We start from the raw sequence: 62382 nt of genomic DNA, 5'->3' as shown, positions 1-62382 counted from the left end.
AGTCCAAATGGTGGAGAAAATACATCTGACCTCAAGCCCACATAAAATGGGCACAGAATGGTTAAAAACAAAACCTTGAACATCTACATAAGTGAAATTAGATTTAGTTTTATTACACACAACGTGGAGGCACTTGACACCTCTGTGCAGTGATAGGATTCTTTTGAGATCAGATATTTTCCAGAGCATTTGATTTTCACTTCATTAAATAGATTTCTCTTCTTACTCTAGAGTCTAGACCAAAATAGTCAACATTCCCTGAACATTATCATTCATGTGTTTAATCGCACCTCCAGATGAACATATCCAAAATTGAAGCAATCTTTTTTTTTTTTCTCCCAACACAGAGTCTTGCTCTGTTACCCAGGCTGGAGTGCAGTGGCACGATCTCGTCTCACTGCAACCTCTGCCTCCTGGGTTCAAGCAATTCTCCTGCCTCAGCCTCCCGAGTAGCTGGGATTATAGCCATACACCACCAGACCCAGCTTATTTTTGTATTCTTAGTAGAGATGGGGTTTCACCACGTTGGCCAGGATGGTCTCGATCTCCTGACCTAGTGATCTGCCCACCTTGGCCTCCCAAAGTGCTTGGATTATAGGTGTGAGTCAGCGCACCTCTCCACATTTTTTTTTTTAACTATATGTACCCCCTCAGGTGTCCCCATCACCATTCACTCAGATGCTTAAGCTAGAAACCTGAAAATTATGTTTGATTCTTTTCTATTATCATTTCCAACTGTGCCATTGCTGTTTGATAAAATTACTCTTGATTCCTTTCATTTCTCTTTTTATCATCATGGCCCTATTCCAATCTCTCACTACCAGTCTATTCTTTTTTAAGGCTTTTTTCCAAATATAATATATATGTACAGCATAGTATGTATAACAAAAGCATTTAGCTTAATTATTGTAAAGCAATCACCCATATACCACCCAGATCATAAAATAGGATATTACAAGGATTCTAGAAGTCCTTGCCTGCCTCTTCCTCATCACAACTCCCTGCTTCCCGGGTGTTAGCTTTTATGGTAATCACTTCACTTTGCTCTACCCATTCCTAATCAATATTGATTCGTTTTGCCTGTTTCTGAGCTAGTCATTTAATCAAATTATTCATATTCTTTTGTATTTTGCTTGTTTCATTCAACATGATGTTTGTGAGATTTATTCATGCATTTATTCTAGTTTATTTTTATTGCTGTGTTCTAACTTTTTATTAAATTCATTCTATTGTATGAATGCATTACTTTTATTTGTCCATTGTACTGTTTATGACCAGTTGAGTAGTATCAAGTTTTTGCATTATTACAATGATACTCTGGATATTGTGAACATTTTGGTATATATAAGCACACACTTATACAGAAATTGAATGTTGGGTCACAGGGTAGTATATATGCATGTCAGCTTTAGTAGATGGTGCCAAAAAGTTTTGCAAAGTGGTTGAACCAATTTACATTCAGCCTAGTTCTCATTGCTCCACTTAAATTTAGCCATTACTATCAGTGTGTAGTAGTAGCTCATGATTTTATTTTGTTTTTCTCTTATTATTAATGAGGTTGACCATATTTTTACAGGTTTTTTGTCTTTGGATTTTCTTTTTTTGTAAAGTGCTCAAGTCTTGTGGTGATTTTTCTATTGAGTTGTTTGTCTTTTCTTTTTAAATCTGTAGTTCTCTATGACCTGTAATTTTGGATACAAACCCTTTGTTGGGTTTCTGTAATGTAAATATTTTCTCTCACCCTGAGGCCCTGTTTTGCACTTTCTTCCTTGTGTCTCTGCATAAAGAGAAGTTCTTAATTTCAGTGTAGTCAAACTTACCAATCTTTTCTTTTATCTTTGCTGTTTAAGAAATTTTCTCTACTCTAACTTATAAAGATATAGTACTAAGTTATCTTTTAAAACCCTGTTTCTCTTTTCTCATTTAGTTTTATGGTTCACTTGAAATTATTTTGTGTTGCTTGCATATGTAGTAATGAAGAGATTAAAATTTATTTTACTCTATCTTGATATTTAATTATCCCAGGATCAATCATAGAAAGTTCTTCTGTTCTCTGTACATTTATTTTTTAACTTTTAATTTTTATTTGTTGTGGGTACATAGTAAGTGTATATTTTTATGAGATGCCTGAGATACTTTGATATAGACATGCAATGTGTAATAACCACATCATGGTAAATAGGGGATCCATCACTTTAAGCATTTATCCTTTCTGTTACAAACAACCCAATAATACTATTTTAGTTATTTAAAAATATACAATTAAATTATTATTGACTATAGTCACCATGTTGTGCTATCAAATACTAGGTCTTATTTATTCTTCTAACTATTTTTTGTACCCATTAACCATCCCTAGTTCCTCCTCATACCTCTACTATCCTTCCTAGCCTCTGCTAACCATCTTTCTACTCTATCTTCATGAGTTCAATTTTTTTGATTTTTAGCTTCCACAAATAAGTGAAAACATGTGTTTGTCTTTCTGTGCCTGGCTGATTTCACTTAACATAATGATGTCCAGTTCCATCTGTGTTGTTGCAAATGACAGGATCTCATTCATTTTTATGGCTGAATACTACTCCGTTATGTATGTGTATCACATTTTCTTCATCGATTCCTCTGTGATGAACACTTAGGTTGCTTCCAAATCTTGGCTATTGTGAACAGTGCTGCAACAAACATAGGAATGTGGATAGCTCTTTAGTAAACTCATTTCCTTTTGGGGGTGATACATACCCAGCAGTGGGATTGCTGGATCATATGGTAGCTCTATGTTTAGTTTTCTGATGAACCTCCAGACTGTTCTCCGTAGTGCTTGTACTAATTCACATTCTACCAACAGTGTGTGAGGGCTCCCTTTTCTCCACATCTTCACTAGGATTTGTTATTGCCTGTCTTTTGGACATACGCCATTTTAACTGGGGTGAAGTGATAACTCATTGTAGTTTTGATTTGCATGTCTCTGATGATCATATGCCTGTTTGCCATTTGTATGTCTTCTTTTGAGAAATATCTATTCAGATCTCTTGCCTATTTTTGATTAGATTATTAGATTATTTTCTATAGAGTTGTCTGATCTTCTTATATATTCTGGTTATTAATACCTTGTCAGAATGGGAGTTTACAAATATTTTCTCCCATTCTGTGGGTGATCTCTTCACTTTGTTGATTATTTCCTTTCCTGTGCAGAAGCTTTTTAATTTGATGTGATCCAATTTGTCCATTTTAGCATTAGTTGCCTGTAAAGCTCACTCATTCTTTCCTCTGTTTGATCTATTCTGTTATTAAAAGATGCTGATGTATTCTTCCACATGTTGATTGCATTTTTCAACACCAGAATTTCTGCTTGATTTTCTTTTATTATTTCGATCCCTATGTTAAGTTTACCTGATAGAATTCTGAATTCTCTCTTTGTTATCTTGAATTTCTTTGCATTTTGTCAAAATTGCTATTTTGCATGATCTGTCTGAAAGGTAACATATCTCTGCTTCTCCAGTATTGGTCCCACGTGCCTTATTCAGTTCATTTGGTGATCATGTTTTCCGAGATGGTTTTGATACTCACGGATGTTCCTTAGTGTCTAGGCATTTAAGAGTTAAGTATTTGCTGTGGTTCTTTGCAGTCTGGCCTTGTTTGTGCCTGTCTTTCTTGGGAAGGTCCAGAAGACTTTCCTGGATGATCAGGCAGAAACTCTTGTTCTTTTCCCTTATGTTCTCCCAAATAAATGGAGTCTCTCTCTCTGTGCTGTGCAGCCTGGAGCTGGGGGTGGCATGATGCAAGCACCCCTAAGGCCACCACCACTGACTGTGCTGGGTCAGATCTGAAGCCAGTCCAGCATTGGGTCTCACTCAGGGTCCACTGTAACCACTACCTGGCTACTGTCTATGCTCACTTAAGGCCCTAGGGCTCTACAGTTAGCAAGATGGGAAGCCAGCCAGGTTTGTGCCTTTCTTGCCCTGGTCAGGTCCAGAGATGCCGTCTGAGAGCCCGGGACTGGAGTCAAAAACCTTAGAAATGTAGCTGGTATTTTATTCTATTGAAGCTAAGCTGTTCCTTGGTCCACGAGACAAAGTCCTTTCTGCTCTTCCCCACCCTTTCCATAGGCAGAGGAGCCTTTCTCAGTGGCCGCCACCATGGGCCCATGAGTAATTCTGTCAGGCCACTGCCAATATTCACTCAAGGCCCAAGGGATCTTCACTTAGCATGCTTAGCATGTGGTGAAAGCTTCCAGGCCTGGGACTCACCCTCCATGGCAGTGGGCTTCCCTCTGGCCCAGGGCAGGTTCAGAAATGCTGTTTAAGAGCCCAGGCCTGGACTTAGGGTCCCCAGGAGCCCACTTGGTGATCTACCCAACTGTAGACGAGCTGGTACCTAAGGCGCAAGACAAAGTCCCCTTTACTTTTCTCTTTGCTTTTCTCAAGCAGAAGGAGTCTTTCACCATGGCCTCCACAACAGGGAGTGTACTGGGTCTCACTTGAAGCCCGGATGTCTCATAGTCTCACCAAAAGCCCCTAGTGTACTGTCTGGGTATTGCTGCTGGTTATTGAGGGCCCAAGGGCTCTTTATTCAGCACGTGATGAGTCTTGCCTGGACTGGGTCCTTCTCTTCAAGGCAGCAGATTCCCTTCTGGGCCATGATGTGTCTAGAAATGTCATCTGAGAGTTAGGGCTTGGAATGGGAGACTTACAACTCTGCCCAATGCCCTACCCTACTGTGGCTGAGCTGCAAGAGAAAGTCCTCTTTACTCTTCGCTCTCCTCTCAAGCAGAAGAAAGGAGTCAATTTCTTTGCTACAAGCTGCACTGCCTGGGGTTTTGAAAGGGGTGATGCAAGCACTCCCTTAGCCCACTGGGCTGGTGTCTCTCTGGGTCACATGCTACCCTAGTTCACTGGCTCTAAGCCCAACCCAGCACCAGGACTTGCCTAGGAATTGCAGTCCTTGTGTCCTAGACTGCGTTTCAGGCTTATCTAGAATCCCAGAGCACTTTAACCCAGAGTGACAAGGTTTGCTGAGAAACTCAGGTTCTGACCACTGGGATGAGCTATTCCCCTCTGGCTAGGGCTAGTCCAAATGTTCCCTCCATGGGTGGGCACTGGCTGAACCCAGCGTGGTTTTTCTGTCAGTGTTACGACAGGGCCACACTGAGTTTAATGCCAAGTTCCCCAGTCACTGTGCTTTCCCTCTCCCAACTGCACGGATTCTCTCTATGTGCCACCCAGCTGCTGCCAAGGAATCAGGGAGGGGTGATGTCGGCAATTCAAAACTGTCTTTCCTACTCTCTTCAGTGCCTCTTTCAGTAATATAAAGCTAAAATCAGGTACAGTGATTGCTCACATGATTTTTTGTTCGTGTGTAGTTGTTGAAATGTGCAGGAGGGATGATTGGTGAAGGTTTCTATTTGTTCATCTTCCTCTGCCTCCTCCTGTACTATGTTTATTATAACCGAAGTGTATGCATATATATGGATCAGTTTCTGAATTACCTATATGATTACACTGATTCATTTATCATTGTGACTGTATCACCCTTTTACAGCTTCAAAATATATTTGAATCTGAAATATTTTGTCTTTCTCTTTTTTTTCAAAACTATCTTGCTATTATTCGCCCTTTGCATTTGTATATGCATACCAATTTTAAAATCAACTGTTAAATTCCATAAAAGATAAACAAAAATAAAATCGTTTTAGGATTAAGATTGAGATTTCATTAAATTAATAGAGCGATTGGGAAAAATTGAGGTTATCATATTAAACCTTTAACTGCTATTATCATATTAAAACCTTTAACTGCTAAATATGATATGTTTCTCTATTTTCTAGGTCTTCTTTAATTTTTTCTAATGCTTTTATAATTACCTTTGTAGAAGTCTAAAATGTCTCTTCCTTATTCTTAGGTGTGCTACCAAAAATAATATATATATATATAGTGCGTTTCATTATTGTTGATGTGATAAAGACATTTACTCATTTTTATATACTAATTATTTTTATTCAGCAATCTTTCTAAACTCTTGTGTTAATTCCAACAATGTATCTATATATTCTTTTGGATTTGCTACATTTGCATTCATATTATTTGTGGATAATACTTGTTCTTTTACTTCTTGCTTACTCTTTGTATTTTTTTATGTCTTTTTCCTGTCTTTCTGCAACGAAAAGGGCCTCCAGGTACTGTTGATAAGAGTGCTGGGCCACTGTGATGTTGTGGATTTGTTTTTCTTTTACTCAGATTTCTCCTTTCTAGGTTTACATGGGAAGTTATTATTATGTTTCAAGACACAGACCAGAGTTATTTTATCTATGCCAATATATGTTATTGTGTCTCCCATAGTCAGAAGACTTAGATCTGAGAACTTAAGCAGATGAGGAATTTAGGAGTCACAGAACATCTCAGAATATAATTTAAAAGTCACGTATGGATGTTTGCCATCTTGTTGTGAAAATTAACAGCTATTGAATCACGATATCTAATCAAAACTGCATTTTTTCTTTTTCTTTCCTCTTAATCAGTCTTGCTAGATGTTTGTTAATTTCATTAGTCTTTTTATGGAAATAGCTACTGGTTTTGCTGGTTCTCCTTTTGAGTTCTTTTTTATTATTCTACTATTTTTTATTATTTCTTTACTATTCTCCCCATTTGGAGGGAAGAATTCTGTAGTTCCATTTACAAGCTATTTGAGTTCAATGGTAGGTCCCTTGACTTTAATTTTTCTTTTTTTATTAATTCAATAAATAATTGTTAATTAATTCAATAAAATTTCCTCTCAGTTTTGCTCTAGCTGTATTCTATATTTTTTCACATTACACTTTTACTATCATTTTCTTGGTTTTTTACATTCTTTATTATTTCCTCTTTAATTAAAGTATAATTTTGAGTAATTTTTTTTCCTTTTGCAGATATGAGACTATTTTTACTATCTTCTTTAATCAATTTTGAATTTATTGCATTGTAGTTTAAAAACTTATGTTAGCTTTTTATTGAATTTATAATTGACTCATTTGAATGCTCCATCTGTACTCCTAAACAAAGTGAATTTTTGGTTCCAAGTAAATTTATCTATATTTGAATGTATTACTCACATCTATCATTTTGTTTAGTTTTATTTTATCTGTTGGTTTCCAGAAGGGTTACATTAAAATATTCAACTAAAATTGTTGATTTAAATTTTTTTCTCCTGTGGTTCTGACTTGTTACTATATATTTGGAGACTATATTATTACATGAGTATATAAGCATGATATATGATTTTTTTGGACCCTAATATTTACTTTGAATATTGGTTCCTTATATTTTTTTATTCAACTTTTCTGAGTGTTTTAAATGTATAACAAGTGGTTAAAATAAAAGTTTTGATTAGATATCGTGATTCATTAGCTTTAATTTTCACAATAAGATGGCAAATATCCATATGTGACTTTTAAATTATATTCTGAGATGTTCCGTGACTCCTAAACTCCTCATCTGCTTTAAGGAATATAAAAGCATTCGGAGAGAGAGAAAAGAGATTGTTAAATGTACTTCCTTGGGCAGAGTTTTTGTACTGGATTTCTTTCTCTTATCTCCACTACAACAGGACTGGTTTGGGGTGATATTTCCGGAACTTGCCTTGGCTCTGATACTCTTTAGAGTATCAGCCAACTTTGAAATGTGTTTCTTGTATTCAGAGAGCACAGTGGACTCTGATGTGACTCCTTTCTGAGAAATCTAAAGGGAAAGAAACGGCAGATTAAGTGTTTTGATGATGGGCCTGGGAGAGAACTTTCTACCAATTAGAGCCTCCAAAAAAAGGAAAGACAACAGTTTTAAATACCTATATACCTATGTCATCAGAAGCCTGAGCTTTTCTAATCCTGCCTTCCTATGCCAAAAGTTGTTGATGCCAGCTGGAGGGGCAAAATGGAGAAAAGAGCTGAAATTAAGCACATTTTTATTCTGTTTTTACTGTAGGTTGTTTAGCATAAAATAAACTTAGGCTGAGAGAAGAGGAAGTTTCAAATTTTAGTTAATGCCTTGAACTTAATGTCCTAATTAGCCAATTGAGAGTTAAATATTTACCTTACCTATTACCTAAGAGTGAGCAGAAAAACCATGGAACCTGCTTAAATTTCTAGGAGAAAGAGAATTTTATTACCATGGCATTCATTTTAATGGTAAAATGAGAGACAAAAATAGCTTCAGTTAGAAGTAGTACCCCAAATAGTATTATTTCAATTGAATTATATTAAACTAAATTGATATTATTTGTTTGTTTAGTGTTGTTATAGATATGTTTCTCAATGTATTGTTGGATTTCTAAAAATACAGTCTAAGAGTCTATGCTTTGTTATTGTTAAGTTTAACTCATTTACGGTATTGTAATTACTAGGCTAATGGGACCTAATTTCTGCTGTTTTATTTGGTCATTTCTGTTTACCTATTTAAAAATGTCTACTTATGCCTACCAGTTTTTATTATAGAGTTTGAATTTTTAATATTTTATTTAAATTTTATTTAAGTGAAGTTAATTATAGCATTTGAAGGGGAGAATCTAATTCCACACAAAATGGAAGACTCTAAACCATACTCATTAAACTGTTAAGAAAATAAGTTGGTAAGAATATAGTAGAAGTCCAGTTTAGATTATAAGTGTGATTACAGCCACAGAGACTCTGCCAGGCTTGCATTCAGTGTTTTTGGAAGCTATTTCATTCTCTGATGTAAGGACAATAAAACTACAACTTGAGAGGAAATTAAGTCTTTGTAATAGTTCATTTGCACATTGGTATAAAGAAATACCCAAGACTGGCTAATTAATAAAGAAAAGAGATTTCATTGGCTCACAGTTCTGCAGGAAGCATAATGGCTTCTGCTTCTGGGGAAGCCTCAAGAGGATTTCAATTATAATGGACGGCAAAGGGGGAATGAGATGTTTCAGATGGTCAGAGCAGAAGGAAGAGAGAGACGGGAGAGGTATTATACACTTTTAAACAACCAGATATCCTGAGAACTCAATCACGAGAACAACACTAGGAGGATGGTGCTAAACCACTAAGCCATTAGAAACCATCACCATGATCCAACTGCCTCCCACCAGGCCCCACCTCCAGCACTGAGGATTATATTTCAACATGAGATTTAGTGGAGACACAGATCAAAACTGTATAATTCCACCCCTGGTCCCTCCAAAATCTCATGTCCTTCTCACATTGTAAAATACAATCATACCTTCCCAACAGACCCCCAAAATCATAACTCATTCCCACATTAACTCAAAAGTACAAAGTCCAAATTCTCATCTCAGACAAGGCTAGTCCCTTCCACCTATGAGACTGTAAGATAAAAAAACAAATTAGTTACTTTCAAGATACAATGGGAGGTATAGGCTTTGGGTAAATACTCCCAATCCAAGAGGGATAGATTAGCCAAATGAAAGGGGCTATAGCCAGCAGGGAAGTCATTAAATGTTAAAGCTCTAAAACAATCTATTTTGACTCCATGCCTCACCTCCAGGGTAGGCTGGTGCAAGGAGTGTGCTCCCAAAGCCTTGGACAGCTCTACCTCTGTGGCTTTGCAGTGTTAAGCCCTCACAGCTTCTCTATGGACTGGCATTAAGTGCCTGCAGCTTTTCCTGGAGCATGGTGCACGCTGTCCATGGATCTACCATTCTAGAGTCTTGAGGATGGTGGCCCTCTTCTCACAGTTCCACTAGGCAGTGCCCCAGTGGGGGCCTTATGTGGGGGAACCAACCCCACATTTCTCCTCCATATTTCCCTAGTAAAATCTCTCCATGAGGGCTCCATCCCTACAGCAGGCTTCTGCCTGAACACCAAGATTTTCCAAAGATCCTCTGAAATCTAGGTGGAGGCACCCATGACTCAACTCTTGCACTCTGGAAGAATGTACCCACAGGCTTAACACCATGTGGAAGCTGCATAGTCTCATGGCTTGCACCCTCTGAAGCAGTGACCCAAGCTGTATCTGGGGTCCTTTGAGCCATAGCTGAAGCTGGAGTGGCTGGGATGCAGACAGCAATGTCCCAAGACTGCACAGGGTGGCAGGATCTGGACCCTAGACCACAAGACCATTTAGTCCTTCTAGGCCTCTGGCCTGTGATGGGAGGGGCTGTCAAGAAGGTCTCTGAAATGTCTTGGAGGCTTTTTGCCCATTGTCTTGGCTATCAGCACTTGACTCCTTTATACTTATGCAAATACCTGCAGCCTGCTTGAATTCTTCCCCTGAAAATAGGCTTTTCTTTTCTACCATGTGGCCAGGCTGCAAATTTTCCAAACTTTCATGTTCTGCTTCCCTTTTAAATATAAGTTCCAGTTTTACATTAGGCTGTTAGAAGCAGCCAGATCACATTTTTGAATACCTTCCTTCTTAGAAATTTCTTCTGCCGAATACCCTAAATCTTCACTCTCAAGTTCAAAGTTCCATAGATCCCTAGGGCAGAGGCACAATGCCTCCAGGTTCTTTGCTAATGCATAATAAAAGTGACCTTTTCTCCAGTTCTCAATAAATTTCTTATCTCTATCTGAGACCTCCTCAGCCTGGACTTCATTGTCCATATCACTATTAGCATTTTGGTCACAACAATTTAACAAGTCTCCAGTAAGTTCTGAACTTTCCCTCACCTTCCAGTCTTCTTTTGAGCCCTCCACACTCTTCTAACCTCTGTCAGTTATCTAATTCCAAAGCTGCTTCCAAATTTCCAGGTATCTTTATAGCAATGCCCACTTCTCAGTACCAATTTTCTGTATTAGTCCATTCTTGCATTGCTATAAAGAAATACTTGATACTGAGTAATTTATAAAGAAAAGAGATTTAATTGGCTCATGATTCTGCAGGCTGTACAGGAAGCATGGCAGCTTCTGCTTTTGGGGAGGTCTCAGGAAACTTTCAGTCATGGAGGAAGGTGAAGGGAAAGCAGGCATGTCATATGTGGCCAGAGCAGGAACAAGAAAAAGAGGCAGGGGAGGTGCTACCACTTTTAAACAACCATATCCATGAGAAGTCACTCACTATATAGTACCAAGGGGATGGGACTCAACTATTCATAAGAATTTCACCACATTATCCAATCACCTCCCACTAGGCCCCACCTCCAACACTAGGGATTACAATCCGACATGAGATTTTGTGGGGACACAGATCTAAATCATATCAGTCTTGAATCATTGGCTTCATCACCCTTGCTACCCACAAATGGCACAAAGGAAATAACTTACCACACCCTGCAAACTACTTCTGGTATAAAAGAGGTGATAGAGTAGAGTGGAAAGAGACCATGAATATACATCTAAAAAAGTATCCCTCAGATATATTTGTACACACCATCAAGCAATGAGTCTCTCATTAGGATAGGAAACTAAAGTTCAATTCTCAAGAAGTCCCAATTTCATTTACTCAATATAATTTTAGAAAGTGCCTACATGTTATCAGCTTCCACTTGCAGCCGTTTCTAAATGAAAAACAAAAAACAAAAACAAAAAAAACCAGACATCTCTAGAGGGACCACCAATTCCTCCCAAATTTCTAACTGAAAGGACCTTTTGGGAATCAGGTTCCTTCTATACCTCTGAAAAGGTAACATCTTAAAGATGAAACATCTTTAACCTAGAGATTTATCATGATATGTAGCAATACTTGCATCCTAGACATACAACATAAGAGGGTACATTAAATTTTGAAGGTAGCTATGCTGCATAATACTTTAAAATTAAATAATTGTGCAGTATTGATTTATGCTTAAAATTCCAGTCTTAGGCCAGTGTGGCTGTAATCTCAGCACTTTGGGAGGCCTAGGTGGCAGATCACCTGAGGTCAGGAGTTCAAGATCAGCCTGGCCAACATGGTGAAACCCCTTCTCTACTAAAAATACAAAAATTAGCTGGGCATGGTGGTGCATGCCTGTAATCCCAACTACTCAGGAGGCTAAGGCACAGTAATCACTTGAACCCAGGAGGTGGAGGTTGTAGTGAACCGAGATAGTGCCACTGCACTCCAGCCTGGGCAACAAAGTCAGACTCCATCTCAAAAAAAAAAAAAAAAAAAAAAATCCAGTATTAGAACAAACTTGTTTTAGACCAGCATTGACGTTTTTGTCATCTCGCAGGACTGACGGAATTAGTTTAATAACTGCTTTGGAGTCTGAATGTATCCTAAACCTCTCACGGGAGTTGTTCCCTTTAGCTGAGAAGCAGCTGTCAGCATCTATCTGCTACTTGGCTGCTGTTCCAAACCAAGTGTTATTGTTTCCTGCTGTCCACGCATGATTGACAGTGGTCTCCAAAGTCTTGCTCACCTTCCAGTAAGTCGAGCTGCCAAACACTATCATTTATATTAGTGTAATGCTGGAATTCATCAGTCTTGAAGTCAACTGCAAAAAGTTGTTCTAGGTCACCTGGGACTCTTTGATCTCAAAATGTATTTGGTATCCAGCCAGCCAGTGCTTGTAACTCAGCACAAGAGCACCCTGGATGAAAGGCCTGGAGATGTCGAAATCTACGTTGCAGCCCAGGTCAATGTACTGTCACTTGTACCCTGTCTTGATTTTAGCATTTTGCCCCCAGTGTTAGGTGAGGAGGCTGAATCACACAGGTCAGCTTTAGTCCGTGTAAAAAGCTCATCTTCCCCAGTAACTCTGCACCTAGTGTCTTGTCAGTGTTCCACTTCTTTGCAAATGTCAGGTCATATTTGATCCATCTGTTCTTGGTTTCCAGACTACCTGTCACTTTGGTGGCCTCAGGATTGGCTGAGCCTGAGCTTGTAACAACCAGTCTATTCCCAGATTTTGTTTTCAAATGAAGCTTTATTAATCCTAATCTATACCGCTTGGTGAAGACATCCCTGGTAGATTTGTCAAGATCAGTGTACATGGGAGGGACAGCCATCTTCTGCTCAGTGGCAGCAACAGGACGCTCAGCAGGGTAAGGTGGTGGATTTTCCTATGCTGCTCTAAAGGTCATTCTATTCTTATTTCTGGTGGTAATGAATAACAACATTCATTTACATGGCTTCAAAACTACTTCCTCCCCACCCTACAATCACATTATCATTCTTCAGTTTAAATAATATAATTTTATTTTACTTCTTCTTTCCATGTGTGTTTTTCATTGTTTAAACAACACAATTTTATTATTTTATTTATTCAAACTCACTTTCCCTATCTTGTGACCTATTTCTGCATTTATTTTTCATCTTGCTGTAGCACTTCCTCTAAAAGTGTTTTTAGTGGTTTGCATGTGTGTGTGAGTGTGCGGGCACGTCTATGTGTTAAGATTCTGAGGGCTGTAATACCAAAGAAAAAATCTCCATTCACCCTCACAGTTAAATAAAAGTCCAGATACATGTGAAATAATAGGTTTGCCTTTTTTCTTTGAACACTTTGAAAACATTTTCCATTGACTTCTTACATTTAGTGTTATTGTTAAGAAGTCTTAGGCTATTCTCATTCCTGTGACTTATAGATAATGCTTTATGCTCTTTACTATTTCAAAATTTTCCCTTGGTCATTGATATATCCAAATTTTACTTTAATATTTAGGTTTTTAAAATAAATTCAATTAGCAAATTATGATATTTTTCATTGTGAAATCTTTACTCCTTCTCTGATTTTGTAAAATATGGGGTTATTATTTTTTCCGTAAGTTTTCTTCTCTTATTTGTACCTGTATGCAGTACATGAATCACACAGATATTGACATTTCCTTTGCCATCATTCACATTTCTTAACTTGTATACTCTCCTTCTCTGTACCTCTTCTTGGTATTTTTAGGAGAGTTTTTCCTGGTCTTCCAGCTCACTATGTTTTTTTCTTTAGTATTATTCTGTATGCTAATCAGTTCAACTGTCAGGTACTTATTTTGATAATTATAATTTTCATTTTTATTCTCTCTCAGCTGTTATTTAACTTGTCATGATTTGGCGTGTTGAGGGAGTGTTGAGGATTAGTCTCAGGCAGAAAACCTCTAGAGCTCTAGCTGGACACAGTCATTCCCTAGTTGCCCACCCCACTGTATGGTGGTGGGGAGACAGGAACTCTCGGGAGCAGTACTCTTGTGCCTATTGCTATCTGCTTCCCACAGTGGCTGGGTTCTAATACTGCCCTAGTAATTACTCCACTGCCACTAGTTGGTGGAATAATTGCCCTGCTGGGATAGGAAATGATCAGTTCAGAAAAATCTAGGGGAGAGAAAAGATCTCATTTAGAAACCATTCTCTTACCTCTCATTTCCCTCTTCCACTCTAAGCAGCTTCTACTTCCTTGTAGTTGTTTTCCTATGTGCTTATGATAGTTTTACAGGATTTTGATAGGCAAAAGTTTGCCTCTTGTTTATTTGGTATTTCCAAGGTACAGTTTAATAGTAAGAGCCTGAAGCCATCTTGTCAACAAATGTAAGTTTGTTAATGCATAAAAAGTGCAAGTAAAACAAAATAAATCTGTGGTCTGAAACAGGATTAGATGGCTTTTTAAATTTTTATTTATTTTTATTATTATTATTATTTTTGAGACAGAGTCTCACTCTGTTGTTGCAAGTTCCACCTCCCGGGGTTCACGCCGTTCTCCTGCCTCCAGAGTAACTGGGACTACAGGCACCCCTCACCACACCTAGCTAATTTTTTTTGTATTTTTAGCAGAGATAGGGTTTCACTGTGTTAGCCAAGATGGTCTTGATCTCCTGACCTCGTGATCTGCCTGCCTCAGCCTCCCAAAGTGCTGGGATTACAGGTGTAAGCCACCGTGCCCGACCGATTAGAGGGCTTTAAAAGACCAGACAGTGTCTGCCCAATCAGAAAAATTGTGTATTTTCAGAGCAAGTGTATGTGAAAGCAGAACAATCAGGGCCTGAGGAAACCACCGAGCATTTGCATATCTGAGAGTTCTCAACCTCACGTGTCTGAGACAGCATCTATATGCCTCCTGAGCTGGTCAGAAGGACAGTGTTACTGAAAATCTGTGAGAAAGGACCAGCAGGGAAACACAGCAAATTGTCCACTGAATGAAGTTGCAAGAGAGAGAAGAATGAAAAGTGAGCACAGAGCAGTACATCATCTCTTTTTACTCTGTAATTCTGAGGGTTTTTTGGCACCTGTCCATACCCTACTTCCCTGCTTTTTTTCAAATTCCTTTTCAAATTAAATAAATATATATTTAATATATCCCCAAAAGTCACACCTTTCCCAGCAACACTATATCCCATGCTGTATTTTATGCTTACAAGGAACTTTCCAACATATGCATTGCCCATTACCAACAGCTCTTCATTTTTCAGATGTTCAGCATCTCCAGCATTTATTACTTTCACTGCAGCTTCCACATCTTCAGGGCACTAGTATAATTTAAGACATAGAGTCACAGGTTAAAATATCAATGGCATAAATTAGTAGCACTGCTGTACACCAACAACCACCAAGCTGAGAAGCAAATAAAAAATGGAATCCCTTTTATAATAGTTGTAAAAATAAACAAACAACAACAATAACAACAAACCCTAGTAATATACTTAACCGAAGAGGTGGAAGATTTCTGCAAGGAGAACTACAAAATACTGCTGAAAGAAATCATAGATGGCACATATAGATGGAAATACATCCTATGCTCATGGATTGGAAGAATGGTTATTTTCACAATTTCGTGATTGCCCAAAGCCACCTACAGATTTCATGCAAATTTTATTGAAATATCAGCACCATTTTTCACAGAATTAAAAAAAAATCTTAAAATTCATATGGAACCGAAAAAAAAAAAAAAAAAAAAAAGCCCAAATAGCCAAAGCAATCCTAAGCAGAAATAACAAATCTGGAGGTATTAAATAACAAGACTTGAAATTATGCTACAAGACTACAGTTACTAAAACAGCATGGGTACTGGTATAAAAGTAGGCACATAATAACCAGTGGAACAGAATAGAAAATCCAGAAATAAAACCAAATACTTACAACCAACTGATGTTCAACAAAACATACAAAAACATAAATTGGAGAGAGGACACCCTATTTAATAAATTGTGCTGGGAAAACTGGTTAGCCACGTGTAGAAGAATAAATCTGGATCCCTATCTCTCACCTGATACAAAAATCAACTCAGGAAGGGTCAAAGACTTAATCTAAGACCTGAAACCATAAAAATTCTAGAAGATAACCTTGGAATAACTCTTCTGGACCTTGACCTAGGCAAAGAATTTATAACTAAGACCTCAAAAGCAAATGCAACAAAAACAAGGATAATTAAATGGGACCTAATTAAACTAAAAAAGCCTCTGCACAGCAAAAGCAATAATCATCAGAGCAAACAGACAACCCACAGATTGGGAGAAAATATTTGCAAACTGTCCATCCAACCAAGGACTAATATTTAGAACTACAAGGAACTCAGACAAATCAGCAAGAAAAAAAAATAATCTCATCAAAAAGTGGGAAAATGACATGTATAGACATTTCTCAAAAGAAGATACACAAAAGGCCAACAAATATATGAATCAATGCTCAACATCACTAATCATCAGGAAAAAGTAAATTAAAGCCACAATGAAATGCCACTTTAGTTTTATAAGAATAGCCATTATTAAAAAGTCAAAAAACAGTAGATGTTGGCCTGGATGTGGTGAAAAGGGAACACTTAGACACTGCTGGTGAGAATGTAAATTAGTACAACCTCTATGGAAAACAGTATGGAGATTTCTTAAAGAACTAAAAGTAGAAATATCATTCAATCCAGCAATCCCACGACTGGGTATCTACCCAAAGGAAAAGAAGTCATTATATGAAAAAGACATATACACATGTATGTTTATAGCAGCACAAGTCACAATTGCAAACAGATGGAACTAATCTGAGTGCCTATCAACTAATGAGTGGATAAAGAAAATGTGCTATACATGCATACCATGGAATACTACTCAGCCATAAAAATGAATGAAACGATGTCTTTTGTAGCACTTGGATGAAGTTGGAGGCCACTATTCTAAGTGAAGTAACTCAGGAATGGAAAATCAAATACTCTATGTTCTCACTTAACAGTGGGAGCTAATCTATGAGTACATAAAAGCTTACAGAGTGATATAACAGGCATTGGAGACTCAGAAGGAGGACAGTAGGAGGAGGATGAGGGACAAAAACCTACCAATTGGGTACAATGTACACTAGTTGGGTGATGGGTGCACTAAAATCTCAGAATGCACCACTATATAATTCATCTGTGTAACCAAAAAACCACTTATGCCTCCAAACTATTGAAATAATAAAATATTAAGATGTTAAAAAAAAAAAAGACACAGAGCTAGAGAGAGAACATACAGAAGAAAAGTGGTCTCTCCCATGTTCTGTAGGTTGTATAGGTCCTCCTTTCTTGATTTTAGGTCAACTTTTTGCTTAGGAGCGCATTTCTTCACTCTAAGATTATGTACAGAATGTGTCCGCTAAGTACAGAGAAAGGAATTGTGTTTCTTAGCGAAGTTTTTGTCTTCCCTTGTGTACAATTAAACAGTGATGCCAAAGGGTCTCATTGTTTAACACAAATTTTAATCTGTTATGTAAAGTGTGTTGATTTCATTTTGGAAGGAATGGATTACTGGAGTGTGGTATTAAAAAAATACCAATAACATCTTGTATAAAGTTTCCTATAAGATCAGAACAGAAATTTAAGAAAAAGAAAGATTTCTTTTTTTCCTAGTAGAATTTGAAATGCATTGCTTCTACATTTTCTTGGAAATCTAGATCATCTCATTTTCTTCATCCTCAAATATCTCTGGAGACTGCATTGGAAGTGAGATCCAGCGTTTCTGCTAGACAATGGCCACAGACTTGGGCTCTGAGAAAATCTCAAAGATATCCAGATCCCAGGACCTCCATTCTCTTGCTGTTCCACATCTCATTCCAAGTCGTCCAGCTCATAAAATGCCAGCAGCAATGACCACAGCTGAGGCTTCCTCATTCAGCTATTTGAGAGGGGATTGTCTTAGCGACTGACTTGAAGGGGTCTATCAAAAAGTAACCAAAAGCAAGGATCAGAAACAGCCCTTCAGAATATTTTACCTAGATGGAAAGCAAGAAAGTAAGACTCTTCCAATGTTTGATTTCTATTTTCTCACATAGTATACCGAGAAAATAGAGATTGCTCTTTTCTATAAGATTGTTTTGATTATTTATCTCAATAGTAATGTATCATAAACTGATAGACCCTCCACACAACCTTCGGGATATCTCAGGAGAAATATGGCCAAGTGATTGTCTGACTGCATAGAGTAACAGTCTTTCATTTCTCTAAACTAGTAATACTACTCAAAATGTTGACTTAAACACAAAGATGCTCATTGTAACACTGTGTATCATAATGAGTAATTCTCAATACTATAAAGGCCCTCAAATAAATCATTTACAAAATAAGTTCCTACATTTTCAAGCATACCAGGCAATACACAAATATCTTAGAATAATACTTTATGGCATGAACACAAAACAAAATTATAAAAGAAAAAATCAGATTACTGTTCTCATTATTTTTAAATTGTATATTTATGTATATGTGAGCACATGCATAGAAAATATTCTGGCTGATGGATATTGAGATATTAGCAATTATCTCAGAGTTAATGGAATAAAAGTGATTTTTAATTATCCTTTTTTATTTCTCATGCTTCTAATTTTTCTAAAATAGATACACACACACACACACCATAGGTTCTTGTGGCCCTTCTCAGTTCTAAAGGGTTCAGGTTCAGGGTCCAGATTCTCAGATTTCAGCACAGGCAATCATATGTATGAATGCTATGCATGTGGAGGAAAGTTAAATGGTTAAGTGACATCTTGTCTTCAGATAGTCTCCACCTGAGACCAGAGAGGTCACTGGCAACTTAACCATCAGTCCAGACCTTGAATTTCTGAAAGCCTGCAGTTTCCACCAGGTTCTGGCAAGTCAGAAATATGTAGATATTCTTAACAGATAAATGTGAGTTTGAGGTGGTTATTTGTGCAGGGAGTCGCTGAGCGGAGATACATTAAGTTGCCTATGTCCCCATGTACGCTTTGATATATTCCTTTGGAGCAATTTACTCCAGAGTTACTATTAATAAAGGGAGTATGTACTATCTCCCAAGGATGGTTGGGTGTAAGTAATAGCTAAGAGTAATTTTTCACACCTGGGTGCAATGGCTCACACCTGTACCCCCAGCCTTTTGGGAGGCCAACGCTGGAGGATCACTTGAGGTATCTGATGAAGGAGTTTGAGACCAGCCTGGACAACATAGTGAGCCCTCATCTCTACCAAAGATTTTTTTTTTTTTTAAATTAGCTGGATGTAGTGGCAGAGACCTGTGGTCCCAGCAACTTGGGAGGCTGAAGTGGGAAGATCACTCGGGGCCGGGAGGTCAAGGCCCCAGTAAGCTGTGATTGTGCTACTGCACTGCAGCCTGGGCAATGGAGTAAGACTCCATCTCAATAAATAAATAAATAAATAAATAAATAAATAAATAAATAAGTAGTTCCTCATTTCTAGGGTGATATCAAATGCTGCTATGAAGTTCATTTTGGATCTCCTGAACCAATGACTCATGCATGATTGGCTAGGAGGAATACACTAGGAGGTTGTCTAGGCGAACTCCTTTCAAGCCTATTGGTTCATGGACTCTTATTTTTAAGTTGGCATTTAGAATGTTTCAGCCTAAATTTATACACCAGTGTATCTTGTTTTATTGTGCTTTGCAAATACTGTGTTTCTGAAACATTGAAGGTTTGTGGCAACTCTGCATTCAGAAAGTCTGCTTGTGCCATTTTTCCCACAGCGTGTGTTCACTTTGTTTCTCTGTGTTACATTTTAGTAATTCTCATAATATTTCAGACTCTTTCATTATTATTATGTATGTTATGATTATCTGTAATCAATTCTCTATTATAATTGCTTTGGGGCTCCACAAACCATGCCCACATAAGACAGTGAACATAACTGACAAACATGTGTTTTCTGGCTGCTCCACAGACTGGCCTTTCCGCTCTTTTTCTCTCTCTCCTTGGCCCTCCGTATTCCCTGAGACAAAAAAATATTGAAACTAGTCCAATTAATATCGCTACAATGCCCTTTAAGCATTCAAGTGGAAAGAGGAGTCATATGTCTTTCACTTTAAATCAAAATCTGGAACTGACTAAGCTTAGCGAAGAAGGCATGTCAACAGCTGAGACGGGCCAAAAGCTAGGCCTCTGGTGCTAGTTAGCCAAGTTGTGAATGCAAAGGAAAAGTTATTGAAGGAAATTAAATACTCTACTGCAGTGAACACATGCATAATAAGAAAACAATACAGCCTCATTGCTGACATGAAGAGAGTTTTAGTGGTCTGGATAGAAGATCAAGTCAGCCACAACATTCCCTTAAATACTTAATACAGAGTGAGGTCTTTAACTCACTAACAACTCCGTGTTAAGCTCTGTTAAGGCTTATTACAGAGTGAGGACTTTAACACTCTTCAATTCTATAAAGGCTGAGAGAAGTGAGGAAGCTGTGGAAGAAAATTTTGCAGCTAGGAAATGTTGGTTCATGAAGTTTAGGGAAAGAAGCCGTCTTAATAACAAAAAGTACAAGGTGAAGCAGCAAGTGCTGTGTGGAAGCTGCAGCAAGTTATCCAGAGTAGCTAAAATGATTAATAAAGGTGGTTACACTAAACAACAGATTTTCAATGTAGTGCAATAGCCTTACCCTGGAAAAAGATGCCATTTAGAATTTTCACAGCTAGAGAAGTCAATGTCTGGCTTCAAAGAATCAAAGGACAGGTTGACTCTCTTGTTAGGTACGAACGCACCTTAATGACTTTAAGTTGAAGCCAATGCTCATTTACTATTCTGAAAATCCTAAGGCCCTTAAGAGTTATGCTAAATCTAATTTTCCTGTGTTCTACAAATGGAGCCAGAAAGTCTGAATAACAACACATCTGTTTACAACATGGTTTACTGAACATTTTAAGCCCACTGTTGAGACTTCTGCTCAGAATAAAAGATTTATTTCAAAATATTGCTCTTCATTGGTAACGTACCTGGTCACCCAAGAGCTCTGATGGAGATATACAAGGAGATTAATGTTGTTTTCATGCCTGCTAATATAACATTCATTCTGCAGCCCATGGATCAAGGGGTAAGTTAGAGTTTCAAGTTAAGAAATACATGTTCCAAGACCATTACTGTCTTAGATAATGATTTCTCCTATGGATCTAGGCAAAATAAATTGAAAATATTCTGGAAAGGATTCACTATTCTAGATGTTATTAAGAACATTCATGATTTGTCGGAGGAAGTCCAAATAGTAACATTAACAGAAGCTTGGAAGAAGATGACTCCAACTCTCATGGATGATTTAGAGGGGTTCAAAACTCCAGTAAAGGAAGTAACTGAAGATGTGGTAGAAACAGCAAGAGAACTAGAATTGGAAGTGAAGCCTGAGATATGACAGAATCACTGCAATCTCATGATAAAATGTGAATGAATGAGGACTTGCTTCTTATGGATTAGCAAAGAACATAGTTTCTTGAGCTGGAATCTGCTCCCAGTGAAGATGTAAACAATGTTGAAATGAAAACGAAGCATTTTGAATATCCCATAAACAGAGTTGATAAAGCAGCCGCAAGGTTTGAGAGGATTGACTCCAATTTTGAAGGAAGTTCTATTGTGGGAAAAACGCTTTCAAACAGCATCACATGCTACAGGGACGTCTTTTGTAACAGAAAGAGTCAGTCAATGCAGCACATATCACTGGTATCTTATTTTAAGAAATCACTACAGCCTCTTTAGCCTTCAGCAACCACTACTCTGACCAGTCAGCAGCCATCAATACTGAGGCACAACCTCCCCATCAGAAAACAGATTACAACTCTCTTCAGGCTTATGAAATCATTAGCATTCTTTTAGACAATTAAGAATTTTTTAGTCAAGATAAGTACATTACTTTTATAGACTTAATTCTATTGCACACTTAATAGACCACAGTATTGTATAAAAATAACTTTTAAAAAATGTTCTCATAGCTTTAATTAAGAACACTTTTCAGGAAATAATATACATCACACCAATTGTCCTTGCAGATTTAAGGTATTTGAAGAAATCTTCAGATAATTCAATGTATCTTTAACTCTTTTCTTTTTTTAAGTTTCAAATGTTATTTTAGATACAGGGAGTACACATGCAGGTTTGTTACATGGGTATATTGTACCCTGGTAGTGAGCATAATACCCAACAGGTAGTTTTTTGACCCACGGTCCCCTCCCTCTCTCCCTGCTCTAGTAGCGCATAGTGTCTGTTGTTCCTGTTTATGTCCATATATACTCAATGTTTAGCTCCCACTTATAACTAAGAACATGTGATATTTGGTTTTCTATTCCTGCACTAATTTGCTTAGGGTTATGACCTCCAGCTCCATTCATGTTGCTGTGGAGGATGTGATTTCATGCTGTCTTATGGCCATGTAGTATTCTATGGTTATATGTACCACATTTTCTTTTTTGTTATTTGACTTTTAAGTTCAGGGGTAACTGTATAGGTTTGTTATATAGGTAAACTTGTATCATGGGGGTTTGTTGTATAGATTATTTCATCACTCAGGCATTAAGCCTAGTACCCTTTGTTTAATTTTTTCTGATCCTCTCTCCTCTCACCCTCTACCCTCTGATAGGCCCCAATGTGTGTTGTTCCTCTCTATGTGTCCATGTGTTCTCATCATTTAGCTCCCACTTATAAATGAGAATGTACAGTTTTTGGTTTTCTGTTCCTGTGTTAGTTTGTGAAGAATAATGGCCTCCAGCTCCATTCATGTTCCTGCAAAGGACATGATCTCCTTTTTTATGGCCACATAGTATTCCGTGGTACATATGCACCACACTTTCTTTATCCAGTCTACTATTGATGGGCATTTAGGTTGATTCCATGTCTTTACTACTGTGAATAGTGCTGCAGTGAATGTATGCATGTATGTGTCTTTATAATAGAATAATAGAACAATTTATATTCACTTGGGTAGATAGTGGTATTTCTGTTTTTAGGTCTTTGAGGAATTGCCACAACATCTTCTACAATCATTGAACCAATTTACACTTCCACCAACAGTGTGTAAGCATTCCTTTTTCTTCATAACTTACCAGCATCTGTTATTTATTTATTCATTTATTTTTCTTTCTTTCTTTCTTTTTTGAGACGGAGTCTTGCAATGTTGCCCAGTCTGGAGTGCAATGGCTTGACCTCAGCTCACCCCAACCTCCACCTCCTGGGTTCAAGTGATTCTCCTGCCTCTGCCTCCCAAGTAGCTGGGATTACAGGTGCGCCACCATTCCTACCTGGCTAATTTTTTGTATCTTTAGTAGAGACTGGGTTTCACCATGTTGGCCAGGCTGACCTCGAACTCCTGACCTCATATCTGCCCATCTCAGCCTCCCAAAGTGCTAAGATTACAGGCATGAGTCCCCGCACCTGGCCACGTCTGTTATTTTTTAACTTTCTAATAGTAGCCATTCTGACTGTTATGAGATGGCATTTCACTGTGGTTTTGTTTTGCATTTCTCTAATGATCAGTGATGTTGAGCTTTTTATCGTATGATTGTTGGCTGCATGTATGTCTTCTTTTGAGAACTGTCTGTTCACGTCCTTTGCCCACTTTTTAATGGGGTTGTTTGGTTTTTTTCTTGTAAATTTGTTAAGTTCCTTATAGATGCTGAATATTAGACCTTTGTCATATTCAGTTTGCAAAAATTTTCTCCCATTATGTATGTTGTCCCTTTATTGATAGTTTCTTTTGCTGTGCAGAAGCTTTGTAGTTTAATTACACCTCATTCATCAATTTTTGCTTTTGTTGCAATTGCTTTTGGTGTCTTTGTCATGAAATCTTTCTTCATTCCTCTGTCCAGAATGGTATTGCCTTGGTTGTCTTCCGGGGTTTTTATAGTTTTGGGTTTTACGCTTAAGTCTTTAATCCATCTTGAGTTAATTTTCGTATATGGTGTAAGGAATGAGTTTTAATTTTCTGCATATGGCTAGCCAGTTATCCCAGCACCGTTTATTAAATAGAGAATGCCTACTGCTTGTTTTTGTCAGTTTTGTTGAATATCAGAGAGTTGTAGGTGTGTAATCTTATTTCTGGGTTCTCTATTCTGTTCCATTGCTCCATGTGTCTGTACCAGTACCATGCTGTTGGGCTCCTTTTTTTTTTGGTTCCATGTGAATTTTCAAGTTCTGTGAAGAATGTCAATGGTAGTTTAATAGGAATAGCATTGAATCTATAGATTGCTTTGGGCAGTATGGTCACTTTAATGATATTGATCCTTCCTATCTATGAACATTGAATGCTTTTCCATTTGTTTGTTTCATCTCCAATTTCTTTGAGCAGTGTTTTGTAGTTCTCCTTGTAGAGACCTTCCATCTCTCTGGTTAGCTCTATTCTTAGGTATTTTATTCTTTTTGTGGCAATTGTAAACGGGATTGTGTTCGTTATTTGGCTCTCAGCTTGATTGTTATTGGTGTTTAGTGATGTTGGCAATTTTTGCACATTATTTTGTATCCTGAGACATTGCTAAACTTGTTTATTAGCTTAAGGAGCTTTTGGGCTGAGACTATGGGATTTTCTAGATATGGAATTGTCAGGCCTCTGAGCCCAAGCCAAACCATCACATCCCCTGTGACTTGCACGTATACGCCCAGATGGCCTGAAGTAACTGAACAATCACACAGGAAGTGAAAAGGCCCTGCCCCGCCTTAACTTTCACAAAAGAAGTGAAAATGGCCAGTCTTTGCCTTAAGCGATGACATTACCTTGTGAAATTCCTTTTCCTGGCTCATCCTGGCTCAAAAAGCTCCCCTACTGGGCACCTTGTAACCCCCACTCCTGCCCCCCAGAGCACAACCCGCCTTTGACTGTATTTTTCCTTTATCTACCCAAATCCTATAAAACGGCCCCACCTTTATCTCCCTTCGCTGACTCTCTTTTCGGACTCAGCCCGCCTGCACCCAGGTGATTAAAAAGCTTTATTGCTCACACAAAGCCTGTTTGGTGGTCCCTTTACACGGACGGACGCACACGATAGGAATCATGTCATCTGAAAATAGGGATAGTTTGATTTCCTCTCTTCCTATTTGGATGCCCTTTATTTTTCTCTCTTGCCTGAATGCCTTGCCCAGGAATTCCAATACTATGTTGAATAGGAGTGGTGAGAGGGCATCCTTGTCTTGTGCTGGTTTTCAAGGGGAATGCTTCCAGCTTTTGCCCACTCAGTGTGATGTTGGCTGTGGGTTTGTCATAGATGATTGTTATTATTTTGAGGTATGTTCCTTCAATACATAGTTTATTGAGAATTTTTTTTAACATAAAGCAGCGTTGAATTTTATTGAAAGCCTTGTTTACATCTTTTGAGATAATCACATGGTTTTTGTCTTTAGTTCTGTTTGTATAATGAATGATATTTATTGATTGGCATATGTTGAACAAATCCTGCAATCTAGGGATAAATTCTACTTGATTGTGGTGGATAAGCTTCTTGATGTGCTGCTGGATTCGGTTTGCCAGTGTTTTGTTGAGAATTTTTGAATCAGTGCTCATCAAGGATATTGGAAGTTTCTGTATTTTCTTGTGTCTCTGCCAGCTTTTGGCATCCAGATGATGCTGGCCTTATAGAATGAGTTAGGGAGGAATCCATCCTCCTCAATTTTTTGGAATAGTTTCAGCAGGAATGATACTGGCTCTTTTTCATACATCTGGTAGAATTCAGCTGTGAATCCGTCTGGTCTTGGGATTTTATGTATTTATTTATTTTTTGATTGGCAAGCTATTTATTACTGACTCAATTTCAGAGTTTGTTATTGGTCCGTCCTGGGATTCAATTTCTTCCTGGTTCAATCTTGGGGGAATATATACATCCAGGAATTTATCCATTCCTTCTAGATTTTCTAGCATGTGATGTACCACATTTTCTTTATCCAATCTATCATTGATGAGCACCCAGGTTAATTCCATGTCTTTACTTTTATGAATAGACTGGTGATGAACATACTAGCCCATGTGTCTTTCTGGTGTAATGATCTATTTTCCTTTGGGTATATATCCAGTAACAGGATGGCTAGGTGGAATGGTAGCTTTATTTTAAGTTCTTTGAGAAGTCTTCAAACTGCTTTCCACATTGGCTACACTAGTTTAGTTTCCAAGCTGCAGTGTATAAGAGTTCCCTTTTCTCCACAGCCTTACCAGCATATATTGTTTTTTGACTTTTCAGTAATAGCCATTTTGACTAATGTGAGATGGTATTTCATTGTGGTTTTGATTTGCATTTCTCTGGTGATTAGTGATGGTGAGTATTTTTTCATATTTTTTTGACCACTTGTATGTGTTTTTTGAGAAGTGTCTGTCATGTCCTCTATTCAGTTTTTAATGGGGTTATTTGGTTTTTTGCTTATTGGTTTAAGTTCCTGAGTATTAGATCTTTGTTGGATACATAGTTTGTGAATATTTTCTCCTACTACATAGGTTGTCTGTTTACTCTGTTGATAGTTTCTTTTGCAGTGGAGAATCTCTTTAGTTTAATTAAGTTCCACTTGTCAAATTTTACTTTTGATGCAATTGCTTTTGGGGACTTAGCTAAAAATTCTTTGCCAAGGCTGATGTTGAGAAGGGTATTTCCTAGGTTTTCTTCTAGAATTTTCATAGTTTTGGGTCTTACACTTAAGGCTTTAATCTATGTTGAATAGATTTTTGTATATGATGAAAGGCAACTGTCCAATATTATTCTTCTGCATATGGCTAGTCAGTTATCCCAGCACCATTTATTGAACAGGGACTACCTTCCCCATTGCTTGTTTTTGTTAGCTTTGTCAAAGACCAGGTGGTTGTGGGTGTATGACTATATTTTTGAGTTTTCTATTCTGTTCCATTGGTCTATGTGTTTGTTTTTTTACAAGTACCATGGTGTTTTGGTTACTGTAGCCTTATTGTATAGTTTGAAGTTGGGGAATATGAAGCTTCCAGTTTTGTCCTTTTTGCTTAGGATTGCTTTGGCTATTTGGGCTCTTTTTTGGTTCCATATGAATTATAGAATAGATTTTTCTAATTCTATGAAGAATGACATTGGTATTTTGATATGAATTGTGTGGAATCTATACATTACTTTGGGCAGTACAGCCATTTTAATGATATTGATTCTTCCAATCCATAAACATGGAATGTTTTTCCATTTGTTTATGTCATCTTTGATTTTTTTCAGCAGCGTTTTGTAGCTCTCCTTGTAGAGATTGTTTGCCTCCTTGGTTAGCTGTATTGCTAGATATTTCATTTTCTTTGTGGCTGTTGTAAATGGAGATTGTGTTCTTGATTTTACTGTCAGCCTAGCCATCATTGTTGTATAGGAATCCTACTGATTTTTGGACACTGATTTTGTATCTAGAAATCATTTATCAGTTCTAGGAGCCTTTTGGCAGAGTCAAGGGTTTTCTAGGTAGAGGATCATATTATCAACTGAGAGAAATAGTTTGACTTCCTCTTTTCCTATTTGAATACCTTTTATTTATTTCTCTTGCTTAATTTCTCTGGTTAGAACTGAACTTGGAGTGGTGAGAGTAGGCATCACTACTTCGTTCCAGTTCTCAAGAGGAATGGTTCTAGCTTTTGCCTATTCAGTATGATTTTGGTTGTGGGTTTGTCATAGCTCTTATTATTTTGAGATATGTTCCTTTGATGCCTAGTCTATTGACAGTTTTCTTTTTAATTATGAAGGGGTGTTGGATTTTATCAAAAGTTTTTTCTGCATCTATTGAAATGATTACATGGTTTTGCTTTTAATTCTATTTATAGGGTGAATCACATGGTTTGATTTGCATATGTTGAACCAGCCTTGTGACCCAGGAATAAAGCCTACTTGATGGTGGTGTATTAACTTTTTGATGTGCTGCTAGATTCAATTTGCTAGTATTTTGTTGAGGATGTTTGCTTCTATGTTCATCAGGAATATTAGCCTGAAGTTTTCTCTTTTGGTTATATCTCTCCCAGATTTTGGTATAAGGGTGATCCTGGCTTCATAGGATGAGTTAGGGAGGAGCCCCTCCTCCTTAATTTTTTGGCATAGTTTCAGGAGGATTGGTACCAGTTATTGTTCATATGTCTGGTAGAATTCAGCCATGAATGCCTCTGGTCCAGGACTTTTTTGTTGATAGGTGTTGTATTACTAATTCAATTTCAGAGCTTTAATTTGTCTATTTCAGGGTTTCCTTTTTTTCCTGACTCAATCTTGGAAGAGTGTATGTTTCAAGGAATTTGTCAATTTCCTTTAGGTTTTCTAATTTGTGTGCAGTGAGTTGTTCATAGTATTCTCTGAGTATCTTTTGTATTTCTATGGGATCAGTTGTAATTTCATCTTTGTCATTTCTGAGTATACTATTGATATCTTCTCTTCATTTTTCCTCTGTTAACCTAGCCAGCAGTCTGTAAACCTTGTTTTTTTGTTTGTTTGTTTGTTTTTGTTTTTTTGAATATCTAACTCCTGGTTTCACTAATCTTTTGTATGAAATTTTGCATTTCAGTTTCATTCAGTTTTTTCCAATTTTAATTATTTATTTTCTTCTGCTAGCTTTGGAGTTGGTTTGCTCTTTTCTCCAGTTCCCTTTGGTAGAAACTTAGATTGTTAATTTGAGAACTTTCTAACTTTTTGATGAAGGCATTTAGTGCTATAAACTTTCCTTTTAGCACTGCTTTAACTGCTTTCTAGAGTTTTGGTAAATTGTATCCCTAGTTTTTTGTTTGTTTGTTTTCTTTTCTCTCTCTTTCTTTCTTTTCTTTTCTTTTTTTTTTTTTTTTTTTGAGAAGGAGTTCCTCTACCATCCAGGTTGGAGTGCAGTGGTGTGATCTCGGCTCACTGCAACTTCTGCCTCCTGGGTTCAAGTGATTAAAGAATATTTTGATTTCTGACAATTTTTATATTCATGCAGGAGTTATTCTGGAGCAAGTTGTTTAATTTTCATGTGTTTGGTTTTTCTGAGTGATCTTCTTGATATGTATTTCTATTTGTATTGTACTGTAGTCTGAGAGTTTGCTTGGCATCTTTCCAATTTAAAAAAATTGTTGAGACTTGCTTTACGTTCAATCATGTAGCTGATATTGGAATATGTTCCATGTACAGATGAGAAGAATGTATATTCTGTGGTTGTTGGGTAGAGTGTTCTGTAGATGTCTACATTAGTCAAGTGTCTAATTAGTCAAGTGTCAAGTTTAAGTCCAGAATTTGTTAGTTTCCTGACTCAGTGATCTGTTTAATGCTGCCAGTGGGGTGCTGAAGTCTCCCACTGTTATGGGCAGCTGTCTAAGTATTTACATAGTCCAGGAAGAACTTGTTTCATGAATCTGAGTGCTCCAACATTGGGTGTGTATATATTTATGATAGGTGCCTTCTCATTGGATTTTACCCTTTATCATTCTGTAATGGCCTTCTTTGTCCTTCTTAATTTTTATTGGTTTAAACTTTGTTTGACAGAAGAATAACTACTGCTTCTCTTTTTTTGTTTTCCATTTGCATGGTAGATCTTTCTTCATCCCTTTACTTTGAGCCTATGAGTGTCATTACATATGAGGCAGGTCTCTTGAAAACAGCAGATGGTTGGGTCTTGTCTTTTTATCTGTCTTGCCACTCTGTCTTTTAAGTGGGGACAGTTAGCCCATTTACATTCAGAGTTAGTATTGATATTTTGATTCTGTCATCATGTTAGCTGGTTGTTATATAGACTTGATTGGGTAGTTGCTTTATAGTGCCTGTGGGCTATGTGCTTAAGAGTGTTTTTTTAGTTGTAGGTGCTATTCTTTTGTTCCATGTTTAGCACTCCCTTAGAGACCTCTTATATAGCTGGTCCGGTTGAAACAAATTCTCTCAACATTTGCTTGTCTGAGAATGATTTTATTTCTCCTTCACTTATGAAGCTTAATTTGGCAGAATATGAAATGCCTAATTGGAATTTCTTTTCTTTCTTTTTTTTTTTTTTTTTTTTTTTTGAGACAGAGTCTTGCTCTGTTGCCCAGGCTGGAGTGCAGTGGCCGGATCTCAGCTCACTGAAAGCTCCGCCTCCTGGATTTACACCATTCTCCTGCCTCAGCCTCCCGAGTAGCTGGGACTACAGGTGCCTGCCACCTCGCCTGGCTAGTTTTTTGTATTTTTTAGTAGAGACGGGGTTTCACCAGGTTAGCCAGGATGGTCTCGATCTCCTGACCTTGTGATCCGCCCATCTCGGCCTCCCAAAGTGCTGGGATTACTGGAATTTCTTTTCTTTATTGACATTGAAAAGAGACCCCAATCTCTTCTCACTTGTAAAGTTTCTGCTGACATGTCTGCTACCAGCCTGATGAGCTTCCCTCTATGTATGACTTTACCCTTCTTTCTAGCTACTTTTAAGATTTTTTCTTCTGAACAAAGGCTAATATCCAGAATCTATAAAGAATTTAAAGAAATTTACAAGAAAAGAGCAAGCCCATCAAAAAGTGGGCAAAAGATATGAACAGACACTTCTCAAAAGAAGACATTTGTGCAGCCCACAAACATATGAAAAAAAGCTCATCATCATTATTAGACGCTCATTAGAGCAATGCAAATCAAAGCCACAATGAGATACCATCTCATGCCAGTTAGAATGACAATCATTAAGAAGTCAGGAAACAACAGATGCTGGAGAGGATGTGGAGAAATAGGAATGCTTTTACACTGTTGGTGGGAGTGCAAATTAGTTCAACCATTGTGGAAGACAGTGTGGTGATTCCTCAAGGATCTAGAACCAGAAATACCATTTGACCCAGAAATCCCATTACTGGGTATATACCCAAAGGATTATAAATCTTTCTACTATAAAGACACATGCACATGTATGTTTATTGCAACACTGTTCACAATAGCAAAGACTTGGAACCAACACAAATGCCCATCAGTGATAGACTGGATAAAGAAAATGTGGCACATGTACACCATGGAATACTATGCAACCATAAAAAAGGATGAGTTCATGTGCTTTGCAGGGATATGGATGAAGCTAGAACCATCATTCTCAGCAAACTAACACAAGAACAAAAAACCAAACATCACATGTTCTCACTCATAAGTGGGAGTTGAACAATGAGAGCACACAGGCACAGGGAAGGGAACATCACACACTGGGGCCTGTCAGGGGGTGGGGGGCTAGGGGAAGGATAACATTAGGAAAAATACCTAATGTAGATGACAGGTTAGTGGTGCAGCAAACCACCATGGCACATGTATACCTATGTAACAAACCTGCACATTCTGCACATGTACCCTAGAACTTAAAGTAGAATAAAAAATTTTTTTTTTCTTTTGCATTGACCTTAGTGAATCTGATGACTATGTGCCTTGGGGATGGTCATCTTGTATAGTGTCTAGTCAAGGTTCTCTGTATTTACTGGATTTGCACATCAATCTCTTTAGCAAGATTAGCGAAATTTTCATGAACTATATCCTCAAATATGTTTTTCAAGTTGCTTATTCTCTCTCGTTCTCTATCAGGTATGCCAATGAGTTATAGATTTTGGTCTTTTTACATAATCCCGTATTTCTCAGGGGTTTTGTTCGTTTTTATAAATTCTTTTTTCTTATTTTTGTCTGACCAAGTTGGTTCAATGAACTGGTCTTTGAGCTCTGAGATTCGTTCTTTAGCATGTTCTATTATGCTGTAAATACTTCCAATTGTATTATGAAATTCTAGTAGTGAATTTTCAGCTCTAGAAGTTCAGTTTGGCTCTTTCTTAAAATGACTATTTCTTCTTTCAGCCCTTGGATCATTTTACTGGATTCCTTGGATTTCTTGGATTGGATTTCAACTCTCTCCCATGACTCCTGGAAGGAGCCACTGGGCAGAAGGGTTTGCAGAACAAATACACCCTGGTCCCACAGGGTCACTGGTCTTACTCTCTCCCTGGCTCGGCCATCAGCTGAGGCCAGTGCCTGCTGGAGGGTGATGGGGAGCCCAGAGGGATTGGAGCCTATGGCTATGCTTTGTTGGAGCTGCCCAGTGCACAAAAGCTGCTCCCAGGCTTGGTATCATCTGAAGTCTGTCTCTGCTCCCTGGGGAGATCCCCCTGCCAGTTCACATGTAAATGGGGGACACAAGGCCCCCTGTAACTAGGGTCACAGAGGTCCATGGTGAGAGTGAGCCATCTCTCAGTTCCCCTGCTCATCTATTTCCCAGGAGCCACTGGATCTGGGAGCTAGCCCTGGTGTTCAGATACCTCACACAGGGTTCCCAGCTTCCTCCTTCAGCATCTGCTTCAGTGTCACCTCTTTATACACTCTTGACATTTTCTCTCCATAGATCTGACCAAACTATGCTGATTTACTCAATGATTTGTCCTCTCTAAGTGGGGGTGGTGCTTCTTGGCTGAGTCTATTAGAGAATCTTGTCCAAAAACCCAATTGCATATTCTTGAGCAGACTACTCAATCTCCCTATCCCTCGGTTTCCTCAACTTTAAATGGGGGAATAACCTATAAAATAATTATGAAGATTTAATAAATATTGGTAAATTGCCTAGCCTCTGGCATATAAGTAGCACATTGTAAGTGGTTATTACATAAAATATGCACAATTATTACTCAAACTTCAAATTCAGTATAAGAAGTTTCAAAAAGCTGAGAAATGAGGATCTCTCATCAAATAACTTTCAGAGACAGCAATCAGAATTTTAACCACAATGCCTCTTTGCTTAACCATCATATAATTCCCTCTCCTAACAAAGATAGTTCACCAATGGTAATAACATAGGTGACTATGGGCTTGGGTTTGATATTTAATTTGCCCAGAAATAATTTAGTATGCTGTACAAACTACATAGAATAATTTTAAAATTCATCAGAAAAAAATAAATAATCTAGAATGGTTATAATTATTGTAACTATTCAAATTTTTATATTGAAATGATTCTATATACATAGGAAATTACAAAATAATGTACAGAGAAGCCCTGTGTAAGCACAACTCAACATCTTTCTATGAGAACATCTTGAATAACTACAGCTCTATCAAAACCAAAAAATTGGTATTGTTACCATCCACAAATTTTCTTCAAATTTGACACATTTTTAAAAGTCGTGTGTGTGTGTGTGTGTGTAGGTTTGCGTGTGTGTGTGTGTGTGTGTGTAGTTTTATGCAATTTTATCCCATATGTAGCTTTATGTAATGACCACCATAATGATCAGGAGAAATAACTGTCATCACCAGAGGACTCTCTTTTGCTACATATTCACAGTCACACTGGCCTTCCTCCACTCTTAATCTCTGGTCTTCCTCCACTCTTAATCTCTGGTTTCAATCACTAATCTCTTCTCCATCCATATAATTGTGTTATTTAAAAATGCTATATTAATGGAAGTGTGGAAATAAATGGAAATCAATCTTTTTAGATAGATTTTTTTCACTCAGTACATCCCTGGAGAACCATCTTTGTATATATCAATAATTTCTTCCTTTCTATCGCTAACATTCCATGGTATGAATGTACCAAAACTTGTTTATTCATTCAGTGAAGGACTTTGGGGTTGTTTCTCGGTTTTAGTTATTATGAATAAAGCTTCTATAAACACACATATACAGATTTTTCATGAACATAGGTTTTCATTTTCTCTGGGATAAATGCTCACTAGTGTGATTGCTGGTTCTTATGATATATACATGTTTAAAAAGGAAATGCCAATTGTTTTCCAGAGCGGTTACCATTTTACATTCTCACCAGCAATGAATGAGTGATCCAGGTTCTTTGTTTCCTTGCCAGTATCCCTTGTATGCCAGCACTGAGAAACCTTATTTGCGTGAATAGATAGATTGGAATAAAAGGACTTTTTATTAAAAAAAAAATAAAAGTTTTACGCAATTTTTTTAAGACTTGTCTGAGAATCATTAATGTGTCTTTATCACTTAAAGACACTTTGTTTAACCCAAATATACAGGAAACATTGAGAAAAATAAGAATACACCAACCTGCTTGACCGTCCTCCTTAGAAGCTCACGTAAACAGTGATCTCCTTTAACTGGGCATTGGTCCTGTCCAGTGATGGCTGTAGGTAGGCACCATGCCCATGCCTTCACTATTCTGATAGTTGCTGGCTCTAGGGTTAATTGTAGGGATGAGATTACGCCATTTTTTGATAACCCCATGGGACATCCCAACTCTCAGTCCTGGATGGTCAGAGAATGTCGTATCTCCTTGTAAGATGACACGATTACCATTTTTCATTTTAGTCATTCTGATAGATGTGTACTGATGTCTCACTGTTAGTTTAATTTATATTTCTCTAACAGCTAATGTTGAATAACTTTTCATGTGATTATTACCTGTTTTCTGTATGTAAATCCTTTTTGGAGAATGTTCACGTTTTGTCCATTTTTAACTTGGATTGTTTATTTTTACTGTTGCATTTGATAGCTCTTGATAATGTCTAGATACAAGTCATTTGTTGGATATTGGATACTAATATTTTATCTAAACCTTTAAATTGCTTTTTCATTCTATTAACAGGATCTCTTACAGAGTAAGATTTTTAATTTTGAAGAGATCCAATTCAGTGACTTTTTCTTTTATAAATCTTTTCTATTCTTTGTTTTAGTGTCAACTCTAAGACCTCTTTACTTATTCTTAGTTCATCCCAAAGATTTTTTTCATGTATTTTTTTCTAAATTTACTAAATTTTTACATGTTACACTTGAGTATGTGATCCATTTTGAATTAATTTTTATGTAAGATGTGAGATTTAGATTAAGGTTCATTTCCTTTGCTTACGGATGTCCAATTTCTTGAGTACTATTTATTGAAAAGGTTACACTTCCTCCTTTCAATTGCTTCATAGACTATCAAAAATCATTTGAGCATATTTGTGTAAGTATGTTTTGGAGTCCTCTGTTCTGTTCCACTGACCTATGGGTCTATCCTTCCACCAGTAACATCCTGTCATTATTACTGTAGCTATATAATAATCCTTAACATCAGGAAGAATAATTTCTCCCACTTTAGTAATTTCTCTCAAAACTCATTTTGCTATCTATTATTTTTAACAATGGCTAATGAGGAAATATCAGCTATAATATAATAATACATCTTAAACTCTAAAAATAAAATTAGCATGATAGCTGCCAAGAATGGTTAGACCGAAATAATGGAACAGAATTACAGTTCAGAATAGACAGTGAAGATGAGAAAAAAGTGATATGTATATAAATTTAACAAATTATAGCCAGGCACACTGGCTCATGTCTATAATCACAGCACTTTGGGAGGCCAAGGCTGGAGGATCACTTGAGGCCAGGAGTTCAAGACTGGACTGGGCAACATTGTGAGACCCTCATCTCTACAAAAATATTTTTAAAATTATCTGAGCATGGTGGTATGTGCCTGTAGTTCAAGGCAGTAAGCTATGATCATGCCACTGCACTCCAGTGTGGGTTACAGAGCAAAACCCTGTCTCAAAAAAGAAAAAAAAAAAAAAGAAAAAAGAAAAACAGTAAAGAAAGTATCATAAAGAAGAGAGATACTTATTTCAAGATTATTATCATCCTTGTGATTATTTTTATTTTCATGCTGAATTTCTTTTCTTTTCATATTACCATTAAAATGACCAAAGAAACAAAAATTAGGAGAAATGTACATAAGCACAATGACACATATAAAACAGAAATTTTGAGAGATTTCATGTAGATGGAACCAAATAAATGGAAATACCTTTGAGTGTCCCTAGGAAAGACCTTCAGAGGAATTAAGCATCCTAAACATCCACCACTTAATTTCTGATCTCTGAGCATCCGGGACTGAAAGTTGGGATGTCCCGTGGGGTTGTCACAAAATGGGACAAGCTCATCCCCACAATTAACCCAGGAGCCAGCAGCTATCAGAATACTGAAGGCGTGGGCATGGTGACTACCTACCGCCATCACTGGACAGGACCAATGGGCAGTTAAAGGAGATCACTGTTTAAGTGAGCTTCTAAGGAGGACAGTCAAGCAGGTTGGGGTATTCTTATTTTTCTCAACGTTTCATGCGTATTTGGGTTAAACAAGGTGTCTTTAAGTGATAAAGACACATTAATGATCTTTAGACAAGTCTTACAAAAAATTATGTAAAACTTCTATTTTTAAAAAATAAAAGGTCCTTTTATTCCAGTCTATTCATGTGAAGATTTCTCAGTGCTGACATGTGTCTATTTTAAGAAAATTAAAATAGAGTTGAGGGTTGAGAATTTTGCAAACTTATATTCTATATGCCTAACACTTGGTTCTTATAGATTTTCAATAAATGTCTGGTGAATCAGTTGACTAAATTTATTCATGGATACATGTTTCAATTCTAAAATGTTAAAAAGTACTCCACTGAGTCATTAAGAGGTGGATTTTCACACAATTTACCTTTTTATGTTTAATAATTTATTTCCATGGTTTTGGTCAATTTTGTACCTATAATAATTCTAAAGATAATTCAATGCAGAAGAAATGTTTTAACACGGAGGCTTATGATCATAGAAATTTTTTTAAATGCAAGTGATCAGTAAAGTATTTTCAGAAATAAAGATGAATTACATTGCACCTAAAATTTTGAATGAAAAAATACCAGTGAAAATGTGCATTCACAGCCATAAAATTAAAAAAAAACAAAACTTGCACACAGTGAAGGGAACAATAGGAGGCAAGGTGGGGATGGTTAATGGGTACAAAAAAAATAAAAACAATGAGTAAGACCTACTTATTAATGGCACAATTATAATCAGTAGTAACTTAATTTTGTATTTTACAGTAACTTCAATAATGTAACTAGATTGTTTTAAATGCAAAGGATAAATGCCTGGGAGGATGGACACCCCATTCTTCATGGCATGATTATTATACATTGCATGCCTGTATCAGAATATTTCATGTACCCCATAAAAGTATACACTTACTATTTATCTCATGTACCCCATAAATATATACACTTACTACATACCCACAAAAATTTTAAATTTTTCTTTGAAAAAGAAGAGAACAATAGAAGCTGGGGCCTCCTGGAGGGTGGAGGGTGAGAAGAAAGTGAGGATTGAAAAATTACCTATTGAGGGCTGGGCGCGGTGGCTCCTGCCCGTAATCCCAGCACTTTGGGAGGCCGAGGCGAGCGGATCATGAGGTGAGAAGATCAAGGCCATCCTGGTTAACATGGTGAAAACCCGTATCTACTGAAGATACAAAAAATTAGCCGGGCGTGGTGGTTAGTGCCTGTAGTCCCAGCTACTCGGGAGGCTGAGGCAGGAGAATGGCGTGAACCAGGGAGGTGAGCTTGCAGTGAGGCCGAGATCACGCCACTGCACTTACCAGAGTGAGACTCCGTCCAAAAAAAAAAAAAAAGAAAAAAAGAAAAAGAGAAATTACCTATTGAGTACTAGGCTAATTACCTTGGTAACAAAATAATCTGTACACCAAACCCCTGTGACATGCAATTTACCCATATAACACACCCACACATGTACCCCCTGAACCTAAAATATAAGCTGGAAGAAAAAAAAAAGGAAAATGTGCATTCACAGAGAAAAGAAAATATGACAGTATCAAATCCATAGAGTATTTATATTTTATTCTATATACTTATAAAAGTAATATCATAGTTTATTGCAAACACTCATATTTACTATGTGAAAAATCACATTTTTGCAACTGTAGGCATACCTTGGTGATATTGCAGGTTCAGTTCCAGACCACCAAAATAAAGCAAATATTGCAATAAAGCGAGTCACACAGATTTTTTTGTTTCCCAGTGCATATAAGTTATGTTTACACTCAACTCTATGCACATAAAGAAGAAAATCTGGAGGAAATGGCTAAATTCCTGAAAACATACAATCTCCCAGGATTGAACCAGGAAGGGGCAGAAACGCTTCCTAGACAAATATCAAGCTCTGAAGTTGAATTAGTATTAAAAAACTTACCAACCAACATAAAAGCCCTAGACCAGATGGATTCACAGCTGAATTCTACCAGATGTACAAAGAATAACTGGTACCAATCCTGCTGAAACTATGCCAAAAAATCAAGGAGGAAGGGCTCCTTCCTAACTCATTCTATGAAGCCAGCATCAGCCTGATACAAATATTCTGGCAGAGACACAGTGGAAAAGATAATTTCAAGCCAATATTCCCTATGAACATATTTGCAAAAATTCTCAACAAAATATTAGCAAACTGTATCCAGCAGCACATAGGTAAGTTAATATACTACTATCAAGTCGTGTTCTCATCACCTTACAGTAGATGAAGGTGAGACCTTGTATCTCTTGCTTATTCTTCCCTCAACCCTTTACACACTGATTGCTTAAGAGAAGGTAGCAGAAATAATTTATTTGCACAGTGTCTGAATGTAGTAACAGTTCAATGAATATTAATGAGTAAAAGAAGATATTGGAGAAGGAACATGATCAGAACAAAAAAGATGACAGGAGGTGGCTCCTGAAGCATGTTGTGGCTGTGGCAGGTGATAAGCCTCGAGCATTTACATAAGGTTTTATGGCAAGTCTTAATGATGCCCCATCCTTGTTGTTGATCTTCCCTTCTGATTCCTCCAAGTGTTATGATTTCTTCACAGAAGAGTAGATGACTTGGGAGTCCTGGGAGAGACATACAGGAATAAGGAAAGAAGTGATCAAGAAAATAAATAGGGTGGAGGAAGGAAAGATGAAGAACTTCCAAGGAGTCTAGCTCACCTTGTTCTCCAGAAGTGTCCTGATGTTTGCTGTTAAGAAAAAAGTAATAGTTCTGAGCTCTTGCATTGTTACTTAGGCCTCACTCCCAGACTTTATGCCCCAGGGCATATAACTACTATGCTTAGTGTGTGGAATTCCATTTTCTCCTGTTCTGTAAAATCCTTTCTTAAAGTTGTTAATGCTGAAGTCCTTCTAAGACTCTATCCATCTTCCAAGCCCTCTACCAGCACTTATTAACGAAGTGCTTCTCTTCTGTAATGCAACTTCCCCTAGGTCATTGTCTTTATACTTTTTTCCTCTTGACTTCTCTATTATAGCACTCTGTCAGGGCTGTTTCCTGTTGTTTCTTCATGTTCCTGAGATAACCAACCATGTATGGTTCACCTCAGTACATAGAAGGAAATTGGAGTAGAATCATAGATAACAGAAAACAGACTCTGAATCATACAGTATTTTGAGTCTGGTTGCAGGAGCTGCTTAGTGATGTCTGCTTCTTTTCCCCCTTTTCCAGGTATGCACAGTGGGATGACATCGCCTTCCTTCCCCTGAAGATTTACAGCCAGAAGCTTGGAAAATGACTGCACTTTTTGATTCTGCTAGGCTGGTCAGACAGAGAAAAAGAATGCTAGAGTAATCAACTCCCTATAGGAAGCTGAAGTGGCACAAATCTAAGCAAGGCAGGCAGAGGACCCAGCTTCAGAGGCTCAGAGGAGAGTAGCTAAATGACTACTGACCAGGAAATCAGCCAAGCTATCAAGAGCCACTGGCTCCATCAGAGGCAACCAGGAGCACAGAACAAAGGATAGCTTTTAGGGTTGTTGGTATAAGGGTTATAGTTTTAAGGGCACTGGAGCAGAAGCTTAAAGGACACTCCTCTGCACTGCTGCAGAACTCAGCAATTCCTGCAAAACTACATGTCGAAGTGAAAATTCTCTAGGTCATGTTGATTTATTCAGTTATTCCTCCCATCCCATATGAAGACTGCAGATCCTTCAAAGGAGACACTTTAAGGACCCTGTTCACCTGAGAGAATTCCTCTTGGACTTTAGACATGCTCACTCTTGCCTGACTTCCTTCTTTTGCCTTGAATCTTAGATTCTCCCTGACTATCTAATGCCATTCAAATGAAGACTTATTAGACCATCTCCCTATTTTTTTTTAAGTTTGGTTTCTTCATAAGAGCCTACCTCCAGGTGTCTCTTGCTCCCTCCTGGATCAACAGATTTCCTATCAAGGGCAAGCGATGTATTAAAGCCTCTATTGCTGGCCAGGTGCAGTGGCTCACACCTGTAATCCCAGCATTTTGGGAGGCTGAGGCAGGTGGATAACTTGAGGTCAAGAGTTTGAGTCCAGCCTGGCCAACATGGTAAAACCCCGTCTCTACTAAAAAAATACAAAAATTAGCTGGGCATGGTGGCACATGCCCATCATCCCAGTTGCTCAAGAGTCTGATTGAGCTCACAGGAAGAGATTGCAGTGAGCTGACATTGCACCACTGCTCTCCAGCCTGGGCAACATAGCAAAACTCCTTCTAAAAAATAGATAGATAAATAAATAAATAAATAGATAAATACATAAATAAAGCCTCTATTGCATACAATGCATGACTTTCCTGTGAATATACATCTGACAAGAACCACTTTGCAGTTTCTCACCTGAGCTTTCTGGCTGCTGGATGCTCCAGACCTGAGAATAAACCACATCCACATCTACAGAGCCCACTGCAGGGAGAAGACAAGAGTTCACAGATGTTAGTGGCCAAGGGTTCACTTCACACACATCTTCCCCGTCCCTGGCTTAATGATTATATCCTTCCTCCCAACCCCAACATGATTCTGAGACAGTCATTTATTTATTGGGAATGGCTGGGCCTCAGGGGTTGAGGTGCCTAGACCACCTAATGGTCTCTACTCCTGTCTCCTCTCTCTTTTCTGCCTCAGCCTCAGAGCTCCTCCCAGTGGAGACACTCACCATTGACATACACTGGCTGCAGCTCCTCCATTTTTGGGATTGGGCTTGAATAGGTGAACTCTTGAGGATTCAGCCTGCAATCACCTCTGTGAGAAAGTGAATTAACTGCATGATAGTCCCCAGAGCAGTGAGTGAGAACAGAAGGGAGACTGGCTGAGGAGAGAGCAGGTAAAAGCCCTGCAGTCATGGCTCTCTGCTTGGGTGATTTTATGGCCCTTTGTATAGACTGTCTACTTGGATATGGCCAAAATGTTCTGTGCCTTATCTTTGGCTTTTTCAAAAGTTATAAATAAGACAATGATATTGCTCCAGAATCTTTTTTTTTTCTTATAAATTGTCATAAAACTTTGCCTGCCTTTTTCTCATTACTTTATCTCTCTCACTCCTTCTTGTACTCTGGACATATACTAGATACCTATAGCACAGTATGTCCCTTGAGGAAATACACATTTTGTGTGTATGTTCATTCCTCTAAATAGCTAACAAAAACTTACTTATACATTAAAGATATTCAATAATCTTGAATATATGAATTTATGTATTAATTTAAATGTATGTAATCCTATACAAGATAACACCTAGGATCATGTGGACCACCTTAAGACAGTGCCTTGGTGGCATAAATGTAATGCAGTAGAGACAAGAGTAAGTATTATAGAAAGATATCATGTTAATTACATAGCCTCAATCTCAACATACAAGCAGAGTACAGTAGGTATTTAAAACTGAACGAAGGAGACCTCTAGAATTAAAATTTTTACTAGGAAGAGTTCTCACCTAGGTTCATTAGAGGCAGAATTTTCTCCTGAAATGCAAATAAAACAAAATTCATTTCAGAGAAGGAAGCTTTATCTCTTAAAATTTTGACATGATTTAACTACATATAATCGGCTGGTAAGACATAAGATATAGAAGAGTAATCCAACTGTATTTCGTCTAAATTGCTGCTTATATATTCCAACACAACTAGTTGTCAGTAAAATAATTCATTCTTTTTTTCCCACTGATTTAAAATGCCACTTAAAATGGCAAACCTTGCATGCACTGGTAACTGTTTCTTGATTTTCTATTCTGTTCTATTGTCTCTTTGGCTATTCATGTACCAGTACAATGTTGTTTTAACTATCATAATGTATAACATATTTTAACCGTTGATGACTGATTTTATTTTATTGCTCTTCTGTATTAGATTTTATGCAGCCATTCTTAATATTTAAACGTTTGATATTTGCAACACCTAGTCTGTAGGCGTGACCTTGGGGCGAGGCTGGATATTGATATTTGTAAGGCAAACTATGCCATCTCTTGTACCTTTTGCTTTGTGGAGAGATGTAAAACAAGAAACATAGCATATTAGCATAGATGTATCAGCTGTGTCTTTAGAGAGAATCCTCATAGTGACCCAGGAGATATTTTCTAGTCCTCCAGTTAATACCTCAGAAATAATGCCACATAGATGTGTATAGGGGCCACCCTGGCTCAAAAGCTTCATGCTTGGTAGAAATCAGTATCACTTGTAACACCCATGAGGGTATGTGTGTAGCTTCCAGAGGTCACCACTATAAGAGACATGCTAAATTTCAAGAGTTACATTGCACTTGGGGATACCCCAGCTATGCTTCCCATAAGGCTTATATAATCCTAGTCAAAGTCCTCCCAGTTTAGATGCAGTTTGCCAATCATGGAAAATACTGCTAGTAGCTCAGTCAATATTTCAGCTTTGTTAGGCTTTACAGAAAATAGTGCTAGAAAATTAACTTTGATTTAGTTTGCCAAGGAGAAGGTAAAACTTCTTTATAATTAGCTTGTTTAGTCTTCAAGGAAAGGCATGACCTCAGAATTTTCTACCAAGCCAAACCATCGTTAAGGCATAAGTTGGGGGGGTTGGTCCTATTCGAACATGTATTAAATAAATGTATATGTTTCCAACAATTCCTTCTTGGAGAAATTATTTTAAAATGGACTTCAAAAATAGTTCTACTATCTAAGCACTTTTGAATAATAACAGAATCTGGTGATACATTGGTTCACAAAGAAAACCTCCAAAATATTCCAAAAATCAACATGGTACACATAATATTCCTTGATCATAATGGAACTGGTAATTCATAACAAAACTTGAAAAAAATTGACATATGTCTATAATTTATCAATTTAAAGGAAGCAAGTCTTAAGCAACTGAATACATATACAAAATATAAGAAAAAAAGAAGACTATCCAATAGAAGGTAATAACTAACAAAGATAAAAGCAGAATTCTAGAATTAGAAAGAAATATTGGTAGATAAAATAATAAATTCTAAGAGTTTTACCATACAGGAGATAGAGGCACTATCTTTCTAGATGATTACATTTCAAAGGGACGGCGCCCAAGTCTTAGAGATAGATATTTCTGGGTTGTAAAACTGGCAAGAGGCTAAGAGAAGATTTATATCTCAATGAGGCAGAGAAAGAATTTACAATTACAAGTTCTCTAAAGCAAATGTTCTAAGAAAAGGGAGATGAGGAGCCTATAGTCAATTTGAGGACAATATTAAGGCCAGCTTGGTGTGGGGAGGAGAGCCCTGTGTAGACACACACCTGAGGAATCTTAAGGAACAAACTTTCTCTTGAAAAGCAGATAAAGGAACATTTATTTCAGGGGAGATATGGTCATCTGCCGGAGGCAGGAGCTGCATTTTTACAGGTGGGTGCAATGGTGTGCGAGTGTTTCTTGTGGATGGACTTGAACCCTGTGGAAGAGAGGCATAGCTTGAAGCCATTTCAAAATCTGGCCAAGAGGACTTCCTGAAGAGGTATGGGGTTCCAAAATAAGGATGGAGGGGAAGGGGAAGAAGGCTTTAGATTCTTAGAAACTGAAGAGAGATGTTAAGTGCTCAGCTGGAGAAAAATGAATCACCTGCATCACAAGATGCAGGCAGGTAATGTGAATAGTTGGGGGGCTCTGGAGAATTCAGAGACACACCCCCAAAATAGGAGCTGATTTTCTCAACCCAGCAAACCTGGAAAGTCAGCTTTTTTGGAGCCAGGAAATCAATGCCAACCACGGGGGCTTCAAAAACAGAAGCAACTCAAGGAAAGAGAGAAACATCTGGCCAGAACTCTTTCTGTATTGCAGAAGGCTGGCCTGAAGAGGGTCTGAGATGAGTGGGTGGGAGGTGACTGCTTTAACTTTGAGATTCAGAAAGCTGATTAATGAACGAGCACTCTATGGAGAAACTATGTTTTTGTTGTTGTTTGCCTAAAATTATATAGGAGTGATATGGTGTGGCTGTGTCCCCACCCAAATCTCATCTGGAATTCCCACATGTTGTGGGAGGGATCCAGTGGGAGGTAACTGAATCATGGGAGCAAGTCTTTCCCGTGCTGTTCTCGTGATAGTCAGTAAGACTCACAAGATCTGATGGTTTTAAAAAGAGGAGTTTCCCTGCACAAGCTTATCTCTTTGCCTGCTGCCATCCACATAAGATGTGACTTGCTCCTCCTGGTTTTCTGCCATGACTGTGAGGTTTCCACAGTCACGTGGAACTATAAATCCAGTTAAACTTCTTTCTTTTGTAAATTGCCCAGTCTCAGGTATGTCTTTATTAGCAGCATGAAAACTGACTAATACAAGGAGTAAGTGGACAGAGTATGGGCCTGCCTGTGATTTCAACCAGAGTCAGGGAAAATATAATCCTCCAAGAGTGAGTATGAATGGGCAGTGGAAAAGGAAGACAAAAAATTAAGTTTTGTAGTTGCACTCTAAGAGCACCCTTGTTCGATGAATCAGTTATCACACCAAAAACTAATCAATATCTCAGGAGTAAACTTAGCAAGAAATGATGAAAGCCTATATAAGTAAAACTCTAAAATACTATGACTCAAAATTTACCAAAAGTAGACACACCCTTGGATAGAAAAATTTCTCATTACAAAGCTGTCAATTCTTCCTTAATTAATCTCAAAATTTAAGAGAATCCTAACATTTTATTGAGAGACACTGATTATATTGTTTGTGGGGAAAAATAAATAAGCAATAATATCCAGAAAAGTTCTGTAAGAATAACATAGTCATGATGGGAACAACTTTGATGGAAGAAAAAAATGTATTGTTATAAAGCAAAGGCATACAAGCCACATATACAAACACACATATGCACATACAGATATACACACAAACAGAATAGGGCTTCAAAGTTAGATCTGAATACTATCAGATACTTAGTATAGCTGAACTGCTTTTATCCATAACACTTCTATCGCCATGTGTGTGGGGTTTTTCTTCCCCATACCAGCCAATTTTCCAACTCTTAGGACACTAATTACAATTACACTCAGTTCTGACACTACTCAGAGTTAGTGCAGACCTCACAGGTAAAGGGGTGTGTCCCGCAAAACTGCTCCCCGCTCCAGATGCCAATAATATGTCCTGGGCCTCATATCCTTCTGACCAAATGGCTATAAATTGGGGATTCCCAGGACTCCTTCCTCAGTTCCAATAATTTGCTATATAGAACTCGAAGAAACACTTCAGTTACTCTTACTGGTTTATTACAAAAGATATTATAAAAGACACAAATATACAACCAAATGAAAAACATTAGGTAAGACAATGTCTGGAAGTGTACTGGAGTTTCTGTTCCCAAGGGAATGGGGTGCTCCACCCTCCCAGTACACTGATGTATTCACCAATTGGCAAGTTCCCCAAATCCCATTGTTTAGGATTTTTATAGTTGTCCAATTACATAGGTATGATTGATTAAATCATTGGCAATTGGTGGTTAGATGAATCTTCAGTCCCTCTCCTGTCCTCAGAGGTCCAGGGGTGGGGCTCGAAGTTCCAACCCTCTAATCACAAGTTATCCAATGTGGTCTAAAAAGGGGAGGCATGAATAATCCACCCCTTGTTTAGCATATCATCAAGAAATAACCATAAAAATGGGCAATCAGCAACCCTTGGGGCTATTCTGCCTATGGAATAGTCATTCTTTTATTCCTTTACTTTCTTAATAAACTTGCTTTCACTGTACTGTATGGACTCGCCCTGAATTCTTTCTTACTTGAGATTCAAGAACCCTCTCTTGGGGTCTGGATCCAGACCCCTTTCCAGTAACAGACGGATCAAAAATTTAAGCATAAATATAAAATGACATAATTCTAGAAGAAAATATGGGCCTGGCACAGTAGCTCACACCTGTAATCCCAGTACTTAGGGAGATCAAGACTGGTAGATCACTTGAGCTCAAGAGTTCAAGACCAGCCTGGGCAACATGGAGAAATCCCATCTCTACAAAAAATACAAAAATTAGCCAGTCACGGTGGTGCATGCCTGTGGTCCTAGCTACTCAGGAGGCTGAGGTGGGAGTATCACTTGAGTCCAGCAGGTTGAGGTTTCAGTGATCCGAGACTGCACCATTGCACTCTAGCCTGGGTGACAGAGCGAGACCTTGTCTCAAAAAAAAAAAAAAAAAAAAAAAAGAAAGGAAAAAAAAAACAGAGAACATTTTTATCATCTAAGAATGGGGAAGACCTTCCAAAATAGGTTACTAAACCCAGAACCCATAAAAGAAGATATTGATAAATTAGAACACATAAAAATAATTATTTTTATAGCAAGAATTTCAATATGAAAGGCAATGCAAAGTGCAGACTGCAGACCCTTTTCACTATTCATACCTCAGACAGAGAGCTAATATATTTAGTATAAAAATATAATCTACAAATCCCTAAGAATGAGATTAAAAACCCAACGTAAAATGATGAAACTATGTGAACAAAGAGCTCACCATAAATAGAAACATAAATAAAAACTACAGGGCATTAATGTTTCTCAATTGAGAAACAGGCAAAAAGTCAAAACTTAAACACTGTGTGGCTAGTGTGTCATAAACAAGCATGTTTATGACATGTCCTTATGAGAGTATAATTTAGTGCAACTATGAGTAACCCTTGACAATATCTATCAAATTAGAAAGGTATCTAATTTCAATCTAGAAATTTTATTTATAGGAATTAACTCTACAAGCATACTGTACATGCAAGAAATGACATCTAAAAGAAAAATTATTGTAGCATTGTGTGTCACGGAAAACAACTTGAGATCATCTAAATCTCCGTCAATAATAAATCATTAACATTAAGATAACTATTGCAAATCCATGAATAGAATGCTTTGCAACCGTTAAAAAGATATTACATTTCTATATATATTTATATCAAATATTTCTCAAATAATATTCATAGAAAAGTGAAGTGTAGCATATAGTATGTTATTAGTTGTGTGAAAATAAAGAATATGTATGTATACAAAGACATCATGTAAGTCTAAAATATCTCTGGAAAAATAAATGAGGTATTGCTAATAGTGGGAGCCTCTGAGGAAGGGAACCAAGAGGTCCAGGAATAGTTGTGAGAGAAAGGATTACTTTTTACTGTCATATTCTTTGATATTGTTTGAATGTTTTACCAGATGTATTTGTAACATATTTATTCAGTTATTTATTTTAAAGAAGAAATAAAATATATTGGGCCACTCTGAAAGGGACTATATTGATAGTTTATTTTAGTTTATTTTAGGTTGACATAGAGGTATCATGGTCCTCATGATAACAGATTAGCCAATGAAAGAAAGCATTACTTTCATTAGGCAAGAGCCACTGCCTTGTCCTTATATTTCTATGCTGTACAAGGCTCAAAAGTAAATGATTTAGGGTATGGCTAATTTATACAGGCGTCCGAGGACCTTCATGGAAGGAAAGGGATACTCTGACTTTCTTTAGTTATTAAATCATCTTTTGATAAATTGAGGTGGTCCCAATTAAGTCATCTACTTGAAAGAAAAAATTGTCTTAAGTGAAACTCACCATGAAACAAATTGCCAGTTTGGGATATCTGGCCAGGCATGGTGACTCATGCCTGTAATCCCAGTGCTTTGGGAGACCAAGCCAAGAAGATCATTTGAGCCCAGGAGTTCAAGACTAGCCTCAGCAATATATAAAGTCATCTCCAGAAGTAATTAAAAAATTGGCAAGGCATGGTGGTGCATTCCTGTGGTCCCATCTACTTGGGAAATTGAGCCAAGAGGATCACCTGAGCTTGGGACATCAAGGCTGCAGTGAGCCATGATCATACCACTGCACTCTGGCCTGAGTAGCAGAGTGACACTTTGAAAAAAAAAAAAAAAGGTTGGATATCTGAAGGTCAAAGCCATGAACTGAGATTGAAAACTTCTGAAGCAGCCTAATTTTGGAAGCAAATTTAGTAGACAATAATTTTGTGTGGTTATGTGCTTGTAAACTAAAAAGTAATAGGAAGATAGTATGTGAGGTAACACATATGTTAATTAGTTCAATCTAGCAATTCCACAATGTATACTTATTTGAAAATATCATGCTGTACATAAATACATACAATTTTTATCTGTCAATTAAAAATTAATTAAATTTTTTTTAAAGTTACAAGAGTGGGAGTGCAGGTCAAAAACCATGTGGTAGATCCACACAGTAAAGGCTCTCAATTTGTTCCTATCTTCTTGTATGCATTGTTTTGCAATGTGACTCTGTCATTTGTCAGCAAAGAGGTAGACATTATTTCTCTACCACTTGCATTTGGTTATGACCATACGAGTTACTTTTTGATCAACAAGACAGTAACAAAAGTGACAAATTAGGAGGCTTATATTAGTACTTGTCCTTGCTTGGGCACATTTACAGACTAAATGTTTGTGTCCTGCCCAAATTCCATATATTGAAGTACTAATGCCAAATGTGATTATAGTTAGAAATAGAACCTTTATAGAAGTAATTAATTTTAAGTAAGGTCATAAGGGTGGAGTCCTGATACAACAGGATTAGTATTCTTATAAGAAGGGATGGGTTGATGGGTACAGCAAACCACCATGGCACATGTATACCTATGTAACAAACCTGCACGTTCTGCACATGTACCCCAGAACTTAAAGTATAAGTTTAAAAAAAGAAGGGACAACAGAGAATTCGCTCTTTCTCTCTGCATATACACAAAAAGAATTCATGTGAGCACATAGCAAGATGGTAGCTGCCCACAGCTAAGAGAAGAGGCTTCAGAATGAAACTTATCTTGCTGGCATCTTAATCTTAAACTTCTCAGCCTTTAGAATTGTAAGAAAATTAATTTTTGTTCTTTAAGCCACCCAATCTGTGGTATTTTGTTGTGCTATCCCAAGAAGACCAAAACAGACACCCTACACTGTCTTCACAGGAAAGAACAACTATTCTCTTTTGTAAGTATAAAACAGTTGAAGATGGTCTTGGTGTATCATGGCGTAGATCTGAGGTAACTTTCTCATTTTGTGGGCGAGGAAACAGAGGAGAGTTGGTTACCCACATAGAGGGTGGCTATATCACCCCTGAAAGAGCATTAATGAGGCAGGAAGCTCTATAAAAGAATAAGGAACTGGGAAAGATATTTTGGGAATAAAGTAGCAGAGAGGGGTGCAGAAGTGTAATATCACACTTACTTAGATCATCTGTTTAAAAAATAAAACTTCCATTGACTTGAGAACAGTGGCTTGCACAAAAGGGAAAAAAATACCTAGGAATACAACTAACCAACAAGGTGAAAGAACTCCACAGCAAGAATTACAAAACACTGCTGAAAGAAATCAGAGATGACACAAACAAATGAAAAAACATTCCATGCTCATGGATAGGAACAGTCAGTGTTGTTAAGATGGCCACACTCTTCAAAGCTATTTACAGATTCAAGGCTATTCCTAGCAAACTACCAATTACATTGTTTATAAAATTAGAAAAAAAAATTCTAAAATTCATTTGGAACCAAAAAAGAGCCCAAATAGCCAAAGCAGTCCCAAGCAAAAAAAAAAAAAAAAAAAAAAAAAAAAAAAAAAAAAAAAAGAAAGAAAAAAAAGAAAAAAAGCTAGAAGGATAACACTATACAACTTCAAACTATATCACAAGGCTACAGTAACCAAAACAGCATGGTACTGCTACAAAAACAGATACACAGACCAATGGAACATATTAGAGAACACAGAAATAAAGCCATACAACTACAACCATCTGATCTTCTACAAAGCTGATAAACACAAGCAATGGGGAAACAACTCTCTATTTAATAAATGCTGATGGGATAACTGGTTAACCATATGAAGAATATTGAGACTGGACCACCACCTTTCACTGTATACAAAAATCAACTCAAGATGGATCAAATTCTTAAATGTAAAACCTAAAACTATAAAGATTTGATATGGTTTGGCTGTGTCCCCACCCAAATCTCATCTTGAATTGTAGTTCCCACAATCCCAATGTGTTGTGGGAGGGACCAGTGAGAGGTAATCGAATCATGGAGCTGGTTACCCCATTGCTGTTCTCGTGATAGTGAGTTAGTTCTCATTAGATCTGATGGTTTTAAAAAGGGCTTTTCCCCCTTTGCTTGGCACTTCTCTCTCCTGCCACCCTGTGAAGAAGGACATGTTTGCTTCCCCTTCTGTCATGATTGTAAGTTTCCTGAGGCCTTCCCAGTCATGTGGAACTGTGAGTCAATTAAACCTCTTTCCTTTGTAAATTACCTAGTCTTGGGTATTTCTTTATAGCATTGTGAGAACAGACTAATACAAGACTCTAGAAGAAAACCTAGGAAATACCGTTCTGGACATTGGCCAAAGATAAGACTTCATGATGAAGACTCCAAAAACAATTGCAATAAAAACAAAAAATTGACAAATAGGACCTAATTAAACTAAAGAGCTTCTTCACAACAAAAGAAACTAACAGAGTAAATAAACAATCTGTAGAATGGAAGAAAATATTTGCAAACGGTGCATCCAACAAAGGTTTAATATCTAGAATCTACTAGGAATTCAAACAAATCAATAAGCGAAAACCAAACAACCCCGTTTAAAAATGGGCAAAGGACATAAACAGATACTTCTCTAAAAAAGACATATATGCAGCCAAAAATCATAGGAAAAAATGTTCAATATCACTAATCATTAGGGAAATGTAAATCAAAACCCCAATGAGATACCATCTCACACCAGTCCGAATGGCTATTAAAAAGTCAAAAAATGAGATGCTGATGAGGTTGCAGAGAAAAGGGAACACTTAACACATTGTTGATGGCAATGTAAATTAGTTCAGCCGCTGTGGAAAACAGTCTGGATATTTCTCAAAGAACTTAAAATAGAACTACCATTTGGCCAAGCAATTTCATTACTGGGTATATTCCCAAAGGAATATAAATTGTTCTACTGTAAAGACACAGGCATGCATATGTCCATTATAGCACTATTCACAATAGTAAAGACGTGGAATCAACTTAGATGCCCATCAACAGTATACAAGATAAAGAAAATGTGTTGCATATATACTATGGAATACTATGCAGCTATAAAAAATGAGATTATGTCCTTTGCAGCAACATGGGTGGAACTGGAGACCATTATCCTAAGTGAATTAACACAGGAACAGAAAACCAAATATCACATGTTCTCACTGACACGTGAGAGCTAAACGTTGAGTAAATATGAACACAAAGAAGAGTACAACAAACTGGGACCTATTTGAGGGTGGAGGGAGAAAAGAGAGTGAAAACTGAAAAGCCACCTATTGGGGCCAGGTATGATGGATCACCCACGCCTGTAATGCCAGCACTTTGTGAGGCCGAGGTGGGTGGATTACTTGAGGCCAGGAGTTCAAGACTAGCCTGGTCAACATGGTGAAATGCCATCTTTTCTAATAAAAAGTACAAAAATTAGCTGGGTGTTATGGCAGGTGCCTGTAATCTCAGCTACCCAGGAAACTGAGGCAGGAAAATCACTTGAACCCGGGAGGTGGAGGTGACAGTGAGCCAAGATTGTTCACTGCACTTCAACCTGGGAGACAGAGTGAGACTTCGCCAATAAAACAATAAAAGAAAGAAAGAAAGAGAGAGAGAGAGAGAGAGGGAAGGAGGGAGGGAGGGAGGGAGGGAAGGAAAGAAGGAAGAAAGGAAGGAAGGAAGGAAGGAAGGAAGGAAGGAAGGAAGGAAGGAAGGAAGGAAGGAAGGAAGAAGGAAGGAAGGAAGGAAGGAAGGAAGGAAGGAAGGAAGGAAGGAAGGAAGGAAGGAAGGAAAGAAGGAAGGAAGGAAGGAAGGAAGGAAAGAAGGAAGGAAGGAAGGAAGAACAGAGGGAGGGAGGGAACAGAGGGAAGGGAGGGAGGGAGGGAAGGAAGGGCTGCCTATTTGGTATCATGCTGATTACCTGGGTGACAAAATTATCTGAACACCAAACCTGCAACACAACTAATTTACCCATGTAACAAACCTGCACATGTACCTCTTGAACCTAAAATAAATGTTCGAAGTAAAAAATAAAATAAAATACTGGCTTAAATGTTTACTATGTGGAAGAAAATTAATGAGTGTCCAAAGTTTATTTCACTTGTTGTAGTAGATAAGCATAAGAAAGCATTTTACAAGAGCTTCAAAGCTATCATTGAGATTCTGATGTGCCCCATGTTTGTCCTGTATCTGATAGGTTAAAATAAATAACACCTTACTGACATAGGTGAAACTTATGCGAAGAGAATAGGTAAAGCCAGGAGGTGCAACAAAGTTAGGTTTGAGGCTTAGTAGATATAGGTTCTGGTCTGCCCTCTACTGGCTGAGTGACCACAAAAAAAACCCCACTTAAATTCCCCAAGATTGTTAGACATAGAAAATAAGATACTTAGGTTGGGAGTGGTGGCTCACACCTATAATCCCATCACTTCGGGAGGCTAAGCCAGGCAGATAGCATGAGCTCAGGAATTCGAGACCAGCCTAGGCAACATGGTAAACCCCATCTTTACAAAAAAATTAGGTGGGCATGGTGACATGGGCCTGTAGTTTCAGCTACTCAGGAGACTGATGTGGGAGGGTGGTTTGAACCTGGGAGATCGAGACTGCGTGAGCCAAGATCGTGCCACTGCACTCCAGCCTTGGCAACAGAGCAAGACCTTGTCTCCCGAAAAGGATACACTTAAAAATAACTTGATAATTACAGATAATATATGTAAACCTGCCATATGTGGTTGACACAATAATTGGGTCATTGGTAATTTTTTTTGACTTGCGAAATAGTAATAGGGCCCTCAGTATGACAAATCACTCTGATTTATCTAAATTCTTGACATTAAAAATAATATGTTACAAAAACAAATAGTCATGCTGAAAATGTGAAAAACACGGCAGCTTAAGGAATATGTTGGTTGTAAAAGGTAGATGCCTTCAAACTTCCAGTAGTGGTTACTGAATGCATTTGAACCAAATCTACTAAGGACAACTAGAAAAACTGGGCAAAAGAGTTTTAAAGTCTGTTTACAAGCATTGAAGTGGTAATAAGATAGTGAAGACTTGCGGAGACAAGAGAGCAGAGAGGATCAGGGAGCGTGAGGACAAGCCCACCCAGCATGATTTTGCCCTTCCTCTGACCATGCCAGAGCACACAGAATGGGGGCCAGGGAATTGCCCAGCCCAGTGCACCACGATGGCACCTAACACTCTTCCAGGGGACCTGAGGTTGGGCTTACCAATTCTGCCACTATCACCACAACTGATACCTACCCGCATGCACCATCTGCAGGTCTGGAGTCTGACCTGCCCAGCCTATCACAGCCACTACCAACACCAGTATGCACTGTTTGGGACTCAGAGGGTGGACCTGCCACTGCCATTGCCCAAACCATGCTGGCTGTCCAGGGGCCTGAGAATCCTTTCACCTCCCTGGCCCAGCATTGCCACTTCGGGTATGTGACTAAGTCACTTGGAGGACCAAGAATTGGCACATTTTTTTAACACTTTTATTCAAATTATTGGGGTACCAGATGGCAAAGACAGAATGAAAAGGTTAGAAAACCTATTTAACAAAATAATAGATGAAAACTTCCAAAGTCTAGCAAGAGATTTAGACATCCAGATACAAAACCTCTTAGATCCCCAAGCAGATACAATGCAAAAAGGTTTTTCCATGGCACATTATAATAAAACAGTCTAAAGTCAAATACAAGGACAGAATTTTTTAAACGGCAAGGGAAAAGCCTCTAGTCACCTATAAAGAAAACAAAACAAAACAAAACAAAACAAAACAGAGACACACTCCAACCTTCCAGGCCAAGAGAGAATGAGATGAAATATTCAAAGTGCTAAAATAAATAAAGTGCCAGTGAAGGAAACCAAATCCAGCAAAATATTCTTCATAAATAAGGAGAAATAAAACCTTTCCCAGGCAAGCAAAAGTTGATGAAATTCATCACCACTAGCCCAGCCCTGCAAGAAATGCTTAAGGGAGTCCTAAACCTAAAAGCGAAAGGACAATACTTACCATCGTGAAAATGCATAGGTATAGCCAGGAGGTGCAACAAAGTTAGGCTTGGTAGTCAGGTACTGACTGAATAAGCATTGCAAACCACTTAAATCCCCCAAGATTGTTAGATGTAGAAAATACACACTAAGAGAAAAAACAACAAGGAATACACAAAACAACCAGACAACAATTAATATGACAGGAAGAAAACTTTACATATCAATAATAACCTTGAATGTAAATTGATTAAATTCTTTACTTAAAATATACAGGCAGGGTGCGGTGGCTCACGCCTGTAATCCCAGCACTTTAGGAGGCCAGGGCGGGAGGATCATTTGAGGTCAGGAGTTCCAGACTAGCCTGGCCAACATGGTGAAACCGCGTCTTTACTAAAAATACAAAAAAATTAGCCAGGCGTGGTGGCAGATGCCTGTAATCCTAGTTACTTGGGAGGCTGAGGCAGGAGAATCACTTGAACCCAAGAGGCAGAGGTTGCAGTGAGCCAAGATTGCGCCACACTCTGCACTGTAGCCTCGTGACAGAGCAAGACTCCACCTCAAAATAATAAATAAATAAATAAACAACAGTTAAAAAAAAAAAAAGACAAAAATAAAGGGATCAATCCAGCAAGAGGTTATAGAGGATATATATGTACTTAACACCTGAGCACCCAGATTCATAAAGTAAATATTACTTAAAAAAGAGAGATAGACTTTGATACAATAATAGCGGGGTAATTCAACACTTCACTCTTTGCATTAGACAGATCATTCGAATAGTAAATCAACAAAGAAACATTGAAATTAAGCTGCACTTTAGACTAAATAGCCTTAACAGGCATTTATAGAACATTTTGTTTACATTTACAGAATATACATTTTTCTCACTTATACATGGAACAGTCTCCATAATAGACCATATGTTAGGCCACAAAACAAGTCTTAACAAATTATTAAAATCAAAATCATATCAAGTATCTTCTCAGACCACAAGGATATGAAACTAGAAATCAATACCAAGATAAATTTTGAAAACTGTACAAATAAGTGGAAATTAAACAACATGCTCCTAAACAACCATTGGGTCAATGAAGACATTAAGATGGAAATCAAAAATAACTGAAACAAATTAAAATGAAAATGTAACATACTAAAACCTGTGGGATACAGCAAAAGTAGTGCTAAGAGGAAAGTTTACAGCAATAAACAATTACGTCAAAAAAGTAGAAAGAATTCAAATTAACAATCTAATGAAGTACCTCAAGGAACTAGAAAACCAAGAACAAACTAAATTAAAAATTAGCAAAAGGAAAGAAATGATAACAGAGCAGAACTAAATTAAACAGAAACTAAAAAAAAAAAATACAAAGGATCAATAAAACAAAAGTTGGTCCTTTGAAAAGAAAAACAAAATTGATAAACTGCTAGCTAGACTAACCAAGAAAAGAAGACCCCAATAAACATAATCAGAAATGAAAAAGCAGACATTACAACTGACACCAAATAAAAAAAATCATCAGAGATTATTGCAAATAGACAGGAAAATCTACAAGAGATGGATAAATTCCTGGAAACAGACAATTTACCAAGATTGAATCAGACAGAAATAGAAAACCTGAGTAAACCAATAATGAGTGGCAAGATTGAACCATTAATAACAGCTTCCTAACAAAGAAAAGTCAGGGACTGGATGGATTTACTGCCAAATTCTACCAAATGTATAAAGAATTAATACAAATCCTCCTCAAACCATTCCAAAAAAATTGAAGACAGGGGAATGCTCTCTAACCCATTCTACAAGGATAGAATTACCCTGATACCAAAATCAGACATGAATACAATCAAAAAAGAAAACTACAGGCCAATATCCCTGATGAACATAGACACAAAAATCTTCAACAAAAGATGGAGGGGGCGCAGGGAGAAAAACCTAACTTCTGAAATCATTTGTTCCATGGAGCATTTGCTGATTGCAGAGAGAACACCAAGAGTCTTGTGCTTTTAACAGTGTTTTGGGGTTTGGAGACATAGCAGTTTCGAACTCATGGTGTTATATGTGGAAATTTTAAAAATATGGTTTAAAATTCTTTGACAGTTCTCCCATTTAGAGATGAAGTCTGTGCCCTCTCCACTGATACCTGGGCAAGTTTGAAGCACCAGGACATAATAAAATTGCCGTAGAAGTGACACGACATCATACTTTTTGGAATTCATTGATTAAATGTATTGCAGCTTCATTATCACACTTGCTTTTTGGAGCCTGAACCAACATGTTAAAAGTTTGACTACTTTAAGGTCATCATGCTGTGAGGAAATCCAGGCCATGTTGAGAGGCTGCATATATGTGCTCTAGTTGACTCTTAGCTGAAATTGCAAACTATAGCTGGCATCAGCGGCCAGACATATGGGTAAAGATGGCTTCTTATGGTCTATATCATGGATCCAAGAATTCAAGGAGTCATTGCTCTTTTCATAAAGAAGGTGGCTAATAAGAAATGGATAAATAAAAAGAAAAAAGAGCACATTAAATTGTTTGCATTCCTTTAAATCTGGCTCCTTACTCCATTTTGCTCTGTTGTACATAAGCTAATTATACCAGTTGAAAATTACTAAATGGCAATTAATAATTAGACTTTTTAATTTAAAAGTCAAGCATGGAGGGAATGTGTAAATAATTTAACCTCAAGTGACTATGCACGGGGAACAACGACAAATTGTATAATTAGCAGTATGACCACATTGAGCACTGCACAGAGTCTTGCAGAATTGTGAAGCATAAAAAGAAATTATTGGATTTTGGAGCGTTTTCTTTTCTTTCTTTCTTTCTTTCTTTCTTTTTTTTTTTTTTTGTAATTTCAATCTATATCAGTAGTGGAAAAGTCATAGCAAAATATAGAAAATCCAAATAGTAGATACAACCTGATATCCTGTGGAACAAGGAATACAACAGCAAAGCAACACCAATGAAAACAAGGACACCAAACGGTCCCCAGAGAACTCCAGCTGTCATGAGGTCTCTTCTATGGCCATCAGGTCCTAAGGAAAGAAAGCAGTGCTTCAGCCTCAGAGGTTAAAGACTTGGGCCCTTCATATAAATGCTATATAGGGATGGTAAATGCAAATTCATGTAAGAGATCATTGAAGTGGAGTCTGTACTCTTCAGGTTGGTGTGGGGAGAAGAGAAGCAACTGGACGCTGAGATCACGTTCCCCCTCTTCACACACAGCAGACATCTCCAGGCTGGTGAGACACAGCCATTCTCATCAAACTCTGTATCCAGGTAACATCCACCCACCTGAGATGGAGACTGGCACTGCCTCACTGTGCTGGGCCCCCAGGCCATTGTCAGCCTCACAGGAGTAGTTTCCAGAATGTTCTGCAGTCAGAGAGAGGTTGAAGGAGGCCCCTCCTCCAGAGGGGGCCGAGCTGTTCCCCAGGGTGACATCCTCATGATAAAATCGGTACAGGATTGGGGGAGAGCCTCTCAGGGCCTCACAGTGAAGCTCCAGCACGTCCCCCACTGAAGTCTGGGTCCCAGGAGACCTGAGGTTGAGGACGGGGCGAGACACTGGAACTGACAGACACAGAGGGGCTATCAGAAAAGATTTGTGATGCTGCAACAGATTCACAAACTGCCATCCTGCAGGCTCAGCAAAGGGCCTGGCCCTGTGGCTGTTGCATACTTTCCATTCTCACATTTCCACTAAAAACCAGTTAGAGGTAATTTTCTCAACAATATATTTAGATGTTTGAGGGGAATATCAGTTCTGGGTGCTGCCTACAGACACGGTCATCTGCTGTTCTCATCTGATTGTTTTCCTGTGCCCATCCAGCTCCCTTCATATTTCTTTTTTTTTTTTTTTTTGTATTCTATAATTTTTTATGAGGAAATAATTGTGAGATTTCTATAATATTATAGTTGTTCCTGGGAAAACTGATACATAAGAGCATTTCTAAGCATATATTTAGGAATGTTTGTTCAGCCCAGTTCAGGACTGTAGGACTGGGTTAGAACGAAAACGGCTACTTGGTTACAGCACCAGGTAATTTTCCACACCAGTAAATCACCAATAACATGGCTCCAAATGTCTCCCTTTGGGTACAGTTTCGGCAAGCTAGAAACACTCTAATCACTCTGAAGGAGATGACATGAAATGAAGCCGGTTGTTACCACTGTGAACCTTTTAGATCCATGATACTCCCTGGCCCAGAGCCCAAAGGTTTCATGTAATAGGTGTTTCATTATCCTATTTTAGGAGTGCAAGAATGCTTTTGCTTCATAACCAATTACAGCCCTCTTTATATTTCCTTCTACAAAAAGAAACAGGTCAGCAGTCTAACCTGCAAGGGTAACCCATTTTCAAATTGCTTTTGGTTCTCCACAACACTAATGCCTGGGGCCTCCTGAAATTTCCTCAGAACTCCTGTGTCCCATGACCTTGGTTTGGGAATTTCTGGAAAATATGAATGAGAGTATCACTCACTTCTCACAGGGATATTCACCACTTTGCTCTGGATAGACTCATGGCCGTTGTCAGCTCTACAGTAATATTTGCCGGCATCACTCTCCTTCACAGCTGGGATCTCCAGCTCTGCTGACAAGGAATGCTGGGTTTTCATTCCCAGACTGGTTCCTGTGGCCTCTCTGTACCAGGAGAATGTGATATTTCCTATACCCGCAGTCACTGAGCAGAGCAAGATCAGTTTTTGTCCTTCAGTCACCTGTCCCCCGGGGGCCCGGGTCTCCAAGCTTACGTTAGAGATGGGGATTCCTAGATGGATATAAGATAACAGGTGAGAACTCTAAGGGAAACTCTGGCGACAGAGTTTGACTGATTCCATTCTCTAATGCAAAGAGTGGGAATGTGGATATTGTATAGATAATCCATCATAAGCATTCACATGGAGGTAGGGAATCTATAACAATTATCCTTGAGGAATGTGGATAAAGATATTTGTATGTCCTAACCCTGGCCAATTTCATGGGTGGTAATATTTAAAGAATTTGTGATGGATCAGTCACTCCATGGGACAGGAAACTGTTCAATTTTTTAGATGAGTCACAGACACCTGTTGCGCAGAATATAGAGGGGCACTGATATCTTCAGTCCTGCCTTGGAAAAGTCATTATCCCTAACTGACAGTCCCAATAATAATTCCTCTATCATTCTTAATTTCAAGGTTCAACCAAATACAACTTCTCCTCTGACCACTCTGCTCATTCACATCTGCTTTTCCTGATGCTTCAGGTAGTACTATATGTTTATATATATATAAACATATATATGTAATCTTTCTTTTTTGTTAAGTAATATTCACTGATCAAACCTTCATTGATCACTGACTGTATGCCTTGGCATTTAGTAGTGGGTGGGGCACTTCAAAAGGCAAACCACCCTTTATATATACATATATATGTATATACATATACGTATACATATACGTATACATATATATGTATACGTATATGTATACATATATATATATATGTAGCACCACATTGTCTTCTAGTAAGTCAATTTGTGTTGCAATCTCATCATGTGGAGACATTTGGAGAGCCATTAGACAGCAAGTGGTTTGCCTTTTGAAGTGTCCCACCCACTACTAAATGCCAAGGCATACAGTCAGTGATCAATGAAGGCTTGATCAATGAATATTACTTAACTAACAACAAAAAAGAAAGATTATAAAGGGCTTAGTCCGTTTCTGATTCTTATGCAGTAGGAAGCCAGGAGCAATCTGGAGGGGTTTTCTAGCTTAATTTTCACTTTCCTCAAGGACAGGAGTTGAACAAAGAAACAAAAAGACTAGTAGTTCAAGCTGAAGCTACAGCACTCCTATCTTTTTTCTCCAGGCTCAGCTTCACTGATACTTGCTTTGCACGTGAATCTGGGATTGGAGGCTCTGTTTTCTGATCCTGTGAGTCACCGTTTCTGCCTCACACCAGTAAGACCCTGTGTCTTCACTCCACATGGCAGGAATCTGGAGCTCCGGGGAGCTGCTCCATCTTGACCCCAGGACCTGATTTTCTCTGAAGAAGCAGAACTGGAGTTGAACATCCAACCTCTGTGGAGAGAGCTGGGTCTCACATTTCAGGCTCACTGGACCCCCTTCGATGGGCTGGAAGGAGCTGGCTGTCAGCACAGGGTGTTGAAAGAGCTCTAGAGAGACGGATCACAATAGTCCCCAAAGCAGTGAGAGCTAAGATTCCTGCTGAAAAGCCCCTGGTAAGAAGCAACCCCAGCAAACTGGACATTCAGAGCCAGACACCTCTCACCCATCATGGCTCCCATGATGGTCGAACCACAAGCACTCCCGTCTATATCTGGCCCATGAGCAACTTTCCCCTACCAAGTACCCGCCCTGCTTGCTGCCATGGTCTCTTACCCAGCCCATCCCACAGAAGTGAGGGTTTTACCTTGGACTTTTATCTTTACTATATTTGAACGTTTATCCCACGAAAAGATGTTTCCTTTGGTACTACAGAAATAGTTACCACTGTCACTTAAAACTGCACTTTGGATAAGGAAATCTGAGACTTTTTTGAAAACAGATAACTCTTTGTTATCCTTGTGGTAAGTCATCTTCTGAATTTTCCAGTTCTTTTCTCCCTGGCATTTCAGAACTATGCTGTCTCCTTCGAAGACAGAAGAGGGCGCCACAAGGGTCAGCGAATCTGCAAGAGAAGGAGGGAAACTGGATTTGCAATTCCTGCAGAGAACCCAGACAGACTCCACTGGCAGTGAGGTGGTCTCAGGCATAGCCTCTACTTCTTTAGATAAGATGGAGGTTCCAATCCATGCCTTAATAACTGAGAGTTTCATCCCACGTTTCCTGAGGGGATATCTTAGCTTGTACTGCTATCACAAAATTCCACAAACTGAGTGGCTTATCAGTAACAGAGATTTATTTCTCACAGTTCTGAAGGTTGAAAGTCTGAGGTCAGGGTGCCAGCATTGTCAGGTTGTGGTGATGGCCATCTTCTAGGGTGCAGACTGCCAACTTTTCGCTCTACACTCACATGGTGGAAAAAGAATGAGCTAACTCTCTGGCCTGTTCTTATAAAAGTGTTAGTCCTATTCATGAGTGTTCCACCCTCATGATCTTATTACCTCCCAAAGGCACCACCTACAAATACCATCACATTGGGATTAGGGTTTCAACATATGAATTTTAGGGAGATACAAACATTTAGTCTATTGCAGGGGTGTCAAGGTAAACATGGTTTTTTAATGTTCATGAATGAGTGTTCTGACAAACTCCTCATCTTCAGCCTTCTCCATCAGTGACACCACACAGGGAAACCATTGCCCTCAGTGGGCACTTCATTTTCTCATGCCCCATGCCTTCATCCAGCCCTCAGAACTCTACACTGTGTTATAAATTCAGGTCCCATGCCCTCTCCTTGCCTCAACAAATAAAAACCATCAAGTAGTGTGGATTATTGGGAATAAGCCAGTTACTGGAATAAGATCCAGTATCTTTAATTATCTACTCGAATTCTCTACTCAAATGCCTTCAGAAAATTTTTCTCATCCATTCAGAGAAGTAGAGATTATTTTTAATCCAAGGCTCAGTTCCTAGAGAAGGATCATATAAAGAAAAAAGCTATTGCCAAAGACAAATGTCCTCCCCAGAGGTTGCTTTCCTTAGATTGATCACAGGTTCTCTCATGTTGACCCTGGCACTTCATTTATTTATGGTACCAGACTATGTTTTGTGTCTATGACATCTTCATGATATTTTATGATTGTAGTAGAGGATTCTGGCCACAAAGTAAGGAATTACGTTATATCTCAAATAAAAATCTTTCTTATCACTATTCGATTGTATCATGACTGTCAGATGTGTAGTAGAAGGAAGCAGAAGTCAATAACATAAGAGATGTGATGATTCATAAAATACTACTGCAGAGCTACAGCTAAAAAACCACAGGAAATCTGTGGCATTTGGAAGTATAATTTTTGGCAAAATGTATGGTTTGCTACTGGCTATTTCAACAGAACCAGAATTACCTGTTGGACATTGGGGAACAATCTGATTTTGTGTGTGTGTGTGTGTGTGTGTGTGTGTGTGTGTGTGTGTGTGTGTGTGTATAATTAGAAGGGCAGAAAAGGTGGGTTGGAGAAACAATTAACTTAATTCAAGACTTGTGCCCTCCTTTGCAAATGGATACTAGATCTCATGGAAACTCCACCGTGGGACTTGGAATCAAGCCAAGTTTTAAACCACTGGTACAGTCTTCCTCCACAAACAGGAAATATTCCTGCGGAGAACACCTCTGGGGATAGGAAGAGGAGTTATGATTAGTGACGCTGTTGAAAAGGGCATGACAGGCAGCCTCACTGGCTCTGGCTGCCGCTGACAAAGTGAGACTTTGAGTTGGTCGTTAGGAATTATTCATATCCTCAAACTGCTTGGTAAGAGG

The 62382-nt window shown here is 38.1% G+C and overlaps 1 protein-coding gene and 1 pseudogene across 1 annotated transcript; both read right to left on the bottom strand.

Moving 5' to 3' along the window:
* Window positions 1-11409: 11409 nt before the first annotated feature.
* On the bottom strand, window positions 11410-12874 carry LOC140709436 (non-selective voltage-gated ion channel VDAC1-like; annotated as a pseudogene).
* A 24448-nt stretch (window positions 12875-37322) lies between these two features.
* Window positions 37323-60778, bottom strand: FCRL2 (Fc receptor like 2). The gene is made up of 10 exons (XM_007976648.3): window positions 60373-60778; window positions 59831-60115; window positions 58439-58726; window positions 57250-57528; window positions 56874-56990; window positions 41427-41454; window positions 40650-40735; window positions 40334-40399; window positions 38679-38707; window positions 37323-38582 (listed from the first exon to the last, which is right to left on the bottom strand). Exons 1-10 carry the CDS (start codon window positions 60776-60778, stop codon window positions 38544-38546), a joined length of 1623 nt encoding a protein of 540 aa, XP_007974839.3. The 3' UTR covers window positions 37323-38543.
* Between the last annotated feature and the right edge of the window lie 1604 nt (window positions 60779-62382).

This window comes from Chlorocebus sabaeus, chromosome 20 (genome assembly GCF_047675955.1).
Source record: "Chlorocebus sabaeus isolate Y175 chromosome 20, mChlSab1.0.hap1, whole genome shotgun sequence".
Classification (NCBI taxonomy): Eukaryota; Metazoa; Chordata; class Mammalia; order Primates; family Cercopithecidae; genus Chlorocebus; species Chlorocebus sabaeus.
Note: the sequence above shows the minus strand (reverse complement) of the source record. Positions and strands in the feature narration are given on the sequence as shown.

Bases quoted from the DNA above. Each gene is read 5' to 3' on its own strand.
- FCRL2 (XM_007976648.3), bottom strand. From the start codon at position 60,778: ATGAAACTCTCAGTTATTAAGGCATGGATTGGAACCTCCATCTTATCT. The intron at 57,529-58,438 runs GTGAGTGATACT...TGTGTCTGTCAG, and splicing joins GGTGAATATCCCTGTGAGAA to TTCCAGTGTCTCGCCCCGTC. The intron at 41,455-56,873 runs GTTGTATCTACT...TTTGCATTTCAG, and splicing joins CTTGTTCCACAGGATATCAG to GAGAAAATTCTGCCTCTAAT.